Here is a 63,941-nt window from a genome sequence, read left to right as displayed (position 1 = left end):
AAGCAAGAGCGCCGGGAGGTCTGCTCGGTGAAGGTGGCAGCGCCAGTCTACCTAGACTGGTCTGACAAGCCCATCACCTTCGACCAAGCTGACCACCCCGACCACGTGCCGAGCCCGAGGAAATACCCGCTCGTCGTCGACCCCGTCATCGGCGACGTCAGGCTCACCAAGGTCCTTATGGACGGAGGCAGCAGCCTCAACATCATCTACGCCGAGACCCTCGGGCTCCTGCGTGTTGATCTGTCCTCTGTCCGGGCAGGCGCCGCGCCCTTCCATGGGATCATCCCCGGGAAGCGCGTCCAACCCCTCGGACAGCTCGACCTTCCCGTCTGCTTCGGAACACCCTCCAACTTCCGAAGGGAGACTCTGACGTTCGAGGTGGTCGGGTTCCGAGGAACCTACCACGCAGTACTGGGAAGGCCATGCTACGCGAAGTTCATGGCCGTCCCCAACTACACCTACCTGAAGCTCAAGATGTCGGGCCCCAACGGGGTCATCACCGTCGGCCCCACGTACAAGCACGCGTTCGAATACGACGTGGAGTGCGTGGAGTACGCCGAGGCCCTCGCCGAGTCCGAGGCCCTCATCGCCGACCTGGAGAGCCTCTCCAAGGAGGTGCCAGACGTGAAACGTCATGCCGGCAACTTCGAGCCAGTGGAGACGGTTAAGGCCATCCCCCTCGACCCCAGCGGCGACGCCTCCAAGCAGATCCGGATCGGCTCCGGGCTCGATCCCAAATAGGAAGCAGTGCTCGTCGACTTCCTCCGCGCGAACGCCGACGTCTTCGCGTGGAGTCCCTCGGACATGCCTGGCATACCGAGGGATGTCGCCGAGCACTCGCTGGATATTCGGGCCGGAGCCCGACCCGTCAAGCAGCCTCTGCGCCGATTCGACGAGGAGAAGCGCAGAGCGATAGGCGAGGAGATCCACAAGCTAATGGCGGCAGGGTTCATCAAAGAGGTATTCCATCCTGAATGGCTTGCCAACCCTGTGCTTGTGAGAAAGAAAGGGGGGAAATGGCGGATGTGTGTAGACTACACTGGTCTCAACAAAGCATGTCCGAAGGTTCCCTACCCTCTGCCTCGCATCGACCAAATCGTGGATTCCACTGCTGGGTGCGAAACCCTGTCTTTCCTCGATGCCTACTCAGGGTATCATCAAATCAAGATGAAAGAGTCCGACCAGCTCGCGACTTCTTTCATCACCCCCTTCGGCATGTACTGCTATGTCACCATGCCGTTCGGTTTGAGGAATGCGGGCGCGACGTACCAGCGGTGCATGAACCATGTGTTCGGCGAACACATTGGCCGCACGGACGAGGCCTACGTCGATGACATCATAGTCAAGACGAGGAAGGCCTCAGACCTCCTTTCCGACCTTGAAACAACATTCCAATGTCTCAAGGCGAAAGGCGTCAAGCTCAATCCCGAAAAGTGTGTCTTCGGGGTGCCCCGAGGCATGCTCTTGGGGTTCATCGTCTCCGAGCGGGGCATCGAAGCCAACCCGGAGAAGATCGCAGCCATCACTAGCATGGGGCCCATCAAGGACTTGAAAGGCGTACAGAGGGTCATGGGATGTCTCGCGACTCTGAGCCGTTTCATCTCACGCCTCGGCGAAAGAGGTCTACCTCTGTACCGCCTCTTAAAGAAGGTCGAGTGCTTCACTTGGACCCCTGAGGCCGAGGAAGCCCTCGGGAACCTGAAGGCGCTCCTCACAAAGGCGCCTATCTTGGTGCCCCCAGCTGCCGGAGAAGCCCTCCTGGTCTACGTCGCCGCGACCACCCAGGTGGTTAGCGCCGCGATTGTGGTCGAGAGGCAAGAAGAGGGGCATGCATTGCCCGTTCAGAGGCCAGTCTACTTCGTCAGCGAGGTACTGTCCGAAACCAAGATCCGCTACCCACAAGTTCAGAAGCTGCTGTATGCGGTGATCCTGACACGGCGGAAGTTGCGACACTACTTCGAGTCTCATCCGGTAACTGTGGTGTCATCCTTCCCCCTGGGAGAGATCATCCAGTGCCGTGAGGCCTCGGGTAGGATTGCAAAGTGGGCGGTGGAGATCATGGGCGAGACAATCTCGTTCGCTCCCCGGAAAGCCATTAAGTCCCAGGTCTTGGCGGACTTCATGGCTGAATGGGTCGACACCCAGCTACCGACGGCTCCGATCCAACCGGAGCTTTGGACCATGTTCTTCGACGGGTCGCTGATGAAGACAGGGGTCGGCGCAGGCCTACTCTTCATCTCGCCCCTCGGGAAACACCTACGCTATGTGCTACGCCTCCACTTCCCGGCGTCCAACAATGTGGCTGAGTATGAGGCTCTGGTCAACGGGTTGCGAATCGCCATCGAGCTAGGGGTCCGGCGCCTCGACGCCCGCGGTGACTCGCAGCTCGTCATCGACCAAGTCATGAAGAACTCCCACTGCCGTGACCCGAAGATGGAGGCCTACTGCGATGAGGTTCGGCGCCTAGAAGACAAGTTCTACGGTCTCGAGCTTAACCACATCGCTCGGCGCTACAACGAGACTGCGGACGAGCTGGCTAAAATAGCCTCGGGGCGAACAACGGTTCCCCCGGACGTCTTCTCCCGGGATCTGCATCAACCCTCCATCAAGATCGACGACACGCCCGAGCCTGAGGCGACCTCGGCCTAGTCCGAGGTACCCTCGGCCCAGCCCGAGGTACCCTCGGCACGGCCCAAGGCACCCTCAGCTCAGCCCGAGGCGACCTCGGTTCAGCCCGAGGTACCCTCGGCCCCCGAGGGTGAGGCACTGCGCATCGAGGAGGAGCGAAGCGGGGCCACGCCTGATCGGAACTGGCAGACCCCGTACCTGCAATATCTCGACCAAGGAGAGCTACCCCTCGACCGAGCCGAGGCTCGGCGGGTGGCGCGGCGTGCCAAGTCGTTCGTCTTGCTGGGCGATGAGAAGGAGCTCTACCACCGCAGCCCCTCAGGCATCCTCCAGCGATGCATCTCCGTCGTCGAAGGTCAGGAACTCCTGCGGGAGATACACTAGGGGGCTTGCGGCCATCACGCAGCGGCTCGAGCCCTTGTCGGGAATGCCTTCCGACAGGGCTTCTACTGGCCGACGGCGGTGGCCGACGCCACAAGAATTGTCCGCACCTGCGAAGGGTGTCAATTCTACGCGAGGCAGACCCACCTGCCCGCTCAGGCTCTGCAGACGATACCCATCACCTAGCCTTTTGCGGTGTGGGGTCTGGACCTCGTCGGCCCCTTGCAGAAGGCACCCAGGGGCTACACACACCTGCTGGTCGCCATCGACAAATTCTCCAAGTGGATTGAGGTCCGACCCCTGAACAGCATCAGGTCCGAGCAGGCGGTGGCGTTCTTCACCAACATCATCCATCGCTTCGGGGTCCCGAACTCCATCATCACCGACAACGGCACCCAGTTCACCGGCAGAAAGTTCCTGGACTTCTGCGAGGATCACCACATCCGGGTGGACTGGGCCGCCGTGGCTCATCCCATGACGAATGGGCAGGTGGAGCGTGCCAACGGCATGATTCTACAAGGGCTCAAGCCTCGGATCTACAATGACCTCAACAAGTTCGGCAAGCGATGGATGAAGGAACTCCCCTCGGTGGTCTGGAGCCTGAGGACGACGCCGAGCCGAGCCACGGGTTTCACGCCGTTCTTCCTAGTCTACGGGGCCGAGGCTGTCTTGCCCACAGACCTGGAATACGGCTCCCCGAGGACGAGGGCCTACACCGACCAAAGCAACCAAGCTAGCCGAGAAGACTCGCTGGACCAGCTGGAAGAGGCTCGGGACAAGGCCTTACTACACTCGGCGCGGTACCAGCAGTCCCTGCGACGCTACCACGCCCGAGGGGTCCGGTCCCGAGACCTCCAGATGGGCGACCTGGTGCTTCGGCTGCGACAAGACGCCCGAGGGAGGCACAAGCTCACGCCCCCCTGGGAGGGGCCATTCGTCATCGCCAAAGTTCTGAAGCCCGGAACGTACAAGCTGGCCAACAGTCAAGGCGAAGTCTATGGCAACGCTTAGAACATCCAACAGCTACGTCGCTTCTACCCTTAAGATGTTTTCAAGTTGTTCATATACCTCGCACCCACGCAAAGTTTAGTCATCAAGGAAGGGTCGGCCTCGCCTCGGCAAAGCCCGACCCTCCCTCGGGGGCTAAAAGGGGGGGAACCCCCTCTGCGTTGAAATTTTCCTCGAAAAAAGATCTCTTCTGCCAGAATGTCTTTCGTGCTTTTTGACTACTTCGAAAAGTGGATCCTGAAAACGATGGAGTACACGTAAGCAGTCAAGGTTGACCGAGCCGAGGGACTCCTACGCCTCCGGGATACGGATACCTCACTCATCACCTTCTGCGATAAGTAACTCATGTTCGGATAAGTGGTTCCGCGGACCGAACAAGTCTTCACGTTCGGAAGTTCTTCTGCCGAAGTGATCCTTCGAGCTTTCTCGACTGAGTCGGTGACAGAGCCTCATGGATGGGTAAAAGTGCGCGTAAGCGGCAAGGCCGACCGAGCCGAGGGACTCCTACGCCTCCGGGATACGGATACCTCACTCATCACCTTCCGCGAGAAGCAACTCTCGCTCGCACAAACATCCTTGTTGCCGACAAAAAAGTCCAGATACTCGAAACAAGAAGAAAAGAGACGCAGCTTTACAACACAGCGAGGGTGTGTGTTCTGGCCTCGGCGGCCGCAGGAGACACACGCTACAAGACGATCTGATCCTGCAGGCTCGGGTCTTGACGCTGGAAGGGGGCAGCAGCACCCTCGGCATCGACGACACCTTCGGCGAGGTCCGACCTAGCCTCGGACGGCGACGCGGTCCAAGGATCTCCGCTCTAAAGGACGACGTCATCGCCACACCCGGGCAATCGCTGCCAGGGTCTTCTCCAAAAAATCTGGCCCGAGCAGGCGGCTCGGCCGGTCACTCTGGGGCCTCGGCCAACCATCTTCCAAGGGCGCCAGCCCGACCCGAGGCCTCGGCTGGTCAACTCCGGCGTCGGTCCCGCTAACGGACGACCCGGCTGGGCTCCGGCCAACCAGGTTTTCCTTTCGAGCCAACTCCGCTTCTGTTCATGTTGACGCCGCTACCCCTGGCCTCAGCTCATCGAAGAGCGGCCGAGGGGTTCCTTTAACTAAGTTAGAGAAGCCTCAGACAACAAGGTCGACCAAGCCGAGGGACTCCTACGCCTCCGGGATACGGATACCTCACTCGTCACCTTGACACGCGGCGACTCACGCTTGGTGAAGCGGTTCAGACGACCAACAGGCGAGTCCTAGTGCTCGAAAATGAGGAAAAAACACGGCTCCGTGCCAAAATTACATACATGTTCAGGCCTCGACAACCACAATGAACAAAAAACACTGGCATTCAAAGTGCCATTACAAACGGAACTCCGGTTCCCCCTCCGCAGGGACGAACAACCCCACTCGATGGGGGAGGGCCTGCGGAGCAACAGAAGACCGACGAACGGCGCGCCGTCGCCCGCTCCAGCGGCAGCGATGACGACGACTTCTGCTCCGGGGGGCCGAACAGCGGCAGCACTGACCTCAGGGCGGATGCTGCTGCCAAGAGGCCCCCGCCCATGCCCAAACTCGTGAGGCAAGGACGGGCAGAAGGCCGTAGAGTTGGAGGTCGGTCCGTGGCCGACCCTGGCTATCTCGTCGGCGGAAGAACTTCTTCCAGCTGCCGTGGCTGACGCCGGCGCCGCGAGCGGCTCCGAAGCCACTCGCGTCCGAGAGCCAGGCATAGTGCAGCTGCCGGCGCCACGGACGACGACCGCCCTTCCCTCCGATCACTGAGTGAAGGAGCGGGCCACCGCCCACGCAGGGGCCGACCCCAACTCGGCACACTCCCCTCCCCAGCCCTGGTGATGAAAATCCTTGAGGCTGAGGGAGGGGCAGAGGCCGCAGCCCGGCTCGCTTTCCCCCACCATCAAGCTGGAGGTCACCATCTTGGGTGACCGCCGGCGGAGGGGTGCAGCCGGGCTGCATGATGAAAATCCTTGAAGCCGAACGATGGCTGAAAGGTACCAACTCCCACGGAGTTGCGTTCCTCCAACGATGAGGCGAAAAGACGGCGGGTATCCCCCATCCGGGGGCTTGGAAGGTGGAAAGACACGATGCATAAGGGAGCGCGAAGACGTGGTCGCCTTCCAAGGGGGTCACCCTCCTTTTAAAGGCGACTATCCCTACTCGCGTCCCCAGCCGTCATGGGCTGAGTCTTCTCCAACACGCTCCAAGGCCCTCCCCTACGGCGCGGGGGCTGGGTCCCACATGTCATGCAAGCCGGCTCAGAGCAGAAGAAGCCAAACCGCCGCGCGCGGTGCACACGACCGCCCAGCGGTTACAAGTGACCCTCCACTTTTGCCCCGACCAACGGGCGAAAGGGGCGGGCAGCCATGCAGGCGGCATGCAACCGCGCCAAGTGGGCGCGCTTCTCCGACTCCCAACACGCCTAGCATGGAGGCCCAGGCCCACGTGTCATGCAACCGGCGCGCTGAACGCTTCGTGCATGCAACCGCACCGCCACTTGCGCCACCACCGTGTCTCCTCGATTGCGGAACCAATACCGCGACTCGAGGCGACCCAGTGCACGACCCAGCAGCGCCAGCCTGGCGCGACGGTCAGTGCGGCCAAAAATGGGCCGGCAGTAATGGCGGTGGCAGGCGGGCGGGAGCAGCGGTCACGTCGTCGGCCAAGCTCACGTCCCATCCGCGGGCAGCGAGAGAACCCTCTCTCACGGCGTAAAGACAACGCGCCCGTGTTCCGTTCCTCGAACGGCTCGCGCACGCGCAACGACCGCCCCGCCAACCACTCGCCCCGTCGCATTAACTCCGCGGCGGGACAGGCGGCGCCTCTAGCAGGAGAAGCGGGCGACGCTTCGCCTTCACCATAATGACCGCGCCAGTAAAGGTACGCCGCGTCGTTCGATTTCGTATCCTTTTTCTTTTTTCCTCTTTCTCTCTCTCTCTCTTGCAACAGGGACCGGGAAAGGGGATACCCCGAAAAGGGTCCTTCCCCGTGAAGGAACCAGGCTCCGAGCCTCCTTACTGATCAGAGGTTCGAAGGCTGGCCCCCCGAAGGGTTCGACAGCCGCCTCAGATCGCGTGGGCCCTACACCCACTACTGGTGAGAGGTTCGAAGGCCGGCCCCCCGAAGGGTTCCACGGCCGCCTCAGGCTACTCGGGCTCCGTGCCCATTACTGATCAGGAGTTCGAAGGCTAGCCCCCGAAGGGTTCACAGCCGCCTCAGACGCCGAGCGAGGGATGACCATGGGTACGTTCGATACATAACCAAGGCTCGGGCTGCGCTCCCGAGGTACCCTAGGACATTTCCGAGACCAGCGGGAGCGATCTTGTAACGGAATCCCATCAGAGGGAGGCATCGAGCCCTCGGACCCCGTCGCCAGGGGACCGGGTCCGGCAGATCACCCGCAGGTACTTTTGGGCGTGCCTCTGGGCCCCTAGCCGACCCCTAACGAACGGGGCACAGACGTCCACTCGGATTACCCGCTTGCAGCTCACCGGAGACACCATGTTCGGCGCCCATTGAGGGCAACATGGCGCTTTCCCCCCCCTCCTCCTTGCGGAAAGGCGACGCAGGGGCGTATGTAAAAAAGCCGAGTCTGTCCCTGATCGCCCTCTCGCCCTGTGCAGAGGCTCGGGGGCTGCTCTCGCAAACCCGGCTCCGGCCGAACCGTTGACAGCGTCAACATACCAGCCCGAGAACTTGGGACCCGACCGTACACCCGGGCTACGGCCAGCTCGCATGAGGGAACAACCAGACCAACCGAAGCATTACGCGAGGCATTAAGACCTCGGAGGAGTGAAACCACTCCTCCGAGGCCTCGGGGGCTACACCCGGCGGGTGCGCTCGCGCGCACCCACCGGAACAAAACGCAACCGAGAAAGGCTGGTCCCCTTGCAAAAAAGTGCGACGAAAGCCTCCAAGCGAGTGCTAACACTCCCTTCGAGGCTCGGGGGCTACTGTCGGGGACCATAATTAGGGGTACCCTCAAGACTCCTAATTCTCAGCTGGTAACCCCCATCAGCATAAAGCTGCAAAGGCCTGATGGGTGCGACTAAGTCAGGGATCAGTCCATTCGAGCGACTCGATCACGCCTCGCCCGAGCCTAGCCTCGGACAAGGGCAGCCGACCCCGGAGGATTTCCGTCTCGCCCGAGGCCCCCCTCCAACGGCGAACATATTTCCGGCTCGCCCGAGGCCCTGCCTTCGCTAAGAAGCAACCCTGACTAAATCGCCGCACCGACCGACCAAGTCGCAGGAGCATTTAATGCAAAGGTGGCCTGACACCTTTATACTGACGCGCGCCCCCCGGCAGAGCCGAAGTGACCGCCGTCACTTCGCCGCTCCACTGACCGGCCTGACAGAAGGACAGCGCCGCCTACGCCACTCCGACTGCGGTGCCATTTGACAGAGTGAGGCTGACAGGCAGTCAGGCCCCGCCGGAGGCACCATAGGAAGCTCTGCTTCACCCGACCCAGGGCTCGGACTCGGGCTAAGTCCCGGAAGACGGCGAACTCCGCTCCGCCCGACCCAGGGCTCAGACTCGGGCTAAGTCCCGGAAGACGGCGAACTCCGCTCCGCCCGACCCAGGGCTCGGACTCGGGCTAAGTCCCGGAAGACGGCGAACTCCGCTCCGCCCGACCCAGGGCTCGGACTCGGGCTAAGTCCCGGAAGACGGCGAACTCCGCTCCGCCCGACCCAGGGCTCGGACTCGGGCTAAGTCCCGGAAGACGGCGAACTCCGCTCCGCCCGACCTAGGGCTCAGACTCGGGCTAAGTCCCGGAAGACGGCGAACTCCGCTCCGCCCGACCCAGGGCTCGGACTCGGGCTAAGCCCCAAAAGACGACGAACTCCGCTTCGCCCGACCCCAGGGCTCGGACTCCGCCCTGGCCTCAGCCGACGACCTCCGCCTCGCCCGACCCAGGGGCTCGGACTCGGCCTCGGCCACGGAAGACAGACTCGACCTCGGCTTCGGAGGAGCCTCCGCATCGCCCAACCTAGGGCGCAGGCCAGCCACGTCAACAGGAGGCGCCATCATCACCCTACCCCGAGCTGACTCGGGCCACAGGGAACCAGACCGGCGTCCCATCTGGCTAGCTCCGCCAGATAGGCAATGATGGCGCCCCGCATGCTCTGTGACGACGGCGGCTCTCAGCCCCCTTACGGAAGCAAGAGGACGTCAGCAAGGACCCAACCGCTCCGACAGCTGTCCCTCCGCCAGGCTCCATCGCTCCTCCGACGGCCACGACATCACACCAGCTGGGTGCCAAAATCTCTCCGGCTGCTACGACGGCATGTACTTAGGGCGCTAGCTCTCCCCCGCTAGACACGTAGCACTATGCTACACCCCCCCATTGTACACCTGGATCCTCTCCTTACGCCTATAAAAGGAAGGACCAGGGCCCTCTTAGAGAGGGTTGGCCGCGCGGGGACGAGGACGAGAACAGGCGCTCGCTTGGGGCCGCTCGCTCCCTCTCCCGCGTGGACGCTTGTAACCCCCTACTGCAAGCGCACCCGACCTGGGCGCGGGACGAACACGAAGGCCGCGGGATTACCACCTCTCTCACGCCGGTCTCCGGCCGCCTCGCTCTCCCCCCTTCGCGCTCGCCCTCGCGCTTGACCCATCTGGGCTGGGGCACGCGGCGACATTCACTCGTCGGCCCAGGGACCCCCCGATCTCGAAACGCCGACACTAGAGATAGCTACCTATAGAAATAGGCTCAGCCAGGTATCAAAGGTGGCACGAATTAGAGCCAAACCCTCTGGAAATTGTTAGCCTCATCAGCGGCTGACTGGGTAAGCCTAGACCTGCTAATGGCAAAAAATCTAATCCACGTCCACTCATACTCAAATCTAATAACTTTTGATATTCATCCCACACCTATCCAAAAATATAAGAAGGAAATTAAACCCAACTCATCCAATAATATTATTGACCTCAAACCAACCTGTAATTGGGAGAAAACCCCGTGGGTTCAGCTTATTGTCTCACATCAAGTCAACTGCATACACATACACTGATACACAGTGACAACTTTATAGGTAGTTTCAATGACATACAAAAACAGAGTCCACAACATACAAAAACAGTGACAATAATATTATACGCTGATACAAAAACAAGTTTGGTCGATGAATATTTAGGTCTCAAGAGAATAACAAAAAAATATCTGTTAAAAATCCTTAATGAAGAATTATCTTTTTGGCAATAAACATAAACTAGTAGTTGTGGAAAGAGTCTCTGATCAAGCTCGAAGCTATCAACAATGGAAGGGCACATCTAGTAGCATCAGAAGCCCACCGAACGACACATAAATCTCTCTGGAAGTGAAAAGAAAAAAGCCATGTGTGAACGGTCCCTGGGACGACAGTGTGTTCGCTTCGTATGCAAGAGCGCGCGCCAGGGGACAAGGGCGTCAATGTCTAAGTGTGAAAGTGTCTAATTAGCGTCGGGCGTCAGTAGGGGCCAGGGGAGCTCCGTCCGTCGAGGCGAAGACTTAGGGAGAGGGGAGTGCCGGCCGCCGGGACAGGAAGCAGGATGCGACCGCCGGTGCACGGGTAAATACTTGGGGAGTTAGAGTTGAGTATGTTGGGACTTAGGACTAAGTTGGGAGTCGACTCGAATACAGTCATGCGGTCTACGGATGGGTGACGACCCATGGAAGCCCACGACTATGCAAACTCATCTACACCCATGGGTATCAATCATTTCAACCCACGATACAAAATAAACGCACCCAACCTAACCCATTCACAATTAAAACTCATCACAACCCACCAAAATAAAATCATTTCTTGAACCCACCTAAAATACTCACTTACATCCACCCCGTTTGCAGGCCTAGGTAAGCCTTACAAATGGAAATACACTCTGTTGCGCACCAAAGGTGGTACGAATTGGAGCCAAACCCTCGCGGAAATTGTTAGCCTGTGTGGCTCTCATTCACAAAACACGGTGCCAGCAGCTGTGGGTGGCTGCTGCAGCCGTAGCTGAACGCGACTACAGCAATCCAGCCATGTCGCGGATCAACTTAAAACAGAACTGCCACAACGAGATAATTGGCATACATGATACATGCAAAAGCCCAATTCTGTAATTACCAATTAACTCTGCAAAGATTAATCAGCATGTCCTAATCTCTTCTGCAGTGTTGCCGCAGATCAACAATCTGGATGCCGACTAAGTGATGGAAGATACAAAATTCTAGAGCATGTTGCTCTTGTATTATCCAACAGTCAAAAGGGGGAAAAAACTCTATAACGCATGTTTAATTATTATCAGCCATGGTTGGGAAAAAACAGCAACTGTTAAAATCTTCAGGCAGCCTTGTTATTGCAGTAGTTCTCCAGCCACTCCATGGTAACACTCTTCGGCCTCTCAAGTGGCAGGCCAAGGGCACGGTCCCAGATGAGCTGCATCATAAATAATCAAACAAAATTAGCCAGCAGAATTACTAAGGGTCTGCTTGTTTAGTTGTAGATTCCTAACTACCTGTGAGATGTAAGAAAATTGTTGAGCTAATAATTGTAAAAAAGCTAAAATTTGTTTGATTAAACAAGTGCCAACTACAGATTTTATAAGAACATGACAACTTATAACATTAATGACAGGAATCTGAAAAATCTAGTGTAGGAGGTGATTCTGAATTAAATTAGAGAAATCTATAGATTTTCAGGAATCTATTCTGTTGTTGTATCCGTTTGGTTAAGATTCCAAACTTTTGGCAGCGGATCTGGTTCAAAAAGCTGAACCAAATACACCCTAATAAGAAACTATATAAAGAGAAGGTACAAGGCAGACCTGGGATCCTATCCCCATGCTTCTCGAAACACCGAACAAGACAGTGTAATACCTGCACAGTTAGTGTTCCAGACATGAGTGCTCATTCAGAACTTTATTTACTAAGTAAATAAAAACATCACTAAATTGGAATCTAAATGACAAAGCATAAACATACCGTGCTTCAGATAGTCCAAAGTGGTTCAGCAAAACTCCACTGTGAGCATCAACATTCGGCCACGGGTTCTTGACCTGAGAAAACATGGGCAAAGAGTGGTGTTCATAACCAGTAGGCTGAAACCAAAGGAGTGAAAAATTGTGATCAATCTGGTACCACATTACCTTTCCTAGCTCAGTGAGGATCGGAGGTACGACTTCATATAACTTGGACACCTGCAACGGAATATTATTTTTAAAATTGTTGAACTCAAGAAAGTAAATGCAATTAGATAGAAAGGTTCCAGACGGACCAGTTGGAAAAGTGGATCCTCGGGCAAATGCTTCAGGGCAAACTCCCTTTGACATGAATACCGTGGGTCTGTCTTACGCAGAACTCCATGACCAAATCCAGGAACAACCTATAATGCAAGCAACAGCGAACACAGATCATCAGATAGATATCACTTTCATAAACAAAGACAAATCTATCAGACTACTGCACATCATTCAAATCTCAGTGAACTGATATAGCTTTCCTATGGGAAACAAAACCGTGTTCGAGCATGAACATAAACACTAGACCTCAGTGAAACGATATACCTTTCCACTCTTTAGTGTCTTCCAGACATACTCTTTGAGTTGATCCGTTGTAACATCACTCCCAGTTTCCTGAATTACAGATTTGATCCATAGAAGCACTTCCTGCAATATAAGGTAAATTTATACACCCAACCAACAGTGAGTATATAAAAATATGAGCAGCAGGGAAAATGTATTTCTTTCAGAGATGAGGTGCATTACATATCAAATGGACAAAGTGCACATCTTACTTTTCCAAATAAGTTTTTTATGAAAATATATATTCTATGATTAATCTAACAATACTCCCTCCATCCCAAAGTATAAGATTTTGTCTTTTCTATTATTTCTACTATGTATATAGACAAAGTGTATATCTAAGTGCATAACAAAAGGTATGTATGTGGAAAAATCAACCCATCTTATAATTTAGAATGAAGGGAGACATTATTGCACATCGCAAATATTATTATTATATATATTTGGTCAAATTTACAAAAAATTGGATGCCTCAAAAAGCGAGAGACATGATACATTCTTTTTTAGGGTGAAAGGAGTAAGATGGGTGCAAATGGGGCCAGGGATGGGAGGTTATTGATGGAAACCTTTTTTTTTCAAAATCTACAAGTAAAAGGAAGCATAAAGCAGAGATTGTACCAGATAAGATCTAGTACGCCAAACTGAGCATACCTGATTTGCAAGGCCATGTAGTGGCCCAGCTAACCCATTTAGAGCCGCTGCGAAAGAAAGATAAGGATCTGACAGAGCACTTCCAACCTGCATGTGGATGAGTACCATGAGCAGAAGATAAGTCAAACCCAAGGACATGGTCACATGGCAAAAAAAACAGTAGCTAGCAGGTTGCAAGCAATTAAAGAATTAAAATCGCAAAAAAAGATTAACATGGCAAAAAAGATTAAAATGGCCAGTGTCGAAGTCGAACAACAATTCTCTCTACATACATGTATCATGAAATTCTCTACTCCAACCTAGACGAATTGCACCACTACAATTTAAGAGCACAACATCTTCTCATCTCTTGCGTCTTTGCACGACAATTCTGGTATTCCTTGTTGAGCAGGTCGGGGTTGCCTAATCTTTCACCAGATAATGCTAATTGCAGTCTTGATGACTGGTGGAGCAGGGCTGTGGAGAAGATTACCCGTGATGTCCAATCGGGCTTCAATTCTCTAGTTATTCTTGGCGTTTGGAGCCTTTGGCGTCATCGCAACGACTGTGTGTTCAATGGGAGGTCGCCGAGCCTGGCGAGTGCTCTCACCCTAGCTGGCGATGAGCTCAGGTTGTGGTGTAGTGCCGGGGCGAAAGGGTTGAACCTGCTTTCAACTCTTATGTTTATGCTTGACCCAGGGGGTTAGTCTAGTGTCTTGTTCAGAGTGGATGTGTGCGGTTGCTGTGTTGCGTCTTGTGTCTTGTTGTGTCATGTGTGTGTTGTGTCATGTGTGTGTCGTGTGTGTTGTGTTGTACCTTCTTCTACCTATTAATGGAATGATACGCAGATCTCCTGCGTGTTCGAGAAAAAAAATTTAAGAGCACACAATAAATTATACTTCTGCATCTGCAATGATCACATGAAAGCTCTCCTGATGTACAATAGCCCACAAAGTGGGAAAATGATAGTGTAACAGCAGAACCTGACTACTGTTAGAACCAAAATTTTACACTCGCTATTATAGAATACAACAAAGACGGAGCAAGGAATACAGTTGAGTCCTGACAAATCATGATTAAATTAGTAAAGTATCAGCTAAAACTAACCCTCTTATCCTGTTCCAGGTTCCAGTTCATAATAAGCACTACCATGCACTGTTTAAAGAGGTGTTTCCAGATTAACAATTCAGTTCGTTTTAACAGTGCATGCTAAAGTATTGTCACATGCTTAATAATCACATTGCACCAAACCAAAACCAAAGTGCCAAGATATTAAAGATAAGGTATCACATTGACAACTGTCATTGTCTTGGCGCGTTAAGAAACACTAATGAAAAAACCAAGACCACAACAAGAAATAAAATATTACCAGATGACCAGTATGAGCACTGACATTCCCGCCTTCATGATCACTAGAAGAACACAAGTCACAGTATGAGGGGAAAACAACAAGTACTTCCGAGACATAACAAAAATAGAAACAGGGATGGATGCAAAATTACGTGTGAATTGTTACATAGAGCCGCATCAGCTCCAGCATTTTAGGGTCATCAAAACCAAGCATGTGTGAGAAATTTGCCGCATAATCCAGAGAATTGTCAGTTTCTATTGATTTCCCACCCTTGAAAATTCTTCAAAGAACAAATGAAATAATATTATTCAATAATTCTAAAATTTGTAGACAATTTTAACTTTACAAAATTCGAGTGATGCCACCTCCAGTAATTGCATTAAAAATTGAAGCAAATGTCTGAACAAAAGCTACCTCCGGTAAACATAAGAAGCCACTGGTGGAAGCCGAGCAATCATGTTTAAGCAGTCTTCATAAGTAGGCTCCCAAAACCTATACAAACAATAATTGTGAACACCATGGAAAGCAACCACTGAACACATAAAATGAGTGACAGTACAAATCCCAAGTTTACTTTGATTTTGGCAATCCATTGTCATAAGCTTTTTGAAATTCGCTCTCAACCTGAAATGGGGTTTAAAAATGGAAAACTAAGTCACTTTCACGGCTACATAATTTAAAAACAGCATCCACGACACAATGGGAGATTAATTTAAGTACCACTTGCATCCAGTTCTAAAAAATGCAAATAAATCGCAAGGAAATGTGATTTTATTTCACAAATATGATTTACACTTAGAAGAGACAGCATGCCAGAAGTGCAAGGAGTGTTTTTTAGAATGCACTATCTTTGTATTAGAGAGAAAACAGGGGGGGTCCGATACAGATACTTCATCCCCTGCTAAAATCAACCTCACTTTGCTAACAACAGGTCAACAGCACACAGAAGACCTGAGCAGCACTCAACTAGAACAAATTAGCCAACACCTAGGATGGGACCTAAATATCTTAGGTATTTGACTCCAGCAAAACATCAAAGCTGATGTTCAAATACTAAATCTCTTAGGAAGTGGAAGGACTCACCTGAAGAGCCATTACTCCCGTGGTAAACTGTGTCATAGGATGTGCAGTTACTGGGAGAGCATCTATTGCCTTATAGACATGAGCTGCAACCATATTAATTATCAGCTACTAGAGAGCAAAGTGGCAAGATAGAGCATATAATCATAACACAATCATACTGACAGAAACATATAGACCTCTCTATTAATCTATGACTACCTTTGAACTTTCGAACAGGGAGACATCAGCATCAATTCATTCAGATGATTTGTAGATTTAATTGGTCGAAATAATAACACAAGTAGCCAGCGGTGTGGTCAAAATACCTGGGACAGTTGAGCGCGCAAGCAATTCCTTTGATAGTGCATCAACTTGCTCTTTGGTTGGGACCTAAAACAAGAGAAAAATAAACAGCAAGCTTAAAACTTATAGAAATAGGGTGAGAATTGGGGAAAACTGAGATATATTAAAGGAATGGCAATACAAAGATAAGCAAGAAACATGTCCCCATTCTTTATCAACAATAAATATTGTCCTAGTTTTATGGAACACGTTTGACACATTTGTAAATTAAGATTAAAAGAATATAGGCAGGCATATACCTTCCCTGTCAAAAGAAGCCAAAGGAGACCCTCAGGCAAAGGTTCACCACCCTTAACTGCTGTTGGCAGCACTTTTTGGCACTCTGGAATCGAGAGACCCCTAAAACGAATACCCTGGATAGAAAAGAAGTGGTTATTAGTGAATGAATGCTGTGATTCGTTGCTTCACTTTGAAGTTCATAAATATGTTAATGTTGAAACTAGAATACTAGATTATTACATCCAACAACAAAGATGATGAGTGATGTGAATCCAGACATTCAGGTTTGACAAGCTCAAAATCAATCCCAACAAAGAAACAAGAAATGCAGCTATCATGCTAAAATAAAATGCCTCAAAAACAATTATCACCTTCAACTACGGCAAATTTGTGTGCTATAGTAAATCCTTAGAAATTTTCATGTATCTTCTATAGATTTTGTGTAATACTTGATTAAATTTGGAACTGTGTACATATTTTTGATAGAATGGGCACAAGCTAATAGTACACTATGGACTATGCTAACATAGCATCATGAAGAGGATGCATGCAAGATTACCTCCTCTGGGTCAAGTAGGGATGTTTCCCAAAGCATTCCAATCATCCCTCTCATTCCACCAAGGACCTGCAGGAACATTATTAAGGATTTTCACATGATGAGTTAATATATGCTCTAGAAAAGCAACATAACTATCCATAGGCAACTAATAAGCAGTATATTATACCATATCCACAGTTATGTTTCCAAGCTGAACCTTCCCATGCTCTGATTTAAGCTTCTTTAGGCGATCCTGTAACAAGGCATACTAATTTCTGAGAACAGCAAGGCCAGATGAACAGGCATTCATATTCCACGAAGACAGGTGGTTAGATAAACCATGTGTTAAGTAGATTCTCTTAATAAACTTATAGTATTCTAAATCTGCCAACTACATCTAGGTGAAAAACTAATTGCCTCCCGCATAAGAGGGAGAATTGATGTAACAGTAGCTGCTACTTTCAGCCACCACATGTTTGAGATGAAAACTTTCAGACAAGCAATTGCTTTTATGTTCCACCACATGTTTGAGATGAAAATGTATAAATACATGAGCTAAAAGAAAAGGGATTGACACTATTTGCTAGCATTGGCCAAAAGAACAGCAGATAAGGCATCAGATACCCTCGACTTTACAAGGTTCGTCACAGAAGGTCTACGAGTAGCAAACCTGCTGTTCCGGAATCAATTCCTGCAACTGGGACTTAAGATCCTGCATTTGCAAAAACACAATCAGCATCCCATCCAGAGTACACAACTCTAACACAAGGTACAACAGGAAGCCGAACTGTCTTACGAGATCGGACGCGCTCTGCATCTGCAGCCATCTCACACCACCCAGCGTGGTGGCCTCCTGCGCCTGGCAACACGAACAGCACAGAGGGGAAAAAAAATATCAACACGACAGCCCCCTAAACCGGTGAAGGACAAAGCGACACCGCTAAACGGAACACTCACCATGCGGGATCGCAGCCTCGAGACCGCGGTGAGGCCCCGGAAGAACGCCATGGCCGGAGCGCTCGGCTACCACCGCACCTGCACTGCTGCACAGACACAGGAACCAAACAAACAGACGATCCCATCATGTCCTCACCACAACCGAATTTAACCGAAACTCCCAGAGGAAACTACGGGAAGCAAATGGATAGTTACTAATCGGCTCCGCCCCGCCACGCAGCGAACGAATCCGAGACAGTCCGACAGAGCGGGGAGGGCAGATTAGAGACGAATCTGGGGTTGGATTCGAGGGCTCGCGATGAGAGAAGAGATCCCAATCCCAGCGAATGAAACGAACGATTACGTCTAGAATTGCTTACCAAGGTATGGAATGGAGAGATGAACACGGGCGGGCGAGGACGGGGCGCGTGTTCCGCGGCGAGGGAGGAAGAGAGCCTGACAAGTTCTCGGGACATGAATATATACAGGTCCTAGAGGGAAAAAAAAAATTGTACATCCCGATGCAAAGGCTGCTTTGCAGCGTATCCACTATGTTACTATGTTGAGGCTCACAAAATAGATGGAAATTAGTAACTTAACATTTTATTAATTTGTTTTTCTTCTATTTTTATGGGCCTCTAAGTAATAGATATGAGAGGTACAATGGAGTATATTTGCATTCAAAATGCACACAATTTTTTTATGCCAGAAATTGATTGAAATCACATATACATATTTAGCGCCTCTTTGGGAGACTAAGAATTTCGGATTCATTTCATTTTCTTCTATTCAAACAGGTCGCGATGCTCCTCAAGAGGTACTTCACAAACACTATTTTCATATATCATCATGAAGTTACACAAAAATTAATCACCATACCACCGGTTACACAACATACTACTTCGATTCTCTTGTGACAGCCTACTAATTATTAAAGGTAATCTAAAAAATTCACACAAATTTATTGTATTACAGAAGCTAGAGTCCATGTACAAACAAAACACTCTTCGAACTCACCTTAATGTTTTTGTTGAAATTGTTTTATAGTGAAACTGTAAAACCAAAGCTGAAATTTTTGGAGTGACCCCCAACAGCACTAAAGATTAGTTTTTATTTTAGTCTAATTAAGTCCCTAAATTTCCACACGTTGGGACTGAGGGGTATGAGACAAAGTGACTTTTTGTCTCCTATGACTTTTATTATAATTATGGATGTGCTTACCAGCCATTTTAAAGAAGTTGAGCGTTGAGAGTTGCTGCAGAATCTCGATGGTGGAAAAATGAAATCCATGATTTTAGTTTACGCTGATGATGTGGTTGTATTTATTAAGCCACAAGAATTGGACTTGAGGTGTACTAAGATCATCATAGACTGTTTTGGAGAGGCATCGAGGTTGGTTACCAACCTGCAGAAGAGTTGTTTCAATCTTAATGCTTGTGATGATCAGGATGTCTTGCCGCAATGTACTGCTGCAACCTTTCCCTGCACCTATTTGGGGCTGTCCATTTCCAACAAAAAACTGTCAAAGAATGCACTCATGACTTGGGTTGAAAAGATAGTGGATCGTTTACCTTTTTGAAAGCCTCCCTTCTTAGCCTGGCGTGTAGAACTGCAATGGTTCGTCTTGTGCTCTCTGCCATTCTGGTGTATCTCCTTAATGCCATGAGTGTTCCGAAATGGGTGATCAAAGCAATTGATAAAGTTAGAAAGGGGTTTCCTTTGGAAGGGAAGAAAAGATGTGAAGGGTGGCAGTTGTTTGGTGCTTTGGGATGTGGTAACAAGGCCTCTAAACCTCGGAGGGCTTGGCATACCTAACCTGAAATTGCAGGGATGGGCGCTGCAAGCTAGGTGGCTTTGGTTGCAGAAGATTGATGCTGGTAAGCCATGGAGGGGTTTGGACCTTCCCATACAGGCGCAGGTCAGAAAGTTTATTTACATCTTAGTAGTTACAACAGTGGAGACGGTGCAAACATGATGTTTTGGTCTGATTGCTGGTTAGAGGGTTGCTTCGTTTCTGAGGTCGCTCCAGAAGTTTATCGAAAGGTGCGTAAGAAAGTCATGTGCAATAGGATAGTGGCTCGGGCTCTTAATTAGAACTCTTAGGTGAGGGTATCAAACCTCTCATATCTTTGGTTGGTTTACATTGGTTAATGAGGTGGTTCTGAAGATTGAGGATGATATTCACTCTTGGAGGCATGAGACTTCAGATATCTATTTAGCTAAATCCTGTTATAAGGCCCTCTTCACATGTTTTATTAATTTTAAACCTTGGAAAATGTTGTGGAAGACTTGGGCACCCCCAAATGCAAGTTCTTCTTATGGTTGGCAATTCGAGACAGAGTTTGGACTGCTGATAGATTGTAAAAGAGGGAGCTGCCTCACCCCGTTATTTGCCCTTTATGTGATTAAGCCCAAGAAATAGTGCAACACATCTTAACCTCCTGCGTTTTCGCCCAACAATTTTGGTTCAGTATTCTCTCCCCATGTGGTTTGGGGCATCTTAGGATTCCTATGCACCACTGTAGGTTGACAATTGGTGAGTGGAAAACAGTGGAGGCCAAATTCAAGAAAAAGCTCAGCAGCTGGAAAGGAAAACTTATGTCAGTAGGAGGGCGTCTCGTATTAATTAATTCTGTGTTGACCAGTCTTGCGATGTTTATGATGTCTTTCTTTGAGGTACCAAAAGGTGTGCTGGAGAAGATAGATTATTTCAGATCGCGTTTTTTCTAGCAAGGGGAGGGCCATAAGAAAAAATATAGGCTGGCTAGATGGGATGTAATTTGTCAACCTAAAGAGGTTGGCGGGCTAGGCATTTTGAATTTAGAGGTTCATAATAAATGCCTCTTAAGCAAATGGTTGTATAAACTTCTCAATGAAGAAGGGATGTGGCAATCATTATTGAGACGTAAATGTCTGGCCAATTGAACCTTATCCCAGGCGCAGCGTAGGGCCACAGATTCACACTTCTGGAGTGGCCTTATGAAAGTTAAGGACACATTCATTAGTAAAGGAACCTTTGTGATTCATGATGGGTCCCAGGTGCGTTTCTGGGAGGATGACTGGCTTGGGTCAGGAACGTTAAAACTTCGTTTTCCGTCTCTTTATAACCTAGCGAGGAGGAAGAACTCAACTGTTGCCTGTGTATTCTCCACGGTGCCCTTAAATATATCCTTTCGTAGGGGTTTGGCTCAACAATTGACGGTCCAATGGTTTCATTTGGTCTCACTTGTAGCGCATACCGAATTGAATTCAAACAGGGACTCATTCAGATGGAACTTGACCGCCAACGTGATGTTTACGGTTAAGTCTCTGTATCTGGCATCTCTCAACAATGGGATGGGGATGCATAATAAGGACCTCTGGAAACTTAGGCTTCCTCTGAAAATTAAGATTTTTATGTGGTACCTCAAAAGAGGGGTAACATTAACAAAGGATAACTTGGCTAGGAGGCATTGGAATGGTAATAAGATATGCTGCTTTTGTAGCAGACCGGAGACAATAAAGCACCTGTTTTTTAGTTGTTTGTATGCGTCATTCATTTGGCGGTTGATTCAGATAAGCACGGGGTTGAGACCTCCTCGGGATGTTAATGATTTGTTTGGAGTTTGGGCGAGTGGGAGGCTTCCCAGAGTTCGCAACTTACTATTAACCGTTGCATCGGCAATTTGTTGGGCTATTTGGTTAAGTAGGAATGATGTGGTGTTCAATAATTGAAGCGTCCCAATCCTCTGGGACTCAAATGTGATACAATTACTAGTCCCAGGAGGCTAGTAAACACATTTATACATCAGATGATTCCAGATCTGCTTAAACGAGACAAACCTATAAAGGTGGTGAACAACTTTAAGAGTTGGTCCACAACTCGGGACATATCATCAGAGTGGGGCTGAAGCAGCCCGATATACGCAGCGAAGCAAATCAGCGGTCCAACAGCCACAGGCATGGTTGGGAACAGTCGTAACTCTTACCCGATCTCCTTTTTCTGAAAAACAACAAATAAGCAAGGGTGAGTACAAACGTACTCAGCAGCCCACCTTCACCCGCGGAATGGGGAAATCAGATATAATGCATGGAATATGTGGAGCTCAGAATATTTTGCAGAAACAACAATATTTTATGCAGGGTTGTTTTGAAAAACATTTTGTACTTTTGCAAAGCGCATCCTCTCCAAAAGGAGCAGGAAGTTTTTCAGTATTATAACAAAATCCCCTGGACTAAACCATCCAGGTATCTCAGCAGTTTCCTACTGGTTTTCATTCTCAAAAACAGCTACTGGACTTCCCGTCCACCATAGCTCACGGCTCAACCGCCGAACCTTTTAAAAACCACTTTTCTCAAACGCACCCTTTTTTTGAAAAACAAAACATTAATTGCCATACCATACCAGACTCGTCCATTCCTGTGGACACAGACTATTCGAATAGGTTTTCAAACTCTGCGCAGAGGTGTACACTTTACCCACTAGTCCGGCTCTGCGATCTCATGATCAATGAGATCCGAATCCGAATCTCTTTCTTTCCTCGCACGTCCTAACCTTAACGGTTATCCGGAAGGAGTCAGGCCACCACCATGTCCAAACCGGACAAAACTTTCCCCCTCCTTATCCTCCCGGTGCTCCCCAGCCTTCATAACCCTGGGGTTAGACCGTACGAGTTCAGATTGAGTGACTGCCCACACAGTCTCGAGTGGTTGTACTTATCATGAGTACAGGTAGTGAAAGATGACAAACTGGTCCTTATACGAGGGGACAATCCTTCTACTCACGCCTAAACCAGCTGAGCCATCACCTTAGGCCCTCCCCTAAACCAGGGAGTCCCTGATCATCCCTACTCAAAGGTGATAAGGGTGAAAACCCTTCATCACACACATTTTGAAAATCATTTTCTTTTGAAAACTCACACCTGTTCTCAAATCATTTGGAACATATATATCAGGGATTGATTGCGGCAAGCAGCTGGGTGGCCATAATAACTTGTCTCAAAATCATATCATGCATAAAATAACAGGCTGAGGGTTGTGGTTGAAAAATCATAGGTAATTTATGCATCAAAGGGATCCAGTGAGCTTGTCGTGCTTATTCGGCGAAGGGGGAAGGAGAGCTCGCGGAACTGGCTTCTGGCTCCACCGCCTGGCGTAGACTTGCAGATCTGGCCTCCACGAGACGGCACGAACGCTCCGATAACTATGCAACATGAATAAGCAAACATACAAACAAGCAAGTATACCAACAAATATTTAGTATAGTGGTCAGGATAGTGATATATGGATGGGTAGAGTCTTGAGTAGAATCTGTGTCATGTGGTGTTGTGATATTACTGATGGTGGAGCGGAGGTGCTTACCAGGAGGGTAGACTGGAGGCGAAGCGACACTATGCGTGTAGCCGGCAGAGCAGAGTAACTGAGTGGGTGGGGTGTTTGCCTTGGCTGAGGGTGTTGAGTGTGTGTGGAGAGGGAGAGGGTAGCTGGGTGTATTTATAGCTGGGTGTATGTATAGCTGGGTGTATGTGGTGTAGCACAGTGAAGTTCACTGTTGGTGAGAATAGTGACGAATGAATCGTCTGACTTAGTATGAACAGGAGAGTTATAGGCAGAATATGGGACAAGAGTATTTTGGGGTTTTCTGGAATATGGACCATGCTTAAGGGATGACATGGTTGGATAGGGAATAGTTTGATAAGAATTTAGAAACGAGAATTATTGGAATCTGAGTTTGGGAGCCTGGTTCGAAGGAATCTCAAAGTTAAGCGTGCTCAACTTGGAGAAACCTAGGATGAGTGACTAGATGGAAAGTTCCCTACTGGAAGGAAAATCACAGTCACCGGAGTTCGTATGACTGGAATATGGGTCTAGCTGGTCTTAGGTGGACTGGACAACATGATGTATGAGTAGTTGAAATTTGGGATAACTAGATGACCGATGAATAGTAACGATGATTAGTAACGATGAATAGTGGCGACGGAAAAGTAATTATAGATATCATCGATGAATAGTAACGATGATGAATAGTAATGGTAAATAGTAACGATGATGAATAGTGTATGTGAATAGTAACGATGAATAGTAACGGTGAATAGTAATGGTGAATAGTGATAGTGAATAGTTCGTATGAACGAACGATGAATGATGAATAGGAAGTATGAACGAACGGACGGACGATCGAATGATTGGACGAACGAACGATCGGAATTTCGGCAGCATAACGGCAGGAAAAGATTATTTGGACGAACGGACGGACGAACGATCGAATGATCGGACGAACGAACGATCAGAATTTCGGCAGCATAACGGCAGAACAAAGATTATCTGGAAGAACGATGAATAGGGACTATGAACGAATGATGAACGATGAATAGGGAACTATGAACGAACGATGAACGATCGAATGATCGAACGAACGATCGGAATTTCGGCAGCATAACGGCAGGACAAAGATTATCTGGAAGAACGATGAATAGGGACTATGAACGAACGATGAATAGGGACTATGGACGAACGATGAACGATCGAATGATCGAACAAACGAACGATCGGAATTTCGGCAGCATAACAACAGGAAAAGATTATTTGGACGAACGAACGGACGAACGATCGAACGATCGGACGAACGGACGAACGAACCATGAACGATCGGACGAACGATCGAACGATCGGACGAACGAACAAACAAACTAAGAACAGGGGGACGAACGATCGAAGAACGATCGAACGATCCTTGTGCTAGTGTGTGCTTGTGTGGAACATGGAGTGGGTGTGTGTGGGGGGGGAGAGAGTTGCCATGAAATGGCTTGGGGTGGGAAGAGAGGAGGCCCTTGCCCCTCTATTTATAGCCATGGTGGGGGGATTAGGGGGAGGGATGAGAGGATTAGTGGGAGGATGAGAGGATTAGTGGGAGATTAGCATGTATTTGTCTTGTATAAGTGAGATTAGCTTGTAGAGCTCACCGTATGACACTGGAGGCATACGTATACGTATGAGCATGAGAAAAGTTATGAAGAAAATATTTGTAGGGACTTGAAAAATGATTCTGAAGGTATTTCTTAGGAAGAAAATACTTGGAGATATATCGGTGGAATATTTGGACAATATTTCTGGAAAGAACTTGAAGGGGATTACTCGGGAAATATCTGGGCAGTATTTCTGGAAAGAATTTGAGGGGGATCACTGGAGAAATATCTGGACAGTATTTCTGGAAAGAATTTGAGGGGGATCACTGGGGAAATATTTGTAGGATATTTGGAGGAGGATTTTGGAGAGAATATAGACCACTATATTTTATTTGTTGATATCAACTCGCAAACAAACATTTTGAAATGAAATTTGAAATTCATTTTGAATTTAGAGCGAGTTTGAGAAAATTTCAGGATTTGAATTTTCGGGATGCTACAAATCTACCCCACTTAAAAGGAATCTCGTCCTCGAGATTCGGCTTAGAAGGGTTATGGGTATAGCTTTACTTCAGCTACATATATTCACTTTGCAACTCTTCGAGGAGATGGAACTTGAACAAGATCTGGCCTGGCGGAGCATCTGGTTGCTGATTGCAAACGCTGATTCTGGCTACTCAAAGATCATCTTCAGGCTTCTGGCTTTCGCTTGGTAGCTAGCTTATTGAGGAAGCATTGATGCCAACCCGCAAACCTTTCTCTTGTGAACTCCCACATGGATTCCTTTCTTGATTGGTCTTCTGGTGCTTCATCAACAAAACTTGGGTGACCACTTCTCATCGAGAAACTTATATGCTTTGATGATCTGGTCCTCCACAAGCTTGCTACAAGTCTTCTCCTTTTTCTTCATAGCAGGAACCTTACTGGAATACTACCCCACTTAAAAAGAATGAGGGTAGAACTCTTGAATCTTGGGGATTTGAACTCCTTGAAGTACCACATAACAAGGGTGTTACGATGCCTTCTTCTGCTGTTGCTGTTTGAGCAGGCTGCGGAGAAATGACTGACACAGGGTTGATTCTGGGAGAACCTTCTTCTCATCTTCTCTACATTATCTTCTTTTCACTTCTCACTTTTCACTGCCTCTTTCTTTCTCTTTGCTCTTCCCACTGGAGGATTCTATTGATGAGTATTACCATCATACAGAGGAGGAAACCGAAGACTATGAACCATGTACAACAGTCTTCAACCCAAGAATCACCAAGCATTGTGATCTTAGGGGTGAGGGAGTGGAAAATGGAGTTGCTTGCGATTTGGCAGAGGGGATTTATTTGGAGTGTGCTTTGAGCGAGTTGGGAGTTGAGGGAGCTGGTGGGGGGGTTTATAGGCGAGTGGGGGTGCTCAGGGGGGTGGAGTGGTGGTGATGGAGCAGGTGCCACACGGTAGTAGACGCGACAAGGGGAGGGGGACTTGGTGTTGCCGGCGACGATGGCGGCGGTGGGTGCGCTGCAAAGGGGGGTGGGTGGCGGCAATGCGCTGCAAAGGGGGCGTGGGGCGGTGGTAGTGCGCATGGAGGCGGGCACGCGTGCGGGGGCACGGGTGAGTGGTGGGGTCGATGACCCTGATGTTTGTGGTCTCTGGTTCCAAGAATCTTTGCCTCTCTGTATGGTAATAACTCCTTCTGTCCTCTTTTCCTGTTTACTTTGACTCAGGGGCAGTGCTTTGATTCTCACGGTCGGTCCATTTGACTGAGCGGCTGGACTGGTTTCTTCTGTAGCTTATTCCAGGCTTCAAGGGTAAGTTTCCCGGTATCTTCTTGGGTAAGGCACTTTTTCTTGAGATGGGTTAAGGGGAGAATGGAAGCATAAGGTGAGGATTATATCTAATTTGTGATTTATGTTTTTAGAGAAAACCTTTTTAAGAAAAATGAAAAGAAAACACACAAGCTCAGCAATGATAAGCACAAACAAATCAAATGTTTTGAATAAGGGAAGAATAGAGTTTTTCCAAAGCACGGACTACTCAGATTCGGGGGCTAAGCATAACTACTACTGCTCAGCTTCTGAATTGAGGACTATGCTAACCAGGACTTATGAGCACTAACGTTAAAGCATCACATATGCAATCAAAAGGGAGGAAAACATCAAGCGAAATTCATTTTGAAATGCCCTAGGGGGCCACACAATTAGAGTTTTTGAAAACACGAGGCTACACGATTACCTCTCATACATGCAGGGCTCTAGCCAAAGTGAAGAAAAACTTCACTACCCAATGCATGCAGAGGACTGGGCATAACTAACTCAGACCAGGCAGCTTCTCTTCTGGCAAGGCTTGCACATAACTTCAATCTGAGACATCTCCTGGATGGGTCAACAGGGAGCTGATGTTGATGACTTCTCCTGGCGGCGACTGAGATGGCAAGACGCGGTCGAACTCTTCTTCAAGCGGGACTGGCTCTTGTAGTTCCTCAGAGGGCGGTGGTGCTGGTGGGGTGCTTGCAGCTTCTTCCTTGACTTCAAGGGATGGTGCTGGAATCTTCTTCACGGTGAGGGGCTCAAACAACTCTGGCGGGGAATCTTGGGAGGACTTGGGGTGCTCTTGCTTATTCATAGCCTGAGGGAAGACTGGAATTCCTTCCAAGACTATGGCTCCTTCCGGGTGTTCCCAAGCCTTCTTCTCTCCTCTGATAGAGACCGGGTGACCTTCAAGAATTTGGGGGTCTTCAGCTCTCCTTGGTTGAACTGGGTTGGATGGAGCGGGCTCTTGGATCCGCAGGGCTCTACGTTGGTTATGGGTGACCAAGTAGGCCTCCATCAACTTCTGGACATGCTCATCCTTGGCTTGCTTCAGGGCTTCAACAGCAATGACTTCACGACTTTCTAAGGCAGCTACACGGGCTTGAGCTGTGGTGAGATCCACATGGAGCTTACGGTTGAGCTTCTCTGCATCTTCTGCTCGGGCAATCATCTGACGGTGGTGCCGGGCCAAGAAATCATACTGGGCATCCAGGGTGAGCAAGTATGCAGAGAGGTACACGACTGTGGGGTCGTCCTCAAGCAGCTGTTGCTCTTCCAATGCACGCATCCTGGACATCCAAGCAGGACGGTCTCTCTGAAAGGGCGGAAAGAATCTGAGCGGTGTGTCGGCCACTTCTTCTTCATAGATCTGACACAGGGTCCTCAATGCCTTGCGGGCGACGACTTGGCAGGTGTCTTTGAATCTGTGCCCAGCAGCAGTGACACTCCATTCCACATGGCGCAGACTGGATCCAATGTATATAGTCACGACACACTTCTCTGTGCCATGCTCGATGAATTCACGACCATCATACTCTGGCTGGCTCCTGATTCCGAGGCGAGCTGTGCATGCTTTCAACAACTTGGGGAAACCATCTTCATTCTGGCAAAAGCTGGTTTGGCAACGAACCTCCATCTGACTTCTGAGAGAAGGAAAGGGGGAAAGCATTTTTGAAATGAAGGGATGAGAGCAAGATTTTTTTTAAGAAAATAGTTTGGACTCAAAAACTTTTGATCAGGCTAAGGGTTACGTCCTGCGGCCAACCTAACACCTCTGATACCACCTGAAGCGTCCCAATCCTCTGGGACTCAAATGTGATACAATTACTAGTCCCAGGAGGCTAGTAAACACATTTATACATCAGATGATTCCAGATCTGCTTAAACGAGACAAACCTATAAAGGTGGCGAACAACTTTAAGAGTTGGTCCACAACTCGGGACATATCATCAGAGTGGGGCTGAAGCAGCCCGATATACGCAGCGAAGCAAATCAGCGGTCCAACAGCCACAGGCATGGTTGGGAACAGTCGTAACTCTTACCCGATCTCCTTTTTCTGAAAAACAACAAATAAGCAAGGGTGAGTACAAACGTACTCAGCAGCCCACCTTCACCCGCGGAATGGGGAAATCAGATATAATGCATGGAATATGTGGAGCTCAGAATATTTTGCAGAAACAACAATATTTTATGCAGGGTTGTTTTGAAAAACATTTTGTACTTTTGCAAAGCGCATCCTCTCCAAAAGGAGCAGGAAGTTTTTCAGTATTATAACAAAATCCCCTGGACTAAACCATCCAGGTATCTCAGCAGTTTCCTACTGGTTTTCATTCTCAAAAACAGCTACTGGACTTCCCGTCCACCATAGCTCACGGCTCAACCGCCGAACCTTTTAAAAACCACTTTTCTCAAACGCACCCTTTTTTTGAAAAACAAAACATTAATTGCCATACCATACCAGACTCGTCCATTCCTGTGGACACAGACTATTCGAATAGGTTTTCAAACTCTGCGCAGAGGTGTACACTTTACCCACTAGTCCGGCTCTGCGATCTCATGATCAATGAGATCCGAATCCGAATCTCTTTCTTTCCTCGCACGTCCTAACCTTAACGGTTATCCGAAAGGAGTCAGGCCACCACCATGTCCAAACCGGACAAAACTTTCCCCCTCCTTATCCTCCCGGTGCTCCCCAGCCTTCATAACCCTGGGGTTGGACCGTACGAGTTCAGATTGAGTGACTGCCCACACAGTCTCGAGTGGTTGTACTTATCATGAGTACAGGTAGTGAAAGATGACAAACCGGTCCTTATACGAGGGGACAATCCTTCTACTCACGCCTAAACCAGCTGAGCCATCACCTTAGGCCCTCCCCTAAACCAGGGAGTCCCTGATCATCCCTACTCAAAGGTGATAAGGGTGAAAACCCTTCATCACACACATTTTGAAAATCATTTTCTTTTGAAAACTCACACCTGTTCTCAAATCATTTGGAACATATATATCAGGGATTGATTGCGGCAAGCAGCTGGGTGGCCATAATAACTTGTCTCAAAATCATATCATGTATAAAATAACAGGCTGAGGGTTGTGGTTGAAAAATCATAGGTAATTTATGCATCAAAGGGATCCAGTGAGCTTGCCGTGCTTATTCGGCGAAGGGGGAAGGAGAGCTCGCGGAACTGGCTTCTGGCTCCACCGCCTGGCGTAGACTTGCAGATCTGGCCTCCACGAGACGGCACGAACGCTCCGATAACTATGCAACATGAATAAGCAAACATACAAACAAGCAAGTATACCAACAAATATTTAGTATAGTGGTCAGGATAGTGATATATGGATGGGTAGAGTCTTGAGTAGAATCTGTGTCATGTGGTGTTGTGATATTACTGGTGGTGGAGCGGAGGTGCTTACCAGGAGGGTAGACTGGAGGCGAAGCGACACTATGCGTGTAGCCGACAGAGCAGAGTAACTGAGTGGGTGGGGTGTTTGCCTTGGCTGAGGGTGTTGAGTGTGTGTGGAGAGGGAGAGGGTAGCTGGGTGTATTTATAGCTGGGTGTATGTGGTGTAGCACAGTGAAGTTCACTGTTGGTGAGAATAGTGACGAATGAATCGTCTGACTTAGTATGAACAGGAGAGTTATAGGCAGAATATGGGACAAGAGTATTTTGGGGTTTTCTGGAATATGGACCATGCTTAAGGGATGACATGGTTGGATAGGGAATAGTTTGATAAGAATTTAGAAACGAGAATTATTGGAATCTGAGTTTGGGAGCCTGGTTCGAAGGAATCTCAAAGTTAAGCGTGCTCAACTTGGAGAAACCTAGGATGAGTGACTAGATGGAAAGTTCCCTACTGGAAGGAAAATCACAGTCACCGGAGTTCGTATGACTGGAATATGGGTCTAGCTGGTCTTAGGTGGACTGGACAACATGATGTATGAGTAGTTGAAATTTGGGATAACTAGATGACCGATGAATAGTAACGATGATTAGTAACGATGAATAGTGGCGACGGAAAAGTAATTATAGATATCATCGATGAATAGTAACGATGATGAATAGTGTATGTGAATAGTAACGGTGAATAGTAACGGTGAATAGTAATGGTGAATAGTGATAGTGAATAGTTCGTATGAACGAACGATGAACGATGAATAGGAAGTATGAACGAACGGACGGACAATCGAATGATTGGACGAACGAACGATCGGAATTTCGGCAGCATAACGGCAGGAAAAGATTATTTGGACGAACGGACGGACGAACGATCGAATGATCGGACGAACGAACGATCGGAATTTCGGCAGCATAACGGCAGGACAAAGATTATCTGGAAGAACGATGAATAGGGACTATGAACGAATGATGAACGATGAATAGGGAACTATGAACGAACGATGAACGATCGAATGATCGAACGAACGATCGGAATTTCGGCAGCATAACGGCAGGACAAAGATTATCTGGAAGAACGATGAATAGGGACTATGAACGAACGATGAATAGGGACTATGGACGAACGATGAACGATCGAATGATCGAACAAACGAACGATCGGAATTTCGGCAGCATAACAACAGGAAAAGATTATTTGGACGAACGAACGGACGAACGATCGAACGATCGGACGAACGGACGAACGAACCATGAACGATCGGACGAACGATCGAACGATCGGACGAACGAACAAACAAACTAAGAACAGGGGGGACGAACGATCGAAGAACGATCGAACGATCCTTGTGCTAGTGTGTGCTTGTGTGGAACATGGAGTGGGTGTGTGTGGGGGGGGAGAGAGTTGCCATGAAATGGCTTGGGGTGGGAAGAGAGGAGGCCCTTGCCCCTCTATTTATAGCCATGGTGGGGGGATTAGGGGGAGGGATGAGAGGATTAGTGGGAGGATGAGAGGATTAGTGGGAGATTAGCATGTATTTGTCTTGTATAAGTGAGATTAGCTTGTAGAGCTCACCGTATGACACTGGAGGCATACGTATACGTATGAGCATGAGAAAAGTTATGAAGAAAATATTTGTAGGGACTTGAAAAATGATTCTGAAGGTATTTCTTAGGAAGAAAATACTTGGAGATATATCGGTGGAATATTTGGACAATATTTCTGGAAAGAACTTGAAGGGGATTACTCGGGAAATATCTGGGCAGTATTTCTGGAAAGAATTTGAGGGGGATCACTGGAGAAATATCTGGACAATATTTCTGGAAAGAATTTGAGGGGGATCACTGGGGAAATATTTGTAGGATATTTGGAGGAGGATTTTGGAGAGAATATAGACCACTATATTTTATTTGTTGATATCAACTCGCAAACAAACATTTTGAAATGAAATTTGAAATTCATTTTGAATTTAGAGCGAGTTTGAGAAAATTTCAGGATTTGAATTTTCGGGATGCTACAATAATTCATCTCCTAAATCATGTGTGCAGGTAACCTTCAGAGCAACATATTGGTGCCACTTCTGGTCCCAGCTTCAGCCTAGAAGGGAGGACCAAGAGTTAATAAAGTCTTCATGTCGTAATGTGGAGAGGGTGCTACTATAGTTCTTCAGCAATTTTGGATGGGGGTCTGCGTTGCGTGTAACTATGTAGTAGCTGTGGTTCGGTAGCTGAAGTTCTTTGGTTTGGCTAGTTTGGGTTCTCTGATGTGGTCATAGGAGGAGTTTTGGCAATATGCTACCGTCTCTTGTAATAAATGGTCGTAACCTCATTTGAGGCCAAGGTCGGATGATTTTTCCATTATCAAAAAAATGTGGTTTGGGGCATCTTGCTCCCTCCTCTTCTGCCTCTTCCTTTGTAGAATGGTGGCAAGACATGAGTGGCAGGATCATCAAGGATAAAAGGAAATGCCTTAATTGTGCTATATTTTTGGAGCATGGTGCCTTTGGTTACAAAGAAACAGGGGCGTTTTTGAGGGGGAATCCCCTTCTATTTCCAAGGCGCGACATTGTTTGCTTAATGAGTTAGGTTGTTGGGTCATGGCTGGGGCAAAGCAACTTGACAGGCATGGTATCGCTGGAGCCCTTTGGACAACTGGATCGATTTAGTTTTCCTTTTCTTCCTTTCTCCTTTCTGTCCTTTTTGGGGCTGTTTTTATTTTTCTGTTTGGCCTTCCTCTGTATGGCCTCCTTGTGCATATCTTTGCTTTCTTACTCTTAATATAATGTTGTGCGGTGCTCTTGCGCGTTCGAGAAAAAATAGGGACTAAATTGTTTTAGTCTTTAGTCTCTCAAGGTGTGACTAAAAGGGGCTAAACCATATTAATTTCACCTTTTATCTATCATTTATTTTAGTTGCACTAATGATGAGAGAATGTTAAGGGGTATTTTAGTCTTCATATAAGTCATTTAATATGTTATGAATATTTTTAGTCCCTGAAACCAAACAGGGTAAGAACTAAACTTTAGTCACTCGATTAAACTTTAGTTCATGGACTAAAGGAACCAATCAAAGCCTTGGTTAGAACTGTTTTTCAAATTATATTATGCCATAAATTGAATGAAGGGACACAAATTGATTGCTCTCAAAAGCACTAGATTTAAAGTGCATGGTGGTTATGTGAGCATAACAGCACGCGAACAATAATCATGTTTTGCTTTTGCATAATAAAAGGTTCCTTTGGGTATGTTTGAGACATCCTTTTTCTAAAGAGCTTTTCATGAGAAACTAGATTTCTAAATAATCTGGTTGTTACGTGAATCTAGATATCATGAGACATGCGTGCAAAGAAAGATGGAGTTTATACGGTTTAAGTTTAGTAAGCAGCAGATTCCTCCTATCACGACGATCAACGAATTCTGCATTCGTGTTGATTTAGGAGATCCTCACAGAAACAAATTGGAAAAGTTAAGAGTTTAGTTGCCATTTTGATGGCCAAAAACCGAAATAAATAGGCCCTTTGTCTCCTTATACATCGGGGCCTTTTACATTGATGATATGAAAGATTGTTTTAAAGTTTCAACATAGTTCGAAAAGTGTATGGTAAAAGGACTTAAGGACACAGGTGCGACTTTTAAAAACCAGGCATGAAGGTTGTCTCTTCCAATCGATGGCTGCTATAGATGTCCATAAAGTATGTGGCCCGTTAGCCCGACATGAAGCACATTTTTTGACCAGACATTAGCCCGACCCGAACAGTTACGGGTTCGAGCTCAACCTGGCACGGAGTCCGTGCCGTGCCCGACAGCTGTTGAGCTCGTTGGGCTAGCCCGAGCACGGTCCGGTAATAGCCGGGCCTTGTTACCGGCCCGCTCCACAAAGAAAACGACCCAGCCCCCCACCCCCATTCCCCTAGCTCCAGCGGCCCAGCCCACCAACCACTTGCCTGTCGTGGTCGTATAACCCTAACCCTAACGCCACTCCGCTCACTCGCCGCTTGCCCCGCTCCTGTTCTCACACCTCTCCGCTCGCGGCTGGCCTCTCGCCTCTCATCGTCTCTCGAACCCTGCGCATTTCGGTGCTCCCTGCCTCCGTGCGACCGACCGACCGTGCCTTTGTCTTTGTCGCCACATCGGTCTCGGTCATTCTGACGTGCTCGTGCTCCCTGCTCCGGCTCCTCTAGCCCTCCCCCTCTGACCTCTATACCTCGACCTCAAAGGCGCCGACATCGGCGACTGTGAAATGGTGATCGGTGTGATCTGCTCCTGACTGTGAGGTGTGTGGATCCATGAGGAACGAGTGCGCGCCGGCTCCATCCATCTCCATGGCGAGTCGGCGACAGAACCGATGCTCTGGATCTACTGCTCACTGGTGCCATGTCCCTGTCCAGCACAGAGGTAACTAGATCTGCTTCGGATCTACTGCTCACTGGTGTTCATCTGCTCTCCTCTGTTAAGCTCCTGATCTGGTTGCTGTGTGATGAATTGATGAAGTGTTGTTTCTTGGAATCTTGGAACCATGATCTGCTTGTTGTGCTCTGGTTTTTGTCGTGTTCGAGCTGGCACAGGTCACTATATGGGCTGTGCTTTTCGACCAGCCCGCCACGATGAGGCTGTTACCGTGTCGTGCTCGTGAAGGAGTGTCAGCCCGTCGGGCAGCATGACACGACACGGTTAAGAGTTCGGGCTTAACCGTGCTGGCTTCAAATAGGCCAGGCCGAAACGTGCTCGGGTTAGACCGGTCGTGCCATCCGTTTGGCTTCAAATAGGCCAGGCCGAAACGTGCTCGGGTTAGACCGGCCGTGCCATCCGTTTGGACATCTATAGTTGCTGCTACGTTTTTTTTCACTGTTTAAATAGTATGTTTGTGTCATATCATCCTATGGTCAGAGAGGCTGTGGCTGATAATGGTGTTTTTTCGAACAGTCCCCAACGACTCAGCAATCCAGCCATGTCGTGGATCAACCGCCACAACGAGATAACTGGCATACATGATAACATAACATGCCATAGCCCAAATCTGTAATTACCGATTAACTCTGCCAAACATAACGTTAAACAAAAACTCAAGTGTCGGCATACACCAAGTGAAATGTCCTAATCTCTTCTGCACAGTGTTGCCGCAGATGAACTGTCTATCTGGACGTCCACCAAGTGACGGAGAGATACAGAATTCTAGCGCCCGAGAGCACGCTGCTATTGCGTTATTCAACGGCCAATGGGGGGAAAAAGAATAGTTCTACAACTCATGTTTAATCATTAACAGCCAAGGCTGGGGGGAAAAAAAGCAGCAGCATTTGTGAAAAGCTTCAGGCAGCCTTGTTCTTGCAGTAGTTCTCCAGCCACTCCATGGTAACGCTCTTGGGCCTCTCGAGTGGCAGGCCAAGGGCACGGTCCCAGATGAGCTGCATCATAATTAAATAACCAAACAAAATTAGCCGGCAGAATTACTTAGAAACTGTGCAAAGAGAAGGTAGAAGGCAGACCTGGGATCCTACCCCCATGCTTCTCGAAACACCGAACAAGACAGTGTGATACCTGCACAGTTGGTGTCCCAGACATGAGTGAGTGCTCTGTGCTCATTCAGAACTAGCTTTGCAAAGTAAAAAAAAAAAAAAAACATGACTGAATTGGTATCTAAACTACAAGCACAAACATACCGTGTTTCAGATAGTCCAAAGTGGTTCAGCAAGAGTCCACTGTGAGCGTCAACATTGGGCCATGGGTTCTTGACCTGAGAAAACATGGGCAAAGAATGGTGTTGATAAACCAGCTTTATTTAGATACTCTCGTATTCAGCTCAATCCACATGTACTGAGGTGAATTAGGGGTGTAATTTAGTTTAAATTACACTCCAATCCACCTCAATACACATGGATTGAGGTGAATACGAGAGGTCTAAGCTGAAACCAAATGAGTGAAAACTCGTGATCAATGTGGTACCACATTACCTTTCCCAGCTCAGTGAGGATCGGAGGCACGACCTCATATAACTTGGACAGCTGTAACGTACGGAGTATCGTATCTAAAATCGTTCAACTCAAGAAAGCAAATGCAATTAGACAGAGAGGATCTAGACGGACCAGTTGGAAAAGCGGATCCTCTGGCAAATACTTCAGGGCAAACTCCCTTTGGCATAGATACCGTGGGTCCGTCCTACGCAGAACTCCATGACCAAATCCATGAACAACCTGTGATTGAATGCAAGCAACAGCGAACACAGATCATCAGCGAGACACCAAATTCATAAACAAAGACAGCTCATATCTTTCAAACCTCAGTGAACTGGTATAGCTTTCCTACGGGAAACAAGGCCGTGTTCGAGCATGATCATGAACACTAGACCTCAGTGAAATGATATACCTTTCCACTCTTCAGTGTCTTCCAGACATAGTCTTTGAGTTGGTCTGTCGTAACGTCGCTCCCTGTTTCCTGAATTATAGACTTGAGCCATAGAAGCGCTTCCTGCAATATAAGGTGAGTTCATAGTTCATACACCCAACAATAGCGAGTACAGAAAAATATGAGCAGCAGCAGGAAAAATGTATTTCTTTCAGAGACTTGAGGCGCATTGCACATCAAATGGGTGACCTAGTAAAATAGTACTCCCTCCATAAAAAAAAAAAAGAAAAAGTCTAAATTACTCCTCTCATATATGGACAATGTTCACATAACTCACTAAAGTATTTTTAGTTTATTTTACCCCTTAACTCAAGTGAGTTGGTTCAATTTACCTGTTAATGAAATTTGTCTTCTTTTATTTTTTTATGTACAAACTGAGTTTTCATATAAAATTATGTTAGTTAGTAGCTAATAACAGAAGTTATGATGTCATCAATCACCTCAAAAAACATGATCTTGAAATTCAGCTTGTATTTGGAGAAACGAAAAAGACAAATCTCCACTTGATAAGATTTGGTATATGCATGCAGGTCGAGAAAACCCCGAACCATTGCCCACCCTTGCACAGCGTCATCATAGCCCATGTGAGAACGACGAGACATCCCACCCATATACAGTGACATCATAACCCATGTGAGAATAACCACGACTGGGACCAGACATTAGATCTATGTTGTGCTTTGGTGTGGGACAGACGAGGAGAGTTTTAACCACAACCTAAAATTCGCTTCTATGAGGAGTCAAACTCAGGATCTGAAGAGTACTACTCAAACTACATAACCAACTCAGCTAGAGAACCTTTCTCATCAAATGAGTGACCGAAAGAAGACTGGCGTCAACTTCAGTTTTTTATCTCAGGCTGGCAGACTACAAATGGTTAATGCGGTATTTTCCTCTCTTCCTACTTACTACATGTGCACCCTCAAACTCCCAAAAACGGTGATTAAGCATATTGATAAACTCAGACGACATTGCTTTTGGAGAAGTGCAGATATAAACGCAAAAAACCACCTCAAGTTGCTTGGAAAACAGTCTGCAAGCCAAAGGCTCAGGGGGGATGGGTGTCATAAACCTTGAACTACAAAACAAAGCCCTCCTTATGAAAAACCTCCACAAATTCTACAATAGAGCTGACATTCTGTGGGTCAACATTATTTGGGCCAACCACTACAACAACTCGCTACCTTCAGTTAAAGTCGTAGACTCTTTCTGGTGGAAAGATATTCTTAAAATTCAAGGATCCTATAAAGAGTTAGCCCGCCTTTTTTTCAGATGCAACTTTGCTAGGAGATGTTGTCTTCTCTTAGGCATCCGCCCGCCAAGAACAACTGATTTAATCCATACCCTCTTGAGGATTAGAATGAGATGGCACGTTCCATGGAGATTGGAAAGCATTATCAATTATGACTTGGTGTATTTGGAAAAACAGAAACAACTGGATTTTCAATGAGATTCCACCCACGATCAATGAGTGCCGGGAAATGTTTAAAAAGGAATTGAGTTTAGTGGGCCACAGAGTTAAGCCTGATTTGAGGGATAAAATTAGCAATTGGATTCAGAGCGTTGTATCATAACCACTGTTTATTTTTTCTGTTTCCTTTTCCTGTAATATGTCCTCTTTGACTCAGAATTAATAAAATACTGTAGGTCCTCCCTACAGTAACTTTTCTTCAAAAAAAAAGGTATAATAGTACTTCATCCATCCAAAAGATGCACATCTTGCTTCTCCAAATATTTTTTTATGAATATATATATATGATTAATCTAACAATACTCTATCCATTCTAAATTATAAGTTTTTTTTGTCTTTTCTGTTATTTCTACTATGTATATAGACAAAGTGTATATCTAATCTAAGTGCATAGCGGAAGCTATGTATATGGAAAAGTCAACTCATTTTATAATTTAGAATGGAGTAGTTATTACATATCGCAAATATTATTGATAATTTTATATTGTTTGGTCAAACTTACAAAAAAACTTACTCCTAAAAGAAGCGAGAGGAACATTTTTTAGGGTGGAAGGAGTAAAATGGTTACAAATAGGGCCAGAGTTGGAAATTTATTGATGAGAACTTTTTTCAAATCTCAAGTAAAAGGAAGCACAATGCAGAGATTATGTACCAGATCAGATCTAGTACGTTAAACTGAGCATACCTGATTTGCAAGGCCATGTAGTGGCCCAGCTAACCCATTCACAGATGATGCGAAAGAAAGATAAGGATCTGACAGAGCACTTCCAACCTGCATGTGGATGAGTACCATGAACAGAAGATAAGTCAAACCCAAGGGCCAAGGACATGACAAAAAAACACAGTAGCTAGCAGGTTGCAAGCAATTAAAGGATTAAAATGGCTAGTGTGGAACAACAAAAATTCTCTCTACATACACGTATCATGAAATTCTCTACACCAACACGGATTGCTCTAGTACGATTTAAGAGCACACAATAAACCAGTGGCGGACGTAGAACAAAATTTTAGGTGAGGCGACACCATAAGAGACAAACCACGATACTAGACGACTATATAAAAATAGCTTCATGATAATAACAAGGTTAGATGATAATACTAGGAGCGTTAAAAAATGATATGGATATCAGAAAACCATTTTGGCCACCCTACAGAAAGGCGGGTGAAGCGGCCACATCGACGCGTCATTGTGGTGAGTCTGCCTTGAGATGGCGATGATGAGGCAGCAACATGCGAGGGGCAGCGAGGGCAAGCGGCTGTAGGCAGTGGCAAGCGACAACAATTGTTGCATTGCGACGACGTGGTGGGACCCTGGTGACATAGTGAGGGCAGATGGTGGTGGCACCATGGTGCCAAGGCAGGATCCCACCAATAGCTTGCCCACCAGTCGATGCGGAATAGGAGGCAAAGTAGTGGCGCTGCGTGTGGGATCCCGACAACGTGATGAACTAACGAGTGACGAGAAGACAAGGTGACACTAGTAGCGGACGGGTCTGGTCACCCACTACCGATCCAGTCATGATCGAAGGAGCGATTGAACCACGAGTAGGTCGAGTAGCTAGCCGCTAGAGGAAGGAATCGAACTACTTGTATGGAGAGCGGGCTGAGCAATGGACTGTCGAGAAAAAGTTAGATTAAAACTAGGTTTCATTAGATTTGGTTGTACCTACTATATAAAAGTTTTTTTTATTTTGATGTATATCTAAATCTAGGTGATAGCATATAAAATTTGAGGTGGGGCCATGGCCCCCTTTGCCCCACCCTTGGATCCGCCTCTGCAATAAACTATACCTTTTGAACTGCAATGGTCACATGGAGCTCTTCTGATCTACAATGGCCTACCTAGAGGGGAAACAGTCAAGAGTGTAACAACAGAAACCGACTGTTGGACTGTTGTGTGTGCTACTGTGCTTCTATTGTAAGCTGACCCTAATTAGGGTTATAACATTCTATCCAACATGATATCTAGCTAGATTTTTCTTATTGCCTTCCTAGACGTTGCCCACCCTCCTTGTTTCTGGCTATCGGCTGTAGGGCTGGGAAAGAAGCTCGAGGCTCACAAGTCGTCTTGCACTTGGGGCGGCACGGTTCGGCTCGGAGCGACTCACGAGCCAGGTTTTGGAGCTCGTTGGTCCAGTGAGCCGAACCAAGCCGATCTTAAGTGTCTCTGCTTACAAGAACTATCTAGTCATCCTAGATGATTTCTCTCACTACCTGTGGACCTTTCTCCTCTGACGTGAGTCTGCCACCTTCACTAGTCTATCTTACTTCTTTGCATGGGTGTTGACTTAGTTTTGTCACACCATCCAGGTTGTTCAGTGTGATAAAAGATAAGAGTTTGATAAATCCGCAACTTGTAACTTCTTTCTATCCCACGACGTGCAGCTGCGATAGTCGTTTCCTCACACCTCCCCTCAGAATGGCCAGGTCGACTGCATGATTCGCACCACCACCAACATGTTGTCTTGCCTCCTCTTCCAGGCTTATCTTTTTGTCCGCTACTAGGTTGAGGCGCTGAACACCACCACCTACCTCCTCAACCATCTTCCCTCCAAGGCACTAAGCCACCCCACTCCGTTGTTCGCCCTCTTTGGCACTAGCCTCTTACAAGCATCTTCGTGTATTCGGGTGTGCATGTTATCCTAATACATCTGCTACCGCTCCCCACAAACTTACACCCTGATCCACTTGTTGTCTTTTCCTCTGGTACTCTTTTGATCACAAGGGGTACCAATGCCTCGATATCCACACCCACCGTGTCATCATCTCACGTCACATGGCCTTTTACGAGGACATCTTCCCCCTCACCAACTCTTCCCCACCTCCCAACTATGACACCCTCCTGGATGTCGACCGTGTCGCCGTCCCTCTTGTTTCTTTACCCATGGTCCCGCCCACACCGCCTACACCACATGTGGCCCCATCACCCTCGACCACGCCACACACAGCCCTATCACCTCTGCCTGCACCATGTGCGACCCAATCGTCTGTGACCGCGCTTCATGTGACATCGTTATTGTCAACTATGCCACGCATGGCCCTGTACTTCCTGGTGCCTATGGCTCATTTCGCCGATCTCGCTCGCGTCTACCAGTGATGTGTGCGACCCAGTCCATCGTTTCATTCTATCGAGGAGCCACCCTATGCCTTGGCTTGCTCTCATGTCAAGCCACCGGTGCACCATCTAGTCTTCATCCACAGTGACCCCTCCCCCGCCATGTCCACTCAATGGTCATGCAGCAATCGACCAACATTATCCGACCCATCGCTCGGTTGATGCTCACGGTCCCACTTCTTCGCCTCCCTCACCTGTCCCATCCTCGGTCCATGGTGTGCTCACTAACCCCCACTGGTGTCGCACTATGGAGGAGGAATATGAGGCCATGATGGCCAACCATGCATGGGACTTGGTGATGTGTGCCCCTGTCATCAATATGGTCACCGGTAAGTGGATCTTCCGCTACAATCTCAAGGCTGATGGTACCCTGAATCGGTACAAGGCCCACTGGGTTCTACAAGGCTTCACTCAACATTCTAGAGTGGACTACGATGAGACCTTCAACCCTGTCGTAAAGCCCGCCACCGTTTGAACCATCCTCTACCTCGCCATCTCTCGGGACTAAGCGGTCCACCAGCCAGACATTAAGAATGCTTTCCTCCACGACACCCTGTCTGAGACGGTGTACTATAGCTAGCCCGCTAGATTCGGTGACTCTACTCGCCTAGATATCGTGTGTAAGCTTAGCTGTTCCTTGTATGGTCTCAAGCAGGCGCCGTGGCCTAGATACGGTCGCTTTGTCTCCCACTTGGTCTCCCTTGGCTTCATCGAGGACAAGTTAGACATGTCCGTATTTATCCTTCTGTGCGGTGATGACATTGTATACCTCCTGCTCTACATCGACGACATCATGCTCACACGTCCAGTGCCACCCTCCTCTAGCACACGATCGCCTCCTTGCAGTGCGAGTTTGTCATGAAGGACTTGGCCTTCTCCACCACTTTCTAGGGGTCGTAATGAAGCATTACCCTAGGGCCTCTTCCTTCACCAGCGCTAGTACACCATCGATATTCTAGAGTGGGATGGTATTTTCAACTACAAGCATTGCTCCACGCCAGTTGACACCTAGGCAAAGGTCTCCGACGACGATGCCCCGGTCGGTGACATGATGGCCTACCAAAGCCTCGTTGGGGCTCTCCAGTACCTCACCTTCACTAGGCTCGATATTGCCTACGTCGTCGAGCAGATGTACCTTCACATGCACACCCCATGAGAGCCGCACCTCACTACTACGAAGTGGATTCTATGCTACCTCCATGTCACCCTCGACCATGGCCTCCTTCTCCGACCCTCCCCGATTTCTAAGCTGGTTGTCTACACCGATATTGATTGGGCTAGCTGCCCCGACATGTGACAACGTCCACACATTATGGCTCCAAGAGCTTCACAACTCTCTTGTGTGCGCCACTCTTGTCTACTGTGACAGCATCTACACGGTCTATCTCTTCATCAATCTCATGCAGCACTATTGCATGAAGCACATGGAGATCGACCTCCACTTTGTCTGCAAGCGTGTCGCTGTCGGCGATGTCCATGTCCTCTGCGTCCCAACCACGTCCCAGATCGTCAATATGGCCTTCCATTCACGGTGTTCTTGGGGTTCTGATCCAGTCTCAACGTCTAGAATGGGTAGAGTTGCGACTGGGGTGTTGGACTAGTGTGTGTGCTCATATTGTGATGAGCCTACCCTAATTAGGTTTAGAGGGTTTTCATTCTATCCAACACCGACTACTATTAGAACCAACATTTTATACTCGCTACTATAGAATACAACAAAGAGCAAGGAATACAGTTGAGTCCTAACAAATCATGATTAAATTAGCAAAGTATTAGCTAAAACTAACCCTCTTATCCCATGTTTTAGGTCCTAATTCCCAATAAATGCTATCATGCACTATTTAAAGAGTTATTTCCAGATTAACAATTCAGCTTGTTTTAATAGTGCATGCTAAAGTATTGTCACATGCTTAATAGTCACATTGCACCAAACCAACCCAAAGTGCCAAGATATTAAAGATAAAGTATCACATTGACAGCTGTCGTTGTCTTGTCGCGTTAAGAAACACTAATGAAAAAAAATCAAGATAACAACAAGAAAACAAATATTACCAGATGACCAGTATGAGAACTGATATTCCCGCCTTCATGATCACTAGAACAACACAGGTCACAGTATGAGGGGAAAAAACAAGTACTTCCAAAACATAACAAAAATAGAAATAGAGATGGATGCAAAAGTACGCGTGAATTGTTACATGGAGCCGCATCAGCTCCAGCATCCTGGGGTCGTCAAAACCAAGCATATGTGATAAATTTGCCGCATAATCCAGAGAATCATCAGCTTCTATTGATTTCCCATCCTTGAAAATTCTTCAAACAACAAATGAAAGAATATTAATCATTAATTCTAAAATCTGTAAACAACTTTAACTTCACAAAATTCAAGTGATGCGACCTCCAGTAATTGCATTAAAAATTGAAGCATATATCTGAACAAAAGCTACCTCCGGTAAACATAAGAAGCCACTGGTGGAAGCCGAGCAATCAAATTTAAGCAGTCTTCATAAGTAGGCTCCCAAAGCCTATACAAACAATAATTGTGAACACCATGAAAAGCAACCACTGAACACTTAAGAAAATGGGTGGAATCCCAAGTTTACTTTGATTTTGGCAATCCATTGCCGTAAGCTTTTTGAAATTCGCTCTCAACCTGAAATGGGATTTAAAAATGGAAAACTAAGTCACTTTCGAGGCTTCATAATTTACAAATACATCCATGACACAATGGGGGATTAATTTAAATACCACTTGCATCCAGTTCTAAAAAATGCAAATAAATTCGCAAGGAAATGTGATTTATTTCACAACTGTGATTTATACTTAGAATAGACAGTGTGCCAGAAGTGGAAGGGCTCACCTGAAGAGCCATTATTCCTGCGGTAAATTGTGTCATAGGATGTGCAGTTACTGGGAGAGCATCTATTACCTTATAGACATGAGCTGCAAGGATATTAATTATGAGCCGCTAGAGAGTAGCAAGATAAAGCATATAAACATTAACACAATCATACTGACAGAATCATATAGACCTCTCTATCAATCTGTGACTACCTTTGAACTTTAGAACAGGGAGACATCAGCATCAGTTCATTCAGATGATTTGTAGATTTAATTGGTCAAAACAATAACACAAGTAGCCAGCGGTGTGATCAAAATACCTGGGACAGTTGAGCGCGCAAGCAATTCTTTTGATAGAGCATCAACTTGATCTTTGGTTGGGACCTAGAACAAGAAAAACCCCACATGCTTAAAACTTACAGAAAGAGGGGAAGAATTGGCGAACACTGAAAAATATTAAAGGAATGGCAATAGAAAGATAAGCAAAATCGTGTCCCCACTCCCCATTCTTAATCAACAATAAATATTTTCCTAGTTTTATGGAACACTTTTGGCACATTCGAAATTAAATGAATATAGGCAGGCATATACCTTCCCTGTCAAAAGAAGCCAGAGGAGACCCTCAGGCAAAGGTTCACCACCCTCAACTGCTGTTGGCAGCACTTTTCGGCACTCTGGAATTGAGAGGCCCCTAAAACGAATACCCTGGATAGAAAAGAAGTGGTTATTAGCGAATGAATGCTGTGATTCGTTGCTTCACTTTGAAACTAGATTATTACATCCAACAACAACAACAACAAAGATGATGAGTGGTGTGAATCCAGACATTCAGGTTTGACAAGCTCAGAATCAAAGAAACAAGAAATGCAGCTATCATGCTAAAATTAAAAAAATGCCTTAAAAACAATTATAACCTTCAACTACGACAAATCCATGTGCTATAGTAAATCCGTAGAAAATTCTCCATGTGCCTTCCAAACTATATAGATCTCGTGTAATGCTTCATTAAATTTGGAACTGTGTACACATTTTTGACGTAGAATGGGCACAAGCTGATAATAGTACACTATGCTAACATAGCACCATGAAGAGGATGCATGCAGGATTACCTCCTCTGGGTCGACTAGGGATGTCTCCCAAAGCATTCCAATGATCCCTCTCATTCCACCAAGGACCTGCAGGAACATTATTCAAGAACATTATCCTAGAAAAGCGACAAAGCTATACATATATAGGCAATTGATAAGCAGTATATTATACCATATCCACAGTTATGTTTCCAAGCTGAACCTTCCCATGCTCTGATTTAAGCTTCTTTAAGCGGTCCTGTAACAAGGCAGACTAACTTCTGAGAAGAGCAAGGCCAAGATGAACAGGCATTCATATTCCACGAAGAGAAGTGGTTAGGTAAACCAGGTGTGAAGTAGATTATTCTGCCAATAAACTTATAACTATTATTCTAAATCTGCCGACTTCAGCTAGGTGCAAAACTAACTGCCTCCCACAGAAGAGGGGAGAGAACTAACTGATGTAGCAGTAGGAGCTACTTTCAGACAAGCAATTGATCTGGTATTCCACCACATGTTTGAGATGAAAACTTTCAGACAAGCAATGGCTTTCATGTTCCACCACATGTTTGAGATGAAAACATTCAGACAAGCAAGTGCTTCCTCACGACATGGTTGAGATGTTTGCTAGCACTGGCTAAAAGAACAGCAGGCAAGGCAGCTGTGTAGCGAACCTGCTGTTCCGGAATCAGTTCCCGCAGCTGGGACTTAAGATCCTGCATTTAATTTGCAGAAACACACAGTATCAGCATCCCATCCATAGCACATGCACAGCTCTACGTGTTTACGGCAATGTAGAGCAGCAGGAAGACGAGCTGTCCTACGAGGTCGGACGCGCTCTGCATCTGCAGCCATCTCACACCACCCAGCGTGGTGGCCTCCTGCGCCTGGCAACACGTACGAACAGCACGGGAGTCGGGCGGGGGAGAAAAAAAAAAGGCTCATCAGCACGACAGCCCACACGCAACACGACCGGCCGTGAAGGACAAAGCGCCACCGCTACTCACCATGCGGGATCGCAGTCTCGAGACCGCGGTGAGGCCCCGGAAGAACGCCATGGCCGGATTACGTTACGTCTCGCCTTGCTCTTACCAACAAGGAAAGGAAAGGAGTGGAGAGATGGACACGTACGGGGGCGGGCGAGGAGGGGAGCCTGCTGCATGACAAGCTCTCCGGACAGGGGATATATACGGGGCGGGGGCGGGGGCGGGGGCGGGGGCGGGGCTCGGGGAATCGGAATCTTTTGGCATGGCATGGCATGGCGCACCCCTGCAATATTGGAACACGCAGCAGGAAACTAGCTAGCCCTGGCACTCGCTGATCTGATCGGAGACATGGTGGCCTGGTGGGGCTGTCCCAGTAGTGGTCCTGTAGATCCTGTCGCGCCACCAAACGTTGCACGCATTCACTCGTCGCGCCACCAAACGTTGCACGGATTCGGATTCATCATCCATCACTCGTCTCGCCCCCATGTCGCGCGCTCTCGCAAGCACGTGAAGCTGACTGTCTCCTCTGTCGGATCACAGTATAGAGAGGGAGAGAGAACGGAATACGAGATGGTTCACTAGCCATGGCTCTCCAAGGAGAAATTTGTCATTTTGCCACTCTCAATTTTGGCTGTCTGTTATTATGCCATCCCTTGTCTATGACTGGTGGGACCGTCTGTGTCTATGATTTGTGGGTCCGATGGCATACTGGCGAAGCCCATAAATGATAATGGCAAAATTGCCAATGGCTCGCCTTCCAAGCCGTTCCTGTTCGGCTGCTAGTTTTTACCAGCAGTGGTTTTCTGCAGCTGCATGCATGGCTATGATACAGCCACGTGATGTACATACACGTAGGGACGAAAAACGGACACGTGTTCGGATATCAATATTTTTTTGGTAATTTTCTTTTGTTGCGAATAAATCTGATGTATATAGGAATCTGTAATGCAGATTGGTACTCCTTATAACAGTGAGCCTATAAAGATTAGCGAACTTCAAATTTAGCATATATCTTTTTCGAATGGTAGATATAAGAATACAGATACAGATTCTGATCTTTTGTTAATCTTTTCTTTGTAGAAAGCAAATAATGCATAAAATCTTTAAATAGAATTCTATTTTTATTTATAGTGATGTGTTTGATAACACAAAGAAAAGACTAGCATTAAATTTTATATGCTCTATCCTAAAATATTAAATCAATTTCATTTCCGACACGTATGTGTTTCACATCCAAGTTTTTTACTCTCTCTATTTTTTATTTATAGTGTTTTATTTTATTTTAAAAATAAATTAATAAACGATGATAAATATTCGAGAACGGAGCAGGTAGAAGCATTACTTGACAAAAGACTCCGCGCAGCTGTTAGCTGTACGCACGATGTCTGTCTTGTGCTAGGGTGCAGCGCAGTGCAACTGTGCATAGTGGTACTGGACTATTTGTCCTCTCCTGCATGGTAGGTCCTTGCGATTGCTACTTCAAATGGCTAGTGAACCATCTCGTATTTCGTTCTCTCTATGATCCGACAGAGAAACAAGTTCACGTCCCTGCGATTGCGAGAGCGACCTGGGGGATGGGGCAACGGCAGAGGAGGCGAGTTATGAATCCGAGCAACGTTTGGTGGCGCGACAGGGGTACGTGAGCTCAGACTGTCTGAAGGTTGGACTATTTGATTTGGCAAATCATTTTATCCAAAATTAGATGGTATTATGTGTTCATTCCTTAAATTATGTGAGATGACACAATTTCTCATATTAGTTATAACTATGAGGAATGAGGTGGTAATAAATCATCTGATTCCATTCCACAAACTAAACAAAAAATTGACAAGTGACAAAATGATGGAATAATTCATTCCTCAAACCAAACACCCGATACATGTAGGACTAACCACCTCAATCCTCGATCGCCTTCAATCCCGAATATAATTTATTTTTTCAAACTAGTCCGTGCGGAGATTATAGTTCCCCAAGGAATGCTTAGAATTTCTCTATAGATAGTGGAGCATTGTAGTCCCACTATACGGTTAATTGTGTTATTTGTAACTCTAGTTAAGCTCATGACATGATAATAATATGTATTATCTATAAATTATGTGTGTACCATTTTAGACTATGACAAATTGTAACATGGTGCATTTTATATAGGGGATAGATTTAGAGTGAACCGCTGCGGGAGCCGAGATTTAAGGGAATGAAATCTCTTAAAAGGTGGTGAAAAGTGAGGTTTAGGACGATAATATAGAGGAAATCGTTGCGGTTAGTCTCGCTAGCCGTTGTCGGCAAGAGCACGATGGAGCAACAAGTCGTACCTTGAAACCCATTTTTTTTTTTTTTGCGTTCATTTGGAAATCCTATATTATGGTGGATTGAAAGAGACGACCCTTTGTGTGAGTTCAAAAGCCGTACCGCCGTACCGGTGTTCTATTACCATACCCTTTCGAGCTTTGTTGAAACTCGAAACACCCTTTCATTTCATCGATGAAAGGTCCCATGTATAAGAAGAAAAATGAATCTTTCATTGTAACTATATTTATTATTTACAGGTTTGTATATGGCACTTGTATCAATTTCTGGCATCTAGGATGGTACTACCCGATTTCCTGTTCGGCTGCTACTGCTAGTTTGCACAGCAACAGAGCGGCTGTCACGGGCTCACGGCTGGCCGTACACGTCACAAAACACTGTACCAGCAGTGATTTTCTGAAGCTGCATGGACTTCTCATACCCCGAGGCAGTAGCAGTAGCAGACAACGGAGACAGGCTCCCTGTGGCACTGCCACCGTCTACAGCAGCCAGTACAGAGGACACTCGCCGTCAATAGGCGTGGCGCTTGGAATTTTGGATGCGACGCCCAGTGGCTCGGCACGGACCACGGTCCACCGTCCACGCACGGCCCATCCATTTCGGAACAGCTCAACCGGTCACGGGGGACACTCACTCACACAGGTAGGAGTACGATTCAAATGTAAATGTTTCGTTCACAATATTGTCAGAGCTTTTAATAAATTTTAGTTTAAAAATAAACTAATCCTAATCTAGTTTGATCTTTAAGTTTTATATTGTAAAATTTAGAAGGTATTGCGACCTCTACTCACGATTCAAATGTTTCTTCACAATTAGTTAATAAAATTTAGTTCAAAAATAAATAGAAAATAAAGTCCGATACTAATCTGATTCGATCTTTAAGTTTTATAGTGTAAAATTTAGCGTTCATTACCACCCATAGCCATATGTCGCTAGCCATGAATAGGAACGTCAATTACTATGCTCTCGGCACATACCTTAGTTTGCATGTCAACCACATCGACACATCTGCGCCTTTGAGAGACGTCCAATGTGAATTGCCAAGTTTGTACTAACACATTTAGAGCATCTCCAACACCTCTCGGTCATTCTCAAAACCTTATTTTGGGAGAATAGCATGTCCAAACGCTCTCAATGTATGTTCTCAATTTATCCGGTGCCTCCAAAACCAGAGCTCCTTGGCGCAAATATCAGCCAAACTGTCAACACTGTTAGAATAGGAACTCATACCCTAAACAGGGGTTGGGAGTGATATTAATAGGGTGAGTAACTGGGCCAGGCCCATTACACAGGGGGTATAACGGTCATTACAAGGGGAATAACACAAACCCTAGACGGGTAGTCTAACACCCCCCCCGCAGTCACAACTCTATCCTGTACAGATGTTGAGACTGGATCGAAAGTCTAAAAAGACACTCGACGGTAACCCCTTGGTGAAGATGTCGGCGAACTGAAGCGTGGTGGGGACGCTGAGAACGCGGACGTCACCGGCAGCGACACGCTCGCGGACGAAGTGCAGGTCGATCTCCACATGCTTCGTGCGCTGATGCTGCACGGGGTTGGTGGAGAGGTAGACCGCGCTGACGTTGTCGCAGTAGACGAGGGTGGCGCGCTGGAGGGGACTGTGGAGCTCGTGGAGGAGCTGGCGCAGCCAGGAGGCCTCAGCCACGCCGTTGGCCACGGCACGGTACTCGGCCTCAGCGCTGGAGCGAGAGACGACGGGCTGCCTCTTGGCGGCCCAAGAGACGAGGTTGGCGCCCAGGAAGACGGCGTAGCCGGAGGTGGACCGGCGCGTGTCGGGACAGCTAGCCCAGTCAGCGTCGGTGTAGACCACGAGCTCCGACGTCGGGGATGGGCGGAGTAGGAGGCCGTAGTCGAGGGAGCCGCGGAGGTAGCGTAGAATCCGCTTGAGCTCAGTGAGATGGGGCTCCCGCAGAGTGTGCATATGCAGGCACACCTGCTGGACGGCGTAGGCGATGTCGGGCCTGGAGAACGTGAGGTACTGGAGCGCGCCAGTGAGGCTCCGGTATGACGTCGCGTCAGCGACCGGAGGCCCGTCGTCCTCAGAGAGCTTCGCCTGAGTGTCGACAGGCGTGGAGCAGGGCTTGCAGTCAGACATGCCAGCCCGCTCCAGGATGTCGATGGCGTACTGGCGCTGGTGGAGGAAGAGACCCTGAGGCCGACGTTCGGCGGTGATGCCGAGGAAGTGGTGGAGTGGCCCCAGGTCCTTCATCGCGAACTCCCGCTGAAGGGCGACGATCGTGCGGTGAAGGAGGTCGGCGGTGGATGCCGTGAGCACAATGTCGTCGACGTAGAGCAGGAGGTAGACGGTGTCGTCGTCGCGCCGGTAGATGAACAGGGACGTGTCCGACTTGGCCTCGACGAAGCCGACAGAGGCCAGGTAGGAGGCGAAGCGACTGTACCAAGCCTGTGGCGCCTGCTTGAGGCCGTACAGGGACCGGTTCAGCCGGCAAACCAGGTCCGGACGGTCAGCGTCGACGAAGCCGGTGGGCTGGCTGCAGTAGACAGTCTCCGTCAGAGTGCCATGGAGGAAGGCATTCTTGACATCGAGCTGATGGATCGCCCAGTCGCGGGAGAGGGCGAGGGAGAGGACGGCGCGAACAGTGGCGAACTTGACGACAGGGCTGAAGGTCTCGTCGTAGTCCACTCCGGGGCGCTGGGTGAAGCCCCGAAGGACCCAACGGGCCTTGTAGCGGTCGAGGGAGCCGTCCGAGGTAAGCTTGTGGCGAAATAGCCACTTGCCGGTGACCACGTTGGTGCCTGGTGGACGCGGCACCAGGTCCCAGGTGTGGTTGGCCAAGAGGGCCGCGTACTCCTCCTCCATAGCGCGACGCCAATGTGGGTCGGCGAGGGCAGTGCGAACGGAGGAGGGTACCGGGGAAGCGTCGGGTGGAGTGCTGGTCGTAGCGGCTGCCAGGATGAGCCGGTCAACGGGGCGGAGAACGCCAGCAGCGCGCCGAGTCACCATCGGGTGGACGTGCCCGGGGTCGCGGTGGATGGCGACCGGGTGGTATACGGACGACTCGGAGTGAGCCGCCAGAACGTCGGGAGCGGCTGGTGGGGCCGGCTCACGGCGGTGATAGACGACGGCGGGGTCGGCGAATCGGGCCGCGCTCGTCGACGGGCCCGAGTCGGGGGGCGCCGAGGTAGTGGCGTGGCCGCGGCGATGGTAGACGACGGGCTCCATGTCACGTCAGATATTTGGATGCATATTATAAATATTAAATATAGTCTAATCATAAAATTAATTACAGAGCTGAATAATAAACGACGAGACAAATTTATTAAGTCTAGTTAATCCATAGTTAGCAAAATATTTTTAGCATCGCAGGAGCGAATCATGAACTAATTAGATTCAATAGGTATGTGTAATTAGTTTTATAATTAGACTATATTTAATATTTCTAACTATCATATAAATTTTTGATGTGATGGAGGATAAAAATTTAGCATGGGAACCAAACTCTTGCTAAGAAAGAACAAAATATACACGATACGGTTAAGCCTGAGAGCACCTAGAGGGGGGGTGAATAGGTGATCCTGTAAAATCAAACACTAAATAGCCACAAACTTGATTATAAAGATGTTAGTGCGAGTTAATCAAGTTTATGAAGCGAGCTCTTGCGAACACAAGCAATAATAGAGAGGAGCAACACAAGAGACACGCGATTTTTATCTCGTGGTTCGGCCAAGTAACACTTGTCTACTTTCGCGTTGTGGCGTCCCAATGGACGAGGGTTGCACTCAACCCCTTTCAAGTGATTCGATGATCAACTTGAATACCACAGTCTTTCCTTTGAGATCTTTTTCCCGTTTGCGAGGAATCTCCACAAGTTGGAGCCTCTCTCCCTTACAAAGTTTTGATCACAAGAAGCACAAGAGTAAGGGAGGGAAAATAACACACACAAGATTCAATCCGCAGCACACACACGCACACAAGCCAAGACTTGAGCTAAAAACACAGCACATGGAGTTCACAACTCGAACGGAGCTCAAATCACTGACACAACGAATCAAATGCGTGGAGGTGGAGTCTGGATGTCTTAGTATGCTTAGAGAATGCTTGGTGTACTACTCCATGCGCCAAGGGGTCCCTTTTATAGCCCCAAGGCAGCTAGGAGCCGCTGGAGATCAGTTTGGAAAGCAATTCTTGCCTTCTGTCGAGTGGTGCACCGGACAGTCCGGTGCACAACCGGTCAGCCACTGTAGCAGTCTAGTGCTCGATTTCCTTCCATATGGGGAGCAGCCGACCATTGGTCCTCGGGATCGGTTGGCGCACCAGACACAGTCCGGTGCACACCGGACAGTCCGGTGTGCCCAACCGACCGTTGGCGCGGACCACGTGTCGCGCGTTGATCGCGCGACCGACCGTTGGCCACTGGCGCACTTGACTCACCGGACAGTCCGGTGCACCACCGGACAGTCCGGTGATTTATAGCCACGTCGCCTTCTCTTTTCCCGAGAACGTCCAGTTGACGCCGAGCCCGCCTGGGGCATCGGACAGTCTGGTGTGCCAGTCCCTAGCTGGTGTTGGCTAAACTTTGCCAACTTTTCTCCAATTCAAATCTTCTTTTCTTGGCACTGTTTCTAGCACTTAGATAACCATGTTAGTGCTCAAAAACAATTCACTAAGTCTAGAAACATACCTTGTTCTTGATTTCACACTTATCGTCCATTTGGTACATAAGAACTCACTCAATGTGTGTTGGACATCTAATCACCAAAATACTTATAGAAATGGCCCAAGGGCACATTTCCCTTTCAATCTCCCCTTTTTTGGTGATTTATGCCAACACATCAAAAAGCAACAAAAGAAGTGCAACATCAATGCAAATGAGGACCAATTCCTTTTTCACATAGTATTTGGCATATTTGGATCATTCTTTGCCACCACTTGGTTTGATTTTGCAAATCGAATTCTTTTTCCTATCTCTAAGTCAAACACACTTGTTTGGGCAAATCGAGAGATATTCAAAGAGTAAAATTGATTAAGTGCCAAAAACTCCCCCTTTTTCCCATAATCAAAATTCTCCCCTGTAAGAGACCAAATTTTGCAATAAGAGTATTTTGACAAAAACCAAATTCTAACTCCTCTATTTTCAAAATTCACAAGTGGTTGGCTGATCCATTTTTCTTTGGCCTTAATTTCTCCCCCTTTGGCATTAAGCACCAAAACGGGATCATTCTTGGCCCTTTAACCCCATTTCCTCACCAAAATGTCAATTACGAGCAAAAAGGCAATGAGAACACAAATGAACTTGGAATTAAATACACTAATACCGGAGTGCAGTGGAAGTCTTTTAGTCGTCCAAGTTCACTTTCCCTTTCAATGTACCTTTGAGACTACATCAAGTGTAGTCAACCAAACAAGTTAGTCTCAAAAGGGTCAAGTTGTAGCACATCTCCCCCTAAATATGTGCATCATGGGCATATGGACTTGTGAGGTCCGAGGATTACTTGTACAACTTGAGCACCATAAATATACAACGGATAATGTAAATGTTCAAAGTAACATGATCAAAGGCATGGACTACATGTATGCTATAGATCAATCCAAGTTACGCGAATCTAAGACATTTAGCTCACTTCGCAACCTGCAAAAAGTTTTCTCATCCAACGGCTTGGTGAAGATATCGGCTAGTTGGTTCTCGGTGCTAATATGATAGATATCGATATCTCCCTTTTGCTGGTGGTCTCTCAGGAAGTAATGTCGGATGTCTATGTGCTTAGTGCGGCCGTGTTCAACAGGATTATCCGCCAAGCGGATTGCACTTCATTGCCACATAGAAGTGGCACTTTGCTCAGATTGTAGCCAAAGTTCCGGAGGGTTTGCCTCATCCAAAGTAGTTGCGCGCAACATTGTCCTGCGGCAACATACTCGGCCTCAGCGGTGGATAGGGCAATGGATGTTTGTTTCTTGGAACTCCAGGACACCAGGGATCTTCCTAGAAATTGGCACGTCCCTGATGTGCTCTTCCTATCAACCTTGCACCCAGCATAATCGGAGTCTGAGTATCCAATCAAGTCAAAGGTAGACCCCTTTGGATACCAGATCCCGAAGCAAGGCGTAGAAACTAAATACCTAAGAATTCGCTTAACGACCACAAGGTGACATTCCTTAGGGTTAGATTGAAATCTAGCACACATGCATATACTAAGCATAATGTCCGGTCTCCTAGCACAAAGATAAAGTAATGAACCTATCATTGACCGGTATGCCTTTTGATCAACGGACTTACCTCCTTTGTTGAGGTCGAGATGCCCGTCAGTTCCCATCGGTGTCTTCTCGGGCTTGGCATCCTTCATCCCAAACCTCTTGAGAAGATCTTGAGTGTACTTCGTTTGGGAGATGAAAGTGTCGTCCTTGAGTTGCTTCACTTGGAATCCAAGGAAGTAGGTCAACTCGCCCATCATCGACATCTCGAACTTTTGCATCATCACCCTGCTAAACTCCTCACAAGACTTTTGATTAGTAGAACCAAATATTATGTCATTGACATAAATTTGGCAAACAAAAAGATCGCCATTGCATGTCTTTGTGAAAAGGGTGGGATCGGCTTTCCCAACCTTGAAAGCATTAGAAATAAGGAAATCTCTAAGGCATTCATACCATGCTCTTGGGGCTTGCTGAAGTCCATAAAGCGCCTTAGAGAGCTTATATACATGGTCGGGATACCTGTCATCCTCAAAGCCAGGTGGTTGTTCCACATATACCTCCTCCTTGATTGGCCCATTGAGGAAAGCGCTCTTTACATCGATCTGGAATAGCCTAAAGGAATGGTGAGCGGCATAGGCTAATAAAATCCGAATTGACTATAACCTAGCCACAGGAGCAAACGTCTCCTCAAAATCCAAACCTGCGACTTGGGCATAACCTTTTGCCACAGGTCGAGCCTTGTTTCTTGTCACCACTCCGTGCTCGTCTTGCTTGTTGCGGAACACCCACTTGGTTCCCACAATGTTTTGCTTTGGACGTGGCACCAGGCTCCAGACTTCATTTCTTTTGAAGTTGTTGAGCTCTTTCTGCATGGCCAACACCCAGTCCGGATCCTGCAAGGCCTCTTCTACCCTGGAAGGCTCAATAGAAGAGACAAACGAGTAATGCTCATAGCCTCGGCCTCAGGAGAAGTCTCCGCCTCGGGACCTGGGCCTCGGACCGACTACACTACAGGGGATACATCATTACCCTACTCCTAGCTAGCTGCCTCAGGCTACGAAGGAACAAGACTGGTGTCCCATCTAAGGTTACTCCGACAATAGGTAATGATGGTTCCCCGCGTGCGCCCATGACGTTAGATCGCTCTCAACCTCCTACGGAAGCAAGGAAACGTTAGCAGCATCCATGCCGCACCGCCAGCTATGCTTCTACAGTGCTCAAGGCGCTTCTCCGACGGCCACGTTAGCCCGTCTACAGGGCTCAAGGCGCTTCTCCAACGGCCACGTTAGCCCGTGTACAGGGCTCAAGGCGCTTCTCCGCCAGCCACATTAGCACATAGCTACACCCCATTGTACAGTTGGGCATCTCCTTGTATCTATAAAAGGGGATGTCCAGGGCCTTCCTAAGGCAGGTGGAGAGGGGGACGTGGAGACAGGTTCACGTTGACACACGTTCAGGTGGACATAAGTGAATACACGTTGACATAGAGGGAGGTGGGGCAGACGAGACAGGCAGAGACGGACGCACGCAAAGACTCTCTCTCTCTCTCTCTCTCGCTCTCGCCCTCGCTCTCCCACAACGCTTGTAACCCCTACTACAAGCACCCCGGTGCGAGATAACATAAGCCTCATTTCCCTCTTGTGTTCCATCTTGCATCAACCCATCTGGGCAGGGACACGCAGCAACAAATTCACTGGTCGGTTGACGGTCCTCGCGGGTCCGAAACATCGACAATAGTATTAAATAAAGGAGAATGAGATCAAATTATAAAATGAACTTATCTTAATTAGAAATTGATTACTCTCTAAGTGTTTGGAACACATCTCAAAAAAGGTAAAGTAGTAATTTAAACAAAGAAAGAGATTAAATTATAAGATGGACTAATCTCATTTAGGAATTGATTATTCTTTAAGTGTGGTCCATAATTACATAACCTAATTCTATTCATTTTATTGAGACCTAAAAGTTAAATCAAAGTTGTATTCATGTGATGCATATTACTAATCTCACAAGATTAAATATACTTTAACTTCTAGGGCTTTCATTTTATTTATTTCATTAAGTCAATAAATCAACATATACATTAATCTTATAATCTAGGTGAGAAATTAAAGTGTACAGACTATAGATGAACATAATTTATTTGAGCAGAGAATAATTTCATGAACATTTTGCAATTTGAACCACTAAATTTGGAGTTCATATGAAAAAGATATGAAATAAACAAGTTTTGAAGTTTAAAATATGAAATTAGAGCTAATTTTGTGATTAAATAAAAGTACATGGGCTATTTAAAATAAACCAAGGGCCTGCGCGCTAAAACTCAGGACGGCGGGTTGATTTTCTAAAACCCGAGGGTCTCTTAAGCAAAACCTACACGTGAAGGGGTACGTGGTAATCTCGACCATCGGATCAGAGATCGACGGGCAGGATTAGATCGTGCAAGCGCGAGCGCGCGGACGCGACTGACAGGCGGGGACAGGGTGTCAGCGGACCAGGGCGGGCTGGCCAGCCGGGCCCAGCGGCAGGGGCGCGGGTAAAGGGGAGAGGGAAGGGCGATTAGATCTAAATCAGAGGGCTGGGATCAGATCTGTTCAGCTAAGGTTTAAACCGCCCGATCTCTGACGGACACCTGAGATCTAACGATTGGGGCCAGACCTAAACGCGGTGGCGCCACTCGGTCCTGTGGCGAGGGCACGCCGGAGACGAGGGGGGGGCGGCCACGGCGGGGCTCGAGTGGCTTAGGTAAGGGGCTAGGCACGTTCAGCGCGACACGGCGAACACGACCGTGGGCACAGAACCGACACGGGGGCGCCAGAGAACACAGACCGCAGTGGGGAAGGTTCTACGGCGGCGCAGCTAGCTCCGGTGAGCAATTGCGCGGACGCAGGGGCGATACTTGGCGAAATAAAGGCATGGGAAGGGTGCTCACCTCGAGTGCGAACTCCGGGACGCTTGGAGAACGGCGGGGGTGCGGTGGAGCCTCGGGTCGACCGCGGCGGAGCTTTGGCTGTGCAAGAAACACTCCAGTGAGCGCGGACCAGACAAACCAGAGAGGGGAAGGGCAAACCAGAGGGTGTCCCGAGCAGCTGACGGTAAGGCAAAACTCACCGAGGCAACAGATGGGGCACAGGCTTGACGACGGTCGCAGAACGGCCGACAGTCGACGGTGGGCGGTGGCAGAGCTCTCTGGTCGCGCGCAGAGCGAGAGAGAGGGCGAGAGGGTTCGGCTGAGGGCACAAGTGAGCGGGGGAAGGTTGGTGAGTAGGGCGCGGGGCTCAAAAGGGGCGAGGACATGCGGAGGTGGCCGGAGATCGCACGGTCGTGGGCGCGTCCACGACGGGGGATCGTGGGCGGGAGGTTGGGGACGAGCTGACAGGTGGGGTCAGCGGGACAGAGAGAGAGCGGCGCGCGTGCGAGGGGGACGGCGCCGACAAACCTGGCCCACGGGACAGCGAGAGAGAGAGGGAGGGAGCGCCGACAGGCGGGGCCCGCCTGTTAGGCACCAAGGGCGCGCGGGCGCGGGATTGGGCTTAGTGGTCCGACTTGGGCTGAATTGGGTTTTCTATTTTCCAGGGAATTTCTAATTGATTTTCTATTTATTTTCTCTAGGGTTTTCAATTCAAATTCAAATCAAGTTTCAAGTTCAAACCAAATCAAACATGTGCAACAATTCAAAGAATATTTGGAACTCAACATGATGCAACATTTCATGACTCATATGTTTTTGTAAAAAATAGAATAAATAATCCCTCACTAATTAAGCTAACCCTAACCAAAAGAGAAAGAGAGAGAGAGAAACTAGAGTGAGATAGAAACTACAGTGAGATAGAAACTAGAGTGAGGTAGAGAAGAGTAACACCTGAATTTGGATGATAAATAAGAAAGAAATTTTATCTCCCAAATTCAGGGTGTTACAATTGCTATATCACCTGACCATTCCATTTCCAATGTTTTTCTTGTAGATTCCTTAGACTACAATTTGCTTTTTATTTCTCAATTATGTAAAATGGGCTACAACTGTCTATTTACAGATATAGGTGTCACTGTCTTTAGAAGAAGTGATGATTTAATAGCATTTAAGGGAGTGTTAGAGGGACATCTATATTTAGTTGATTTTAATGAGAACAAAGCTGAACTCAACACTTGCTTATTTGCTAAGACTAACATGGGTTGGCTCTTGCATCGCCGACTAGCCCATGTTAGAATGAAGAATCTTCGTAAGCTTCTAAAGGGAGAACACATTTTAGGACTAACCAATGTTCATTTTGAGAAAGACAGAGTTTGTAGTGCATGTCAAGTAGGAAAGCAGGTTGGAGTCCATCATCCACACAAAAACATAATGACGACGGACAAGCCGCTCGAGCTACTCCACATGGACCTATTCGGCCCGATCGTATACATAAGCATCGGTGGGAATCAAATCTACTTATCATTTTTACCTTATGCATTAGGAGTAGTTCTAGTTTAGCCCTAGTTTAGCCTTTCTCTACCTCAAATCTTCACCTCTCTTTGGCTCTATGTCGATTAGAGACATCTTGGGTGGCCTGTCGACGCCAAGACACACCCTAGGATTTGGGCCTGCTGCGAAGAAGAAGACCCTCTGCGCCATCGCGGATCGTTCAAGCCCCAGTCGCGGACCTTTCGAACGTACGCAGAGGAGGAGCCGCTCCTGCGCCAAGTCGTGGACCGTTCGTGCCTCCACAGAGAGCACCTTCAAGCAGTCCGTTCTAGTGTGTTTGGCACCTAGATCGGCGCCAACACGCGTGAGGGGATGCAAGGCTGTGCCGTCGACCAGAGGGGAGGCCTGGCCTGGCCGCGATGGCGCCAGCAAGGAGGGGAGGGTAGACGCCGGTTAGGGATAGACGTCTAGGGAAGGGATAGAATTTTATTTTGCGCGTGCTTGAGGAGATCATGGCGGTTGTGAAGTCATGGGCACGTCCAATAGCTGAAGAAATGGACGAGGCAATTTTGGAGATGGGGTGACAAATGGGGCCCAGTGCACAGCGTAACAGTCTAAGCGAGGGAGGCGGCTGTGCGGTGCGGCTAGAAGGGCGCTGGGCGCGGGTGTGGGTCGCCGTGGCCGAGTGGGCTCAGGGCGAGGGAAGCTGAGGTGGGCCTGGGGCTGGGGGCAGGCCGAGATGGACCAGGGGCGTGAGAAGGGGGTTGTGTTTCTTCCTTTTTTTTCTTTTTTTATTTCTAATCGGTATTATACGCAAGAATGAGCTCCAAATTAAATGGATACATAACAAGACAATAAATCAAACAAAAATAAATGCATTCTAACGTGATGCAACAACTATTATTCCCTTAGGGTTTAATTATATTACACCTAACGCTTACATATAAAACAAAATACTCCATGTTATTTAGAAAAAAGAAAAGAAAGGCAAAGGAAAGAGACGGTAACACCTGAATTAGGTGAATATCAAAAAAAATTATACATACAAATTTAGGGTGTTACACTAATCGTGTTGTGCTCGTGTCAGCTCATCCTATCGTGGTGGAGACCCAAACACGACAGACATGTGTCGTGCTAACACTAGCACTATCTACGTGATTGGTTGCCGGTGTGTGGAGCGCGTGGCTCGCGTGAGCCTAGACGGGTAGAAACGCGCCTCACTAGCATCTCCGCGCATGCAGGCAGATGGATGGAAAAATACCTCCGTTGTCTCTACTCGTGTAGGCTAGAATCATTTTATACAGGTTACCAATCACATGCTGGAGCGCAGTCAACGCTCGCGGTCGCCCTGGATATGGAAAGCCTGCCAACCAATCATGCGGTATATGAATCGTATCTGTGCTGTATCGAAGCACTACAAACCGTACCGTACTTAGTGCCAACTCATTTAATACGACCCACTTCGCCGTCTATAGATATGGCCATATGGGCGACTTGACCTTTAGCCAGCGCGATCAGTGACAACGGGAACGACGGAACGTCTAGATCCCGTCGCCGCAGATGAGCCTCGAGGCGACGGCCGTCGGCCGGTACCATGAGCGCGGCCTTTTTGCCGTCGAGCTTGTGCCATGCGAACACCACGAGGCTCGCGTTGCTCATGTTGATGGTGAAGCTGTCAACCACGAGGAACGACACAACCATGGCCATCGGCAGCAACACGAACCACACGCGAGCCGGCTCGGCAGGAGGTCCCGTACGTGTGCGTGGTTCGCCAGCACTACGAACGCGAAGAACCCCGTGCACAGTTGCAGGCAGTTGATGGGCAGCGCCGAGAAGCCCTCCATGCCAAGGATGGCCATGTTGCGGTAGATGAGCGCGTAGGGGGGCCTTCCAGTATCCGTCCGGCTCTTAGTAACCGGGAACTGGAAACTTAGTCACGTTCCTCGTTCCGGTAACGTGGGAACAATCTCGTTCCAGTAGTGTTAAATTCTAGTTTTTATAGCGTACCGCGTACCACGTTTCCGTTCCTTGATGCCATCGATCCAGGAACCTAGTTACTAAGGTCCGACTTGCCACGTCAAACGCGAGCATGAAGGTGAGCGGCGCCAGGATGTAACCCATCAGCATGCCACCGCCTGTCCGACCAGCATCGACTGCGGCAATGTCCGTGTCAGGTGGCCTGTGTTAGAATTGTTCATCAGGTCGGAGAAGACAAGCACGAGTTGAGCTGCTTCACCAGCCTGCACCCCACCAGACTGGCGACCATGCCACTGTCTTTCCCCGCCCACGTCGCCAGCATGAACGGAGATCGCTTCGCTGATGTACCGGCACGATGTAACAACGCCTCCTCGACGCCCTCCACGCTGTCGATGCCAGCGATGGCGCCCGTCATGGCCCTCGCGGCGCCGAAGCACGGGAGCTTGGTGAACGGTGGCTGCAGCAGTGAACGACGCCGGAGCAGGGAGTAGGAGTAGGGGTTGTAACTGGTGCCCATTTGGGAGGCCTCCCGAGCCGCTCCGGCAGCGGCTCTTTGCCGGAGCCCTCCCAAATGGCGCCCGAAAAACAGCTCCGAGTAGAGAGTGGGAGCCGGTTTACTTGTCTAGAGCCAGAGCTCAAAAAAACTAGCTCCGAGTAGGGGAGGAGCAGCGGCAGCGTTTAGAAACTGAACGGGAGAAGGGAGGAGAGGAGGAAGAAAGACATGACATGTGAACCCAAATGACGTAGAAACATAGGAAACGATGAGATGAAGTGTATCGGATCCATGGGATGTACAAAGACTTCGGTTTTATTTTTAAAATATAAGAGAGAACTAAGAGACTGCGCGATATAACAATATAATTCTGAGACTATGGATAATAGATTCCTAGTCAGATGGCTCGCGCCTCCTCGGGTCCTGCGCGCGACCCTTCGTCTCCCGCGCACGACCCCTCCACTGCCCACAGCACCGCGCCTCCCAACGGTCCGGTTGCCTACCACCCAACTCCGGCCGCCGTACACTCCATAAACGGCGGCGTCGCAGCCCCCCTCCGCCCGGAATCGTCAACCTCCGCCGCCCAGGCACGTTCGGTTGGCCGCCATCCCGCTCCGGCCACCATCCACACCATATACGGCGCCGCCACTGCTTCTCTCCGCCAGGTCGCCTCACCATCTTCCCCTTCCTCCCCTTTCCCGGAATCATCAACCTCCGCCACCCAGGGGCGGTCCAAGTTCCAGAGATGGAATGAGAGTGCGGCAGGTTCCCCAGACGACGGTCTACAACCACGTTCTTGGGCTGGCCGGCCTCTGTTCCGTGATACTCTGCTTCACCCGCGGGTTCCTCTTGTTCCAGCACTGACTGCTTCGTCTCCAAGGGAGCCCTCCCCACTTGAGATCGGGACGTTGAACCCTCATCACGAGCATCAACATCGCTGGTTTCGTGGCTTGGAGAGTGCGCCGGAGACAACACTTGGTGGTTGGACCAGAGTTGAATCAAGGAAGGCGAAGAAGCGTCGCCTTCGTGCACTGCGGGCACGTCGCCCGGTGCCAAATGACTTGAAAGGTCACTGTTTCAATTGCTTCGCGGATAATCACCTCGCTGCTTTCTGCCACCTTGAGCCAAGGTGTTTTCGTTGCAAGACAGTTGGTCATCGCTCCTACTACTGCCCCGGGCCTGTGAAAGCTGACAGGAAGGTTCCTGTACATCGACGGTTGTTGAGAGGAACGGTTTGGAACAGACTTTCGACAGTTGAGCCAACGATCGCTGATCGTGTTCCGCAGTATCAGTTGCCTCGGGTCCCGGTCTGGAAGAGACTCCAGCCTTCTGTGCCCCTTTCATGCAAGAAGAAGGTCTGTATCTGGCGTAGAATCTCCCCTCCAGGCATTGAGAAGGGTCCAGCACATCACATGATGATAGCAGGGTGATAGTCGCCTAGAGGGGGGTGAATAGGGCGAAACTGAAATTTACAAATATAAACACAACTACAAGCGGGGTTAGCATTAGAAATATAAACGAGTCCGCGAGAGAGGGCGCAAAACAAATCACAAGCAAATGAAGTGAGTGACACGCGGATTTGTTTTACCGAGGTTCGGTTCTTGCAAACCTACTCCCCGTTGAGGAGGCCACAAAGGCCGGGTCTCTTTCAACCCTTCCCTCTCTCAAACGATCCCACGGACCGAGTGAGCTTTCTCTTCTCAATTACTTGGAACACAAAGTTCCCACAAGGACCACCACAAGTTTGGTGTCTCTTGCCTCAATTACAAGTGAGCTTGATCGCAATGAAAGAATCAAGAAAGAAGAAAGCAATCCAAGTGCAAGAGCTCAAAAGAACACAAGCAAATCACTCTCTCTAGTCACTATGGCGTTGTGTGGAATTTGGAGAGGATTTGATCTCTTTGGTGTGTCTAGAATTGAATGCTAGAGCTCTTGTAGTAGTTGGGAAGTGGAAAACTTGGATGCAATGAATGGTGGGGTGGTTGGGGTATTTATAGCCCCAACCACCAAAAGTGGCCGTTGGGAGGCTGTCTGTTCGATGGCGCACCGGACAGTCCGGTGCACACCGGACATGTCCGGTGCCCCCGCCACGTCATCACTGCCGTTGGATTCTGACCGTTGGAGCTTCTGACTTGTGGGCCCGCCTGGATGTCCGGTGCACACCGGACATGCACTGTTCCTTGTCCGGTGCGCCAGTATGGGCGCGCCTGCCTTCTGCGCGCGCAGAGCGCGCATTAAATGCGTCGCAGGTAGCCGTTGGCGCCGAATAGCCGTTGCTCCGGAGTTGCACCGGATAGTCCGGTGCACACCGGACATGTCCGGTGAATTATAGCGGACTAGCCGTTGGAGATTCCCGAAGCCGGCGAGTTCCTGAGGCCGCTCTTCCTTGGCGCACCGGACACTGTCCGGTGTACACCGGACAGTCCGGTGAATTATAGCGCGAGTGCCTCTGGAAATTCCCGAAGGTAGCAAGTTCACGTTGGAGTCCTCTGGTGCACCGGACATGTCCGGTGGTGCACCGGACACTGTCCGGTGGTGCACCGGACAGTCCGGTGCGCCAGACCAGAGGTGCCTTCGGTTGACCCTTTGCTCCTTTGTTGAATCCAATATTTGATCTTTTTATTGGCTAAGTGTGAACCTGTTACACCTGTATGACTTATACACTAGAGCAAACTAGTTAGTCCAATTATTTGTGTTTGGGCAATTCAACCACCAAAATTATTTAGGAACTAGGTGTAAGCCTAATTCCCTTTCAATCTCCCCCTTTTTGGTGATTGATGCCAACACAAACCAAAGCGAATATAGAAGTGTATAATTGAACTAGTTTGCATGATATAAGTGCAAAGGTTGCTTGGAATTGAGCCAATATAAAAACTTACAAGATATGCATGGATTGTTTCTTACTTATAACATTTTGGACCACGCTTGCACCACATGTTTTGTTTTTGCAA

The 63,941-nt window shown here is 48.2% G+C and overlaps 2 protein-coding genes across 8 annotated transcripts; both read right to left on the bottom strand.

Annotated features, from left to right (window-relative positions):
• Nucleotides 1–11,067: 11,067 nt before the first annotated feature.
• LOC100194338 (uncharacterized) lies at nt 11,068–18,200 on the bottom strand. Of its 4 annotated transcripts, none has more exons than XM_035966686.1 (21): nt 18,061–18,184; nt 17,897–17,974; nt 17,702–17,784; nt 17,541–17,603; nt 17,415–17,456; nt 16,932–16,997; nt 16,766–16,831; nt 16,227–16,340; nt 15,951–16,014; nt 15,646–15,728; nt 15,137–15,186; nt 14,977–15,054; nt 14,714–14,842; nt 14,581–14,623; nt 13,233–13,319; nt 12,564–12,665; nt 12,275–12,382; nt 12,147–12,197; nt 11,983–12,056; nt 11,826–11,877; nt 11,081–11,437 (listed from the first exon to the last, which is right to left on the bottom strand). In XM_035966686.1, exons 3-21 carry the CDS (start codon nt 17,750–17,752, stop codon nt 11,342–11,344), a joined length of 1,419 nt encoding a protein of 472 aa, XP_035822579.1. In that variant the 5' UTR covers nt 17,753–17,784; nt 17,897–17,974; nt 18,061–18,184; the 3' UTR covers nt 11,081–11,341. The 4 variants fall into 4 exon arrangements, with proteins under 4 accessions (XP_008676641.1, XP_035822579.1, XP_008676643.1 ...); NM_001139374.1 differs by having other exon boundaries at nt 11,099–11,437; nt 17,702–17,787; nt 18,061–18,144; XM_008678419.3 differs by lacking the exon at nt 17,897–17,974 and having other exon boundaries at nt 11,068–11,437; nt 17,702–17,787; nt 18,061–18,200.
• Nucleotides 18,201–34,751: 16,551 nt separating this feature from the next.
• LOC100280203 (uncharacterized) lies at nt 34,752–45,814 on the bottom strand. Of its 4 annotated transcripts, none has more exons than NM_001361029.1 (19): nt 45,655–45,780; nt 45,472–45,534; nt 45,322–45,363; nt 44,841–44,906; nt 44,690–44,755; nt 44,172–44,285; nt 43,901–43,964; nt 43,600–43,682; nt 43,343–43,392; nt 43,187–43,264; nt 42,924–43,052; nt 42,792–42,834; nt 38,310–38,396; nt 36,115–36,216; nt 35,835–35,942; nt 35,703–35,753; nt 35,412–35,485; nt 35,238–35,289; nt 34,787–35,156 (listed from the first exon to the last, which is right to left on the bottom strand). In NM_001361029.1, exons 1-19 carry the CDS (start codon nt 45,703–45,705, stop codon nt 35,061–35,063), a joined length of 1,419 nt encoding a protein of 472 aa, NP_001347958.1. In that variant the 5' UTR covers nt 45,706–45,780; the 3' UTR covers nt 34,787–35,060. The 4 variants fall into 4 exon arrangements, 3 of the variants coding, with proteins under 3 accessions (XP_020407103.1, XP_020407104.1, NP_001347958.1); NR_158674.1 differs by having other exon boundaries at nt 34,808–35,156; nt 42,938–43,052; XM_020551514.3 differs by lacking the exon at nt 45,472–45,534 and having other exon boundaries at nt 34,752–35,156; nt 45,655–45,814.
• Between the last annotated feature and the right edge of the window lie 18,127 nt (nt 45,815–63,941).

This window comes from Zea mays, chromosome 4, assembly GCF_902167145.1.
Source record: "Zea mays cultivar B73 chromosome 4, Zm-B73-REFERENCE-NAM-5.0, whole genome shotgun sequence".
Classification (NCBI taxonomy): domain Eukaryota; kingdom Viridiplantae; phylum Streptophyta; class Magnoliopsida; order Poales; family Poaceae; genus Zea; species Zea mays.
The sequence above is the reverse complement of the archived record's forward strand: the minus strand, read 5'-3'. Positions and strand labels throughout refer to the sequence as shown.

Coding starts and splice junctions, on each gene's coding strand:
- LOC100194338 (XM_008678419.3), bottom strand. CDS start 17,752: ATGGCGTTCTTCCGGGGCCTCACCGCGGTCTCGAGGCTGCGATCCCGC. Junction 16,998..17,414: donor AATTGATTCCGGAACAGCAG/GTTTGCTACTCG, acceptor GCCTTGTTACAG/GATCGCCTAAAGAAGCTTAA. Junction 14,843..14,976: donor GCTTCTTATGTTTACCGGAG/GTAGCTTTTGTT, acceptor TGTTCTTTGAAG/AATTTTCAAGGGTGGGAAAT.
- LOC100280203 (NM_001361029.1), bottom strand. CDS start 45,705: ATGGCGTTCTTCCGGGGCCTCACCGCGGTCTCGAGACTGCGATCCCGC. Junction 45,364..45,471: donor TGCAGAGCGCGTCCGACCTC/GTAGGACAGCTC, acceptor AATTAAATGCAG/GATCTTAAGTCCCAGCTGCG. Junction 43,393..43,599: donor CAGGAATAATGGCTCTTCAG/GTGAGCCCTTCC, acceptor ATCCCATTTCAG/GTTGAGAGCGAATTTCAAAA.